The sequence below is a fragment of the Chrysoperla carnea genome, chromosome 1 (genome assembly GCF_905475395.1).
Source record: "Chrysoperla carnea chromosome 1, inChrCarn1.1, whole genome shotgun sequence".
NCBI lineage: Eukaryota > Metazoa > Arthropoda > Insecta > Neuroptera > Chrysopidae > Chrysoperla > Chrysoperla carnea.
The window spans coordinates 2,377,882-2,449,970 of record NC_058337.1 but is presented as its reverse complement, the minus strand read 5'-3'; the positions used below and the strand labels follow the sequence as shown (position 1 = coordinate 2,449,970).

General features: G+C 29.8%; 3 protein-coding genes across 4 annotated transcripts in view; 1 reads left to right on the top strand and 2 right to left on the bottom strand.

Moving 5' to 3' along the window:
- Positions 1-5,042, bottom strand: part of LOC123300758 (chromobox protein homolog 1-like) — a 7,071-nt gene extending 2,029 nt beyond the window's left edge. Inside the window, exons 1-3 of one of the 2 annotated variants that reach the window (XM_044883416.1) lie at positions 4,962-5,042; positions 2,703-2,821; positions 1-13 (exon numbers count right to left, since the gene is read on the bottom strand). The exon at positions 1-13 is cut by the window's left edge and continues 2,029 nt beyond it. In XM_044883416.1, the coding sequence (XP_044739351.1) occupies positions 1-13; positions 2,703-2,810 (121 nt within the window). In that variant the 5' untranslated portion in view covers positions 2,811-2,821; positions 4,962-5,042. Of the gene's footprint in view, positions 14-2,702; positions 2,822-2,903; positions 3,062-4,961 lie in introns of those variants that run through there. The other variant, XM_044883408.1, reaches the window with a different exon arrangement.
- On the top strand, positions 4,945-8,449 carry LOC123290414 (prolyl 3-hydroxylase OGFOD1; the record flags this gene model as incomplete). The annotated part of the gene is made up of 4 exons (XM_044870587.1): positions 4,945-5,169; positions 5,787-6,148; positions 7,285-8,106; positions 8,210-8,449. Coding segments are annotated over exons 1-4 (1,593 nt in total), but the record flags the coding sequence as incomplete, so codon positions are not given.
- Positions 8,450-15,128: 6,679 nt separating this feature from the next.
- Positions 15,129-56,479, bottom strand: LOC123306007 (acyl-CoA Delta-9 desaturase-like). Its single transcript, XM_044887868.1, has 7 exons — positions 56,289-56,479; positions 35,346-35,936; positions 33,233-33,511; positions 17,057-17,187; positions 16,778-16,983; positions 16,121-16,306; positions 15,129-15,824 (listed from the first exon to the last, which is right to left on the bottom strand). The coding sequence occupies exons 2-7, from the start codon at positions 35,674-35,676 to the stop codon at positions 15,518-15,520; spliced, it is 1,440 nt and encodes a 479-aa protein (XP_044743803.1). The 5' UTR covers positions 35,677-35,936; positions 56,289-56,479; the 3' UTR covers positions 15,129-15,517.
- Between the last annotated feature and the right edge of the window lie 15,610 nt (positions 56,480-72,089).

The window sequence follows — 72,089 nt, the reverse complement described above, 5'->3', positions numbered from 1 at the left end:
ATTTGTATGATACCTATTTAGAGAAAAAATTCCAAAAAATTAATAAGAACCAACAGAAATATAGGATGTCGAAAATATTACGCACACATTAAAATTTATTAAAAGTACTGTCATGGTAACCGTCTGCTGTGCCTTAAATATAATAGCAGGTAATGTTCCAAGTCGCCCTGTAGGTTTCCTCGAATTTCTATGTGTCATATTCCCCCCCCTCCCCAGGGAATAATTCGCGTTTTTCAAAGTGCTGCCAAAAAAATCCCTGGCCTCTTGCTTTTCTGCCAGACATATTTCCCTGATCCTTTTGACATGTTCAACACAACCAAACAAGTTTTACACAGTTTCCAGAACCATCCCTCCAAATTTTTTTTTACCGCGTAACGACATTTTCGGTTTTTTTGGCATAATTCGGGAATGGGACTTGTTGAGTTCAAACTTTGCAGGATAACTGTTCAGAATCACATCTAATGAATTATCAAACAAGCAGACAGTTTCAAGAACCATAACTTAGTGACAGTTTTTCAAATCTCCCCCTGTGGGGGAATATGACACATAAAAATTCGAGGAACCTTACAGGGCGACTTGGAACATTACCAATTACATTTTTTCTTACATTTCTTACATTTACAAGTTCTTGCATTTTTTTCCCCCGATGCATAAAAATCACGACTAACTACACACGAAATTTTTGATTTTGAAGAAAAACTGTTTTCTACATTGGAAACCATATTATTAAAAATAAATTTAGCGGGCAAACAAGGTTACTCCCTTGGTAGAACTAGGCAAGATATGCTCTTTTGTAGGTAGGAGTAGGATGGGGACATTCTCGCATTCTCTTGCACAGTACCCAGTCAGCGCCATATTGCTTACTAGCTGTTACCCGCCCGCTTTGCTGGGCAACATCCCCACTTGCACCCCTCCCTCCACATTTCCTTGCGTTGGATAACAGTTTTGTAATGTACACGTCATGCTCTTTTATTTGATACCCCACTTAGGTATATTTGTAAATATTCGATATTTCCTTCCCACTTTCTCGCTACACCTTTCTACCCTCCGAAGGTTAAAAAAATTTCTAAATGTAATTTAAAACATTCTGACCAAGTTTTGAACTATTAAAAGCCATAATTGAAAAATATGAATTTTTTATTCATGAACACCCCCGCAACCCCCCTTGTGGGTGGAATTTCGTAAAATCCGTTCTTAGCTGACCTCTACTTGGCAAAAGGAATATTCCTGCCAAATTTCAAGTCTCTAGGTCTTATAGTTCCAGAGATATCGTGATGAGTGACTATCTATCTATCAATCTATATCTATAGAAAGTCTCCTATATATTTATAGAAGATTTATTTATAGTGTAGGCGCTGAGTATGTTTTGCATACATTTACAGGTCCTACCGAACAAGGAGTGTATTGTATTTTGTATCGACCTATTTTGACCCGCTAAATCTGAATTTTCAGTTTGCTCATAGCTCAAAGTGGGGGGAGAATTTGTTATAAACAATTAAATTGTTTATACAGCCATAGCTCCTAAGTTATTGAAAAAGAGAAGAAAAGTAAGTAGAGAAAATTATAAACAAAAATAATAATGCATAAGATCGACGCGAAGCGCTTGGTTTGAAACGGCCGTAGATTGGCCAATTAAAAATATTTTTGTACTTTATGGTACTCATTTTAAGGTATGGGTCTATATTTTAATGTTATTCACATAATAATACGCTTAATGAAATAGCAAGGAAACTAACACGATTGTAAGTATTAAGTTTCATCATTTTTCCGGCCCATTATTAGTTTATAAGTCGATAGCGAGCCTTTAGCGAAAGAAAATCCCACATAATTTAAATGAGAAAATTGCAAATTTGTTCTAGTTTAAGAATCTTTTTGTAGGCCCTCAGCGCCTTCACTATTCCATTCGAGCTGTCAAATTGGTCAATGTTTTGTTTACATATTAAAAATTGAAAAAATCTGAGGCGGAAAAAGTTCATTAATCATTAATTACTTATTCATTGTCAGGAACTATTTTTCACACAAACGTATTCATGTTTTTATACAACATTGGAATCAGGAAGCGGGAAAAAGTTAAAATGTCGTCGGCTGGGTACATGCACCTACTGAACCAAAACTCGTCCTACATCGAACATACCTTGTCTAGTTTTAACAAGGTTTTCTTATGGATGCCGTTGTCAGAACTGGACCAAAATGAAATGGGATCACACGGGAAGGACGAGCTTTCAAATAGATAAAGAATCAACAAAATTGGTTCACCCAGTCGAAAATTCTAAGGTAACACAAATAAAAATTAAAAAAATATAGTCGAATTGATAAAAATTTGTTGAAAACCGTAGAAAAATTTTCGTTTTTCATAAGTTCTTACATTTTTTTTCCTCGGATGCATAAAAATCACGACTAACTACACACGAAATTTTTGATTTTGAAGAAAACTGTTTTCCATATTTGAAGCCCGCCATAAATTTAGCGGGCAAACAAATCAAGGTTACTCCCTTATTTTGGAATATGTTGGAAGAATTCAACATCTCTTTGTCACAAATATTTGTACAGAATTCGTAAAATTGAAAAATTCGATTATTTTACAAATTTTATTTCTACGATCTTCTTCAACTGCTACAACCCAATTTTGGAATAAATCGAGTGGCACCGATAATACACTTTTACATTTCCTATACACATAAAGACAAAAAAAAATTATTTACCTTTCCTTTTCTGTCTACTTTCTTATCCAAAACTTTTTCCACAGAGTATTCCTCCTCGCTGCTGCTACCGTCGTCTGATCCAGATCCACTTTTGCTCTTTTTTGGCATTATTCCGGTTTCTTCAAATAAAATAAAAATCAGTTATAGATTATGAACAACCAACCGGCTATACGATTAGTAATCAATTTAAAATAAACTTACAAAAACAAACTGTTTAAAATTATAAATCTTAAACAGATAAATGAATTTTAAACGAATTTCGATCAATGAATAATCGTAATAATTAAATTATTTGTCTTCAAACTAAACCGAGCGTCGTTTGTATGTCAATTTTGTTTAATGAAAGCAAAATGGCCAATGAACAAGAGAGATTTGGCGCAATAAACACAGCTTTGTTTGTTATTCCAGTGGTAACCAATAAGTAACGAATTATGTTTTATGCTTAAGTTGTTTTATCGACGCCAACTTTTCGAACTTTAATAAAAAGTGTTTGTTCGTGACTAATAGTACAATTTAATTGATTCGAATTTATATTTTTGCTAAATATTAAGTTATTTTAAATCAGAATTAAAAGATCGAACTACTTAAATTAAACTGTGTGATTTAAAAATGTACTTGCTTTTTGAAATGGCCTCGATAAAACAACTCATTTATATATAGAGTACTCCCATCAAATTAGATGAAATTTTATATAATTTACAGAAGTTATGAAGGACCGCGTCGACAAATTTTAGATTTTTACTTGCGTAGAACAGAAAGGGTGATTTCGGGAAAATCAAGTTTTTTCCTCAATTTTTTGCAATTTACTCGAAAAACATGCATTTTAGAGAAAAAAATAGATCTATACGAAGTTATTCGGCGTAAAATTTACGATCGATTCGTAACTTTTTCTTTATCTTTCATATTTTCTGAAAAATATACTTCTATGTACAAATTTTCTGTGTTTTTTGTAATTTTTGTTTAATTTTTCTTCTTTTCTTTTGATGTTAGTTTTCAGAAAATAAGAAAAAGTTGATATATACAAATCGATCGGAAATTTTACGCCCGATAACTTTGGACTAGTTTATTAGAAAAATTGCAAAAAATTGTGTAAATACGTAAAAATTTTTTCAACAGATAAAAAGCTAAAACTGGGAATAGATGGTATTGGTATTGCTGCCTCGAAAACTTCAGTTTTCACCTAATTTGATGGGAATATAAGGTTTAAACTAAAACTGAACTTTAAATTTAAGTTGTATGTGAGATATCTTTATACTACCAGTCAAATGGCAACCGCAACTATGCAGTAAGGTTTCCACCTTAAAGTTTTAGAAAGGTGGGATATAAACCCATATCAAAATTTGAAGAAACATATTTTGTATTAACATTTATTATGGAGTGTAGAGATAAAGAACCACTTTCTCTGCTTGATTTAGTGTCCCAAAATAGCAGTAAATAAAGTAGCTAGAATGGCGCTAGTGTAACAAAAGGTGTTTCATGTGAACTTCTCTATGATCCTTATTTAACAACTTATTTTGATCTTTCTCTTACTCTTATTACTTTAAGCATTTGTTTTTTGCCATCCTTATATTCTTGCTTTTTTGGACACTTTTTATAATCCTTCTTATCTTTACCCTCCATAAAAATAATATCTTTTTCATGTAAAATACATATATTTTAAATTGCAAGTTCTCGCTATTCATAAAGTTTAGAAAAAAAGTCAAGTTAATTTGTAAAGTGGTTAAAAATCACCTTAAATGATTAGATCTCTGAAAACATAATTAATTTAATTTAACGTGGGCTAGTCCCATGGAAAATTTAATTTTCTTTTAGTCTTAATCATCAAACTAAACTAATAACGCTTCAGTCACATTTACTTTTGGAAGTTTGATGACCACTGATACGTTCACAGCGTTGTCAGATTAACGATATTTTATATTATTAAGAATAAAATTACAAATATATTAATTTGTTTCAGTATTTTATCATTTAAAACACATTTTAAAATGTCGTACAAATCTATTTTATTCTATTTCATTGATTCGATTCGAAGTAAATTTTTGGGCCATCGAAAAATTGCCATATAAAATATTGCAACACTGTTGTAATTTTCAAAAATTCAAATTTTTGAATTTTGCTGCACATTTTTTGATTAATTTATTTATCATTTAAAGCAAATCTTAAAGAATATTTATTGAAATTGAATTTTATTTCGAACATAAGTAGGAAAAACTATTTAATCGAAAATACTTAACCTAAAAAATATAAATATCAACATACCCGTGTTATGTATGTTTCCAAATAAAATTGGACAAGAATATGGAATTAAATGATTTTAGTGAAAGTGATTCCGAAAGTGAAAACTGTATTCAATGGGTAGAAGAAAGTGATTCACCAGTTAGTGACTTTGATGAAAATTCATGCGATACAGACGATACATCAATACTTATTTCCACACCGGAAAATATTGTGTCTACTATTTGTGGATGTTAGTAATTTCCATAGCAACATATTTTAAGTATCATTATATACGTAGTTCTAGAATTTTCTATTTCGATAAGATTCAGAATTTATAAGCGGGAAGCCTGTGGCAGCAAAACTGTTCTTACACCGATTTCGAAATTTCGCATATGAATCAATGCTATTTAACGATAGGTACAATATGTACAAGGTGTGCCAGGGTTTATCCTGGCACAAATATTTTTGATACTTTTAATAATTCCAAGTAGTTTGCACTTTCATGGAAATTAATTTGTAAAACTTGACCAAAATATTGGTCACACTTGTAAAAAATAAAAAAATCCTGGCCAAAAATATTTCTGCCAGAATAAACCCTGGCACACCTAGTACATATTGTACCTATATCGTTAAATAGTATTGATTCATATGCGAAATCCGTTAAGTTTGCTGTTTTACTGCCACGGGCTCCAGGCCTATTAAATCCGAAAAATTTATAATTTTATGTGGAGCCCCCGGAAATATATCTTGAAATCCGAAATCTCTGGATAAAATCCATTAACTGGGCAATTCATATAAAAATAATACGTTTTCCATTTTAATCCAAAATATTGATCTGATAATTAACTTTTCGCCTTCGATTTTTAGATGAAAAAGAAACAAAAAGTGATGATTTTAATCCAAAACGAAAGAAATTGAAACTAAATGAACGATTATCGTTACAAGATGATTTAAATACAGAAATTATTCATGAAAACTGGACGAAAGCTTGCTCCTATTTTTCAGATAATGTTACATTAATTTCGGATCCATTTCAATTATGTGTTATTAAAAATTTTATCGATAATCCAACAATTCTAAATGCTATTCGACATGAAATTAATTCCGTCAAATGGAATAGACGACGTTTGGATTTATATGAATTTTTACAAACTGATGATTTGGTTAATATTAAAATGAAATATATTCATCAGCTTTATGAATTTTTAAAAAATGAAGTTAGGTCTTGGGTTTGTGATTAAATTTTTATTTAAAAGTTTCAGTTGTTTCAAAGTCTGAGTCAGTTTTTGAACTTCCCTGGTGGAAAAAATATTTGAAGAAATAATAAATCTTAATAAGTCTTAGAAAACTCTGAAAAAGTCGTGTTTATAGAACCCCAAGGAATATTCAGCCAACTTAACCTAGGCAGAAAAGAGTATAGGATCCAGCGGGGAGCATTTTGGCTCGTTGAATACGAATCTGATGTCAGATTACACGAATTCTGTCCCGTATTCAAAAAATCATGTATTTTTTTGACCCGAAATTTCACTTTTTGGCACAAAAACGGAAAACTAAGTATTTATCGTCCAAACTGTTATCTAGAAGGTATTTTTGGTCTGTGAATACGAATTCGATGTCAGATTACACGAATTCTGTCACCACGTCTTCCGAAAATCGTTCCATTTTTGGTCAAGAATTACATTTTTTTGGAACAAAAACGGCAAACTAAGAGTTTATAAAAAATAACACGATTTTCGGAAGGCGTCATAGAATCTGTGTAATCGGACATCGGATTTGTAAACAGCGGCCAAAAATACCTCCTAGAACAAAGTCTGGACGGCTAATAAATAGTTTATTGATTGTATACCAAAAAAGTGAAATTCTTGGCCAAAAATAGCACGATTTTCGGAATACGTGACAGAATTCGTTAAACTGACATCAGATTCGCAATCGTTGACTAAAACTACTTTCCAGATAACAGTTTGGACGTCAAATACTCGTTTTTGTGCCAAAAGTGGAATTTCGGGTCAAAAATAGCACGAATTTTGGATTACGTATCATGTAATCTTGACATCGAATTTAATTTTAAGCCAAAATAAGCATTTAAAAAAAAACTTGGGCTACATATCCCCTCGTTGGGGCCTTATGCCTCCGTCTGCCTAGGTTAAGTTGGCTGAATGTTCCTTGGGGTCCTATAAACATCGGTTTTCCAACTCGATACTGCTGTACTACCTTAAATAATAGCAAAAAAATCGATTTTTGTTTCTTTAAAAATTGAAGAGCCCCTTGAATGACATGAACACGAACCTGAAAGGATTCTTGAAACTGAAACTGCTTTTATCGATCTGAATTTTTATAAATGCTATTTTTTTCAATCATTTTTTAGATTTCAAAGGCTACAGGTCTCCCATTAACCAAAATATCGGCATCGTGTTCAGCTTATACGTTTGGCGATTATTTATTAGTTCATGACGATTTACAAGGTGATCGTTGTGTAGCCTTTATTTTATATCTAACCGGATTAGATGAGAATAACGACGAAATATGGAAACCAGAATTTGGTGGAGCTTTACAATTATTTGGCAAAGATGAATTTTTACAACCGAATATCGATTCAATGAAAAATATTTTCCCACAACATAATCAATTTGTTTTCTTTCAAGTGAAAAAAGATTCATATCACCAGGTTCAGGAAGTATTTTCCATGAATCATTCCCGTATCAGTATAAATGGTTGGTTTCATTCCGATCAAATACCATTAGAGGAACCACCTAACTTAGAACCCGAAACAAATGGATTATTCGGTTCGAATTGTATTCATCCGAAAAACGAACAAATTTCCCTTGAAAAATGGATTAATCCGTTATTTTTAAAAGAGACAACATGTAAAAATATTCAAGAACATATCGAAAAGTTCTCAGAAATTAGTTTAGAACAATTTTTCAATGAAAGTTGTTTAGAAAATTTACTAAATTTGAATTCGAATACAATTTCATGGAAATGGATTGGACCACCGAATCGACGACGTTATGAAATTGCTGATGAATCAACGTTACCGGATAATTTGAGGGAGTTTTTAGATGTGTTTAAATCGATTAGTATGTTTGAATTGTTAAAAAAATATACGGAATTAGATTTGGTTCCCGAAGGTGATATGAAGCCATCAATGCGATTTGAATTACAACGATTTTCTCCTGGATGCTATTCTGTAAGTGTAAATTTAATGTTGTTACTCAAATCATTTTAGGGTTTCAAAGGAGTTTACAAAACGGAAATATGCCTTTACGAATTTTTTTTTTGTATTATTTCAGTTAATGTCAGAGAAATCTTGGTTTAATGACTGTGAGCTGGATGTGATTTTATATATTGAATGTATCGATGAAAATAACGGTCAAATAATGTATGTAGCACGTGAAGAAAATGAACAAGAAGCTTTAATTACGTTGGTTCCAAAATCAAATACGTTAAATATTGTTTATCGTGATGAAGGTACCGCTAGAATAATGCCTTATTTACCACATCGAACTAGGAATAAACAATTTTATGTATTAATATGTTCTTATAAACAATAATATAAATATAAATATATCTTCGAATTAATTTTTTTATTAATTGTGTTCTTTATTACCCCGATTAAGATTCCGCACCAAAAAATAAAAATCCATAAAATTGTGATCAAAAAGAGGGATAACTGAGAGGTACAACACGGTAATCTTTGTTGAAACTGCCCAGCAAAGCGGGCGGGTAGCTGCTAGTCAATAACAAATGGTTTGAAATTCAGTTTGTCTCCACGTATAATTATTTTCATGGCAATGAATTTATGTTGATTGAAAATTTTTAATCAGTTCTGTCAGTTAATTCGAGTAAGAAACAACTCCAGTTTTCTTATAAATTCGTACCTCAAGCACTTGTCAAATATGTCCCTTGTATCAAGTCCAATAACTCAGTTCAAGAATTTTCTAACACCCGTTCAAGACAAACTTCCCGAGCATATTGAAAAATTAATTGGTAAAAGTGCCCCAATCACGTCCAAGAACAATTTCGATACACCAAAAGCGCGTAACTATCAAAACAGTTGTGCTAAATATAAAATTCGACCAAGAGTTTTATACGAAGAAGTGAACAAAGTGAGTAAAATTATTGAGAGTAAAAAACTTGCGGATTTGTTGCCACAATGTAAATGGGTTGGACGTGAAGCAATCATTAAACAACCGGTGTCGTTGAAAAATCGTCGACAATTGTACATGCAAACGCGTTTAAGTGAAAAACGAAAACAGAGAAAACAATTAGAATTATCGCGACGTGTTAAGTCTCAAGATGAAATCATCTGTCATTTTAGAGATATTATTTTCGATCAAATTAAAAACAATGCTGAGATTATTTAAGTATTTATTTTATAATTAAATTAAATATTTCTTTAATGTATTCTGTTTTTTGTTTGTAAAGCGATTCTTTCTAAAACAATTTTCATGTTTTCTAGAAAATTAAAAAATTGAAATTTTTGTACCTATTTTATACCAAATAAAATAACTGTTATTTCGAAGAAGTAGTAAAATAATTTACTTAATAATAATAAAACAAAAAAGGGGTACCGTAAATGGGTTCCTAGTACCTAAACCAGATGCTGAACCCGCTACCCAAGGCATACCATGAACGGAATTGGTTACGCCTTAACCAACTGAGCTACTAGGATTTCCATTTTGCAATAAAATTACAAAAACTTCCATCTTTTTCCACAAGCATCTTTTTTTTATTATATAAATATTTATAAATAAACAATTTTGATTTTATATAAAACAATTGAGACAAGCAACATACATTTATATACAATAGAACCCCGATTATGAACCTCCGTGAAAATAACACCCCCAAATGCAAATTTTCATAAAATTAAGATGCCATTCGTTTTGCAAATAACTTTTTGAGTCGTAACTTTCAATTAGAGGTTGGATAAATGAAAATTTGGGTGAACAAATGATGAAGATGGCCCATAAGATCGTTACTGAAATATTCCGAGTTCTACTGTATATACTCCATAAAAAAATTTTTTTTTCGAAATGGTTAACTCATTAGATGTTTGTTTTAACAAAATTAAGAATGTTTTAACATTTTTGTGCGTAAATATTTCAATGGTTGATTTTTATAATAACACAAACCTATTAAACACCTTTTCCAGCCAGAATACTTACCCGTAAAATGTACATGAAACGTGAGGACACAAAAAAATCACGCCGTATGTTAGAACAACGTTAAATTTTTTATGTCTGCGCTATACACGTTTTTCATAATTACTAAACAAGTTATATTTTTTAATATAGGATTTTAACGCTAAGATGTCAGAGCCACGAGTAAAAAAAATGTAAACTATATTTATTAGACTCAGCTGATTCTTTATTGGGCGAGGTCTAGTCTTCTCAGTCGTTGCGTACTTTGTACTGCGTATCAGGCTGTCTTTTGTTTTAATTTTTTTTTTGTCTTTTTCAATCAATTGAAAGTGATTGGAAACATGTTTTCAATCACTTAGACAGCCTGCGCAGTACTAAATACGCAACAACCGATGACTAGATCCCGCCCAGATAGTCTTAAATTCAGCCACGGGCGCTTAGATCGGCATAGAAAGCTCTTGAATGAATAGTTTGACTAAAAATGGTGACCAAATAGTCGTGTTCACGTGTTCATAACAGTTTTTCTATTGTACCCTACCCCTACCCCTGTAATGATTGGAAATATGTCCTCTAAAAACTGTAATAAAAAATTTCATGATACCTCATACACGTTTGTAACTTATCTTGTTTAAGTTTAAAGTTCCAGAGCTCTGGATGAACAACTATTTAAGAGGTCTATTCACTTTAAAAAAAGAAAATCAATTTCCCTAATGCGTCAACCATTCTAAATCCGTTATTAAAAATTACAATAATTCATTTTATTAACAAATATATAATATTATATAAATATAATTTATTATTTAATGTATATACGTAAAAACATTTATATTTTCATTTTTAAGACTCTTTGTTTTATATCAAATTTTATTTTATTTTATTTACTTTTTATTATAAATATATTCAGACAATTAATATATTATTATTTGAAGGCAGACTTTTTATGCGTATGGTTATTTATTATTAATGTTTATAATAATCATATTTTTAACCCGTCAGCACTCGCACATGCACATGCACCATTAAAAAATGGCTCAACTAATTCTGCTGAAAACTCTTTCAGTTCTTAAATACGCGATTACGCTTTGAATAAGCCCAGTCACGTGTTAATATCATAACTAGTTCGCGAAAAAAACATCACATTGAAAGGGTTTGATTTTATATACAAAATAAATATACTTCTAGGTTATATACCAGTAAGAATGCTTTCAATAAAAATTATAATATAAATAAATCATTAAAAAAAAGTACACAAACAGGCTCGAAAATTTCCGAAGGTAATATTTTTTTCTTACATCTTTATTCTCGTGATGAGAGAAAAAATTTCACAATTTTTGAAGGGCTTGAAAAAAAAATAATAAAACCACATATACCTACCATTTACAAAATAAAAATTATTTATGTTTTAAGTCGAGCGTGAGAAAAATGATCAAAATATGCGCGTGCTGACGAGTTAATAATTTTGTTATAAGGATTTCTTTAAAAAATTTGTCGTGTAAGATAAGTACAAAATAATGAAACCATATCTTTTAATAAACTATTTTACTAAAAAAACAAATTATTTCGTTGCCAAAATTACAAATTTTATTATAATCATAAAAAAAAACAGAATAATCTTAATTTTTGGTACATTTTTTCTTAAATTTTTGAATATAAATTCATTAAAATTTAATTTTAAGGCAAACATTTATTTATTTATTTAATATTAAGGGGATACACCACTTTGAGATTGTGAAAAATACATTTTTATAGTTTTTGTCGGTACAGCTACTTCGGTTTGAAATAGATTATTTTCACATAGATGGCTGTAAGTAACGCTAAGTTGCTAAATATAATGCCCATGAATTTACCATCTTTGAAAATAAATATCTACTTTACGTCTGCGTATTCAATTTTTAGAATTAGCTTAGGCAGTCATTGGTCCAAACTCACAAAGATCATAAATAAATTATTATGTGAGTTAAAATGATTTTACATAAATGCATATTTAATAAATTGTAAGACACCGAATATTTAAAATGGCTCCGATTAAATTTCAAAAGATATACAACATCAACATTCATAAACTTTCTTCGGTCAATATAAAATTTTATAATAAATGCACAACATTTAAAATTATTCATGCACAATTTTTCGGGAAAATAAAATCTCAATGAAAAAAGAAAGTCATTATTGTTATTTGAACATTTAAACGTACTTTTACATTTATGAGCCTCCCCTTCAACATGATTCCTGGTGAGTCATTTCATTCGAAAAATTTAAGCATGGGTTTGTGGTCTATATCTTGGTCTCTGATCTCATATATCCTCTGAATCTCGCTGAGTTTTGTTCTTCTAGAACACCAAATTTTTTTGAAAGGCCAAATATATTCATAAAATAATGAAATTCATTTTTATTTTTTAATTATTTTATATATTGGGCACTTTTACCAGAAATTATTAAAGTTATCTGTATTCATATAAGCTTTCGAAAATGTTAGGGCTCGAAACTTTCGATTGGAATGACAACAAAGTCTCCAGAGTAATTTTGATCTTTCGGAGTAGTTTTATCTTAGATGGAAATTGGAACGTACTTGATTAGCACCACGATTATTATAGGAGCTGTCACAGTGGGGGAGAAACGATGACTCATCTTCTGTCACTGTCCAGCTTTTGCCATGAGGACGTGCACTCACTTGAGCCAGCCTTTATTTGACGACCACTCCGACTTTAAATCCGTTGACGTCAAAGTACCTCTGCTGTTCTTAAGCAACTTAAAATGGTTCCTGAAGTAGTGGTCGAGGATGAGCTAACCCTTTTTTGGCATCCCAACGGAACCTTTGGTCTAAGTGTGTCCCATCCAGGACAGCCACTTTAGCCTAACTTAACCCATCTAGCGACTGATAAACCAACATAGCATAAAATCTTTCACTGCGTTTCACATCATTAATGTCAGGAAAACTGATCTTTAATTATCGTTGGAAATTAATAATTTACTGGTAAAAGTAGCCTTTTTTTTAAAATCTATAAGGTCATTTAACAGGAGAAATAATTTTGACATTTAAAGAAATAAAATATATCACAATTTGGGGAATTTTATTTACAATCTTAAATATTGATCCATTTTACACTGTTTTTTATTTGATTACCCACCGTGGCAATATTTTTCTGAAAAAAAACTAGGAAAAAGTCTTTTAGTAACAAGCGATTTCTTTTAGTTTTTCACAGGAAAAAATATTCTTTAGACTTTTCTCGACTTTTTCGGAGTTTTTTTGCTTCAGAGAAGTATGTCCACTAGGGTAGAATTTGCGGTAAAAATTGCTTTTGCAAACATTTAAAAAAATACTTTTCTTTATAATTAATATATCTTCTTATAGACTATACATGTATATCAAATATCCTTCGAATTTTGAGTTCTCAAAACTCAAAATTTACTTCAAAAAATACATCCATATTCATTTCAAATATAGTTCTTTCTACATTCCTATAAATTCTTGATTTATTAAAAAAATAAAATAAAAAATACTCTTATCCTTGGTAGAATCAGACAAGGTATGCTCTTTGTGCAGGCAGGCGTAGGGTGGGGGAATGCTCTCACTCTCGGTAATCTCTCTCACACGGTTACCCAGCTCCCGCCATATTGATTGTTTACATTGGAGATGTCAAGTTGATTTATTTGTTTAATAATTATTTTACATATTTACTGTCAACAAATATGACATAAGCACTATGGCGATAACTGGGTACCGTGTGAGGGAGTGAGAGAATGTCCTCATCTTACTCCTGCCTTCATAAGAGCATACCTTGTCTGATTCTACCAAGCTCTTATCCATTAAAAAAAAATTTTGAAGGTTATTGTAGATATATTTGTCAGTGGGGATTAATCAAAAAATTAAACGAACGTGAAAAATAATTATGAAAAGTGTGCGTTAATTAAGGGTTTTCTGTTTTCTAAGAAAATTCTTTCTATTAAGTAACTAAGGACTTTTAAGGGACATACAAATTTAATATTTGCTCGAAGACTTTTCTAGGAGAATACTTCTTGGGTTTAGTACGTGAGGATTAATAATAAAAACTTTATGTCTAGGACCAGACGTAGTATTTGGCAATCATTTCAAAAAGACTAAATTTTGGAGGCTCTTGTCAAGGTCTTGCCTAGCATCTTTTATCTAAATCATGCATTCGATCGAAATCCAAGGTTTTTCTTGCAAAAATAACAGAATAGCGACCTGTATAATGTCAAAAAAAATTTTTTGTTTCGGTTTCTTACAAGTACCAGCGGAACCAGGCTCACAATCGACTTGAGTCCAGTACAAAAGTTATAGAATTTTGAAAAAGCTACAAAATGGCGGTCGCAGTAGTCAAATCGGTTTATTAGTTGATTGTAAAATTGTGAAATACCGTAAATAAACGCATTGACAGAGATAAGGTGATGAAGATGAGACCTGCAGACTGGAATTTGAGAAAGATTTATCTCGAAAGTGAGACGAATTCCGTCGAGGCAACTGATAATGAGAAGAACCATTTTGACTGAGTAGCCAGGGTGCAGTTATCGAAGCTCGTGTAGGAGATCAAGATATTTAGTCCGTTTTTGGACTATGTTCCTTTCTGCATACGCAGAGATGATAGTCTTGGATAAGATTTCCTGGACCCACTATATCAGGCTTAGTAGCGGACGATAAATTCCAGAATATAGTGCACTTATCGTTCTTGACAACGGACTCGATCTCGCCAGGACCATATGGTAGGACTGGCGTAGGGTTCACTTCATACTTGCACTCGGAGGGATAGTCAAATACTACACCTGATCCCAGACATATTTCTCGATGGGAAACAAAATGAAGCATACAAATTTATGCTTATAAGCAACTTCACACACATAAATAGATATTTTATTAAAAATAAACGATTTTATCGACTTTGAAAAACGAAAATATATATAACAATATTAATCCCATGATTAGGGAAGTTAATAACACTCTCAAAATACAGAGTACTTCAAAATTGCACAACATTATTCTCCAGCTCTAAGTAAGCAAAAAAATTATTATCGTTCAGATATAAAATTATTTTTTATAAAATATAAGGATTATTATTAATTATATAAAATAAATGCTTTAAAATTATACATCCGGTCACGTGACAGCAAACACCAATCAGATGTACTTTGAAGGTACTACGTCACGCCATATGAAAGGCTATGTTCAACAAATTCAAAAACATATAAACTTGCAAATACTTGTAAACTTGCATATACAAAAATGCTTGTATGTCAACTAATGATGACATTCAAGACGCCATGACACTCTATATTGTTTTAGAAGTAAATTTGAATTTTTTTTTTTTTAAATACAAAATATATACTGTAATCTAACGGCGATGCAACCATGCAATTTTGAAACATCCTGTATAAAAATCGAAAATTAAATTATGAAAAAAAAAACAGTATAACAAATATCGAAAAACATATATAAATAATTTATTCTTTCATTCGTTCTAACTCCACTAAATCCTCTTTTGCAATATCTTTATCACCATAACCCCAAACATGGCTGCCATCACCAGTTCTTGCTTTACGTCTTGCAATCATTTCACGTGAGACTTTCTTTCGATCGTATGCCCAACCGATTTTTGCAAATAAATCAATAAAACCCGTTGATATATTGTACGTGTAAGTACCCAGCTCTGATGTTTTATAATCCCACGGGAATACATGATGGTAATTATGCCATCCCTCGCCTAAAGCTGCTATTGATACATAAATATTTTCGACGGGATTGATAAATCTGTAAAGAATTAAAAAGGTATGTTATTTAGGTCTTTAAAAATACAAGGTAACTCAAAATTCACGCACACATTTTAAATTAGAGCAGCTTTAATTTTAATATTTTTGTTTCAAATTCTTAATGGATTTTCCAGTTAAGGATGTATGAGTAACAAGGCAATTTTAAATCAAAAACTTGATTGTTTTTATATGAAGTTGGACGTAGTCTAAATCAATTCTGAAAGTTGTAGGAGGGAAGATTTTTACTTCAAATCTGTGCGTGGCTTTTGTGCTACCTTGTTTAAACTCAAGACTTACTTGTCGTAAGGTTTGTTACCCCACATATGTGCAGCGCTGTTTACGAAGAAAGCAAGGTTCAAGGTAAATGCATAACGGAAGGCAAAACTCAATAAAAATGATACCCATAATTGCTCATTCCAATAATAAAATGGAACAAGTACTGGCATTAGCACAGCTATTACCATGAAAAGAGGAAGATATAACCTGAAAATAGAGTAAAAAATTAATTTTCAATGCAAAGCTCTATTTCAGATGACAACATCGAGTATGGTTCAACTTAACGACTATCCTTTCTATACTCGAGTTTTACGTCCTTGTTATATGGGTTCGTGGGGGAGATCCGTGATAACTCGACCCGATTAGAGGCATGGCACACGCGTGGATCACAGAGTGAATATAAGGGCAAATTACTCAGATTACTGTGTTAATTCGACTCTATTAGATGCATGGCCAACCCGCGAATCACTGTCTGTGACTTTTTTGTCCCTCTATGTTACATTTATCTTGTGATCCACGGATTGGCCATGTCCTTAATCGGGTCATGTTAACACAGGTCTACAGGTTTTTTTGGCTCCTGCGTTCATCCTATGATGTCATCGACCCTGTGATCCACGGGTTGATCTTGCCTTTAATATAACGTTAAAAAATACCAAGAATTCTAAAAAAAATACATACTTCCTTTGCCACATAACAATTGGATCCGCTTCTAAATCACTCATATCAACCTCTAAACGTTTTTGCACAACGTTTGGATGTGGCGTTAATACTAGCCAACCAATATGAGCAAACCAAAATCCACGTGTTGCATCATGTGGATCGGATGTCGTTTCACTATATTTATGATGTATCCTATGATCCAATGCCCAAGTGTAAGCATCTCTCTGTAAAAATTTAATAAAAAATGTCAAAATTTATAATGATTAAAAAAAGGAATTTTTGTATAAAGGTACTTACTTGCCCTGATATTGTAAATAAAAATGTAAGAATCAATTTTAACGGCCACTTTGCTTTGTATGCTCGATGTGACCATAATCTATGTGCTCCTGCAGTGATTCCAAAACCGGAAGCGTATATTAAAAAGAAAGCTGAAAAATAAAGAAAATTTATTAGTAAGAGTTAAATATAGGTACTAACAAAAAACAAGGGACAAAAAAAATGATAGGCAGTCATATAGACTGCCGGTAGAAGTGAAAAATTATTAACATATTAGCTAAATCCGAAGACGTTTCGCTGTGGTTTTATTAGGGGACTAAATAAAAATAGTCTAGAAACACATTTGACATTTATATGACTTTCATCTCCTTTTTTCCAATTATTTTTAAATATTTGTTCTCGTAAAAGTTCGGGGTGCGAGTGTAAACACTCTTGGGTATAAATGCATCGAGCTGTCAAAATTTCAAGTCAATTCATCGACTACTTTTCGAGTTTTGCGCTCATAAATGTGAGAAAACTACAAGACATACAATGGGTATAAAAAGACTATTATAAATAGTAAAAAGGCAACAACACACAATGACTTTTTATAGTTTCTTAGACAATCTCTTCGAATTAAAACTTTATACTTTTTACAATTTATTCCGTAATATAATTAAAATTTTTGTGTGAACACTTCCACATAACTTCTATATATAGACTAACTTAAGAAAATAATGGTAATTATTAGGTAATTGAATCGGATAATATGGTAACTAAATCGAAACTTTCTTTCGTGGAAGGTTTTGTGAAGTGCGATTATGTCACAGTAGGTACAAAATGCATATCACTCGCGTCAGCCAATCGATAATCGATAGTCGCGTGATGAGAGATTTGCTCACGCGTTCCACACATGCGTCAAATATTTCGCGCGTTAAATATTCTTTGACTTTGTAAATCATAACCTCTACATAATTTTATATAATTAGTTAATTAAAAATAGTTTGATTAAAGAAAATCTAAAAAGTATAAAAAATCATGAAACTACTCTAAAAATGAATTTTTATCTTTTTTTGTGGTCATACGTGTCATGATCGATTTTTATCCAAATCATAAACAATTTGTGTGTGTTTTAATTTGCTGAAACTTGATTTTTGGGATTTTATGGCTCATCTATTTTAGATATTGGAACAAAGTCTCCTACATATTATGTTCTAATCTATGCATGGAGGTAAAGATTATTCAATATTCAATTACCTACATAAAGAAAAAACCAGGCAGTATAATTATAAATGAAAAAGAAATATACAATGGTAAAAAGTAATAAAGACAACGACGCCATATGCCATTAATATCCATCATGATAATTAATTTGCCAATAAAAATATTAATATTTAACTTTTTATAATAAATGGGGTGGAATTTTTTTTTTTTTAATATGTTAATGTTGATAAGATACAAAATAATAGAAATATTTTTTAATAAAACTGAGAAGCTTGTTAAAAAAAGGACGATATCTTTTTTGATTCAAACTTTGACCGATATTAAAAGGATTAAGACTGCTCAGTGGCGTAGCGAGATTAACACGTGCCTGGGGCACAATACCTGGCCAACTGGCTTAATTAACCGTTCAATTAACAGCCTAGCCTTTTTACTAAATAGCACCGTTCAACTATCTGCCTGAACGATATTCAGCCACTCAATCAATCAGCTAGACTAGTTACAGTTAAATTTAGTTCCACTTTCTGCTTTGTCGATATTAAAAGGATTAAGACTGCTCAGTGGCGTAGCGAGCTTAACACGTGCCTGGGGCACAATACCTGGCCAACTGGCTTAATTAACCCTTCAATTAACAGCCTAGCCTTTTTACTTAACAGCGCCGTTCAACTAGCTGCCTGACCGATATTCAGCCACTAAATCAATCAGCTAGGCTAATGACTCGGCTCAATAACATTTCAACTACTTTCCTAGTCTGGTCATTTAAATTTAGTTCCATTTTCTGCCAACTGTGGCTAAAACACACACTGTCAAAATGGCGTCGGTAAACAACAATATTATTAGTGTTTCTCACAGTTTGATTGCTTCGATTTTATTGTCCCTACCATGACTACGCACACAACGAATATGCTATCTTTGAATAATAATAGGATATAGTTCATTGCACAGTGGACTTTGGACAAACAACAAAATTATAATAAGTATACGTTCTGTCCAAGAGAGTGGTAAAATAAAATAATACATCGGTAATCATAAAAAATGTTTTGTGAACACGCAAAATGTTAATTTTATGAAAAAAATAAAAAAATAATAACAATAAATTTATTTTAAAAGAAATTTATGTTATTGGTGACAACGTGGTTATAACATAAATAAAAATAACTTTACTAATTTAAGTGTTCTTATAAGAAAACAAGTGAAAACAAACAATTGACTGAGTTAATTGTTGAAATACCATGCATAGTCAGTGTTGATTTCTTATCACATTACACATACAAACATGTGACACATTCATAAATGATAATCAAGTATAGTACATATTATAAAATTTCCGCCTAATTGGCGCCCTCACGGGTAAACAGTGATGTTTACGAAAAAATGTTTCAACTAAAGGTTGTTTAATTTTTGATAAGGAACATTTTTTACATTTAAACTTTTGTTCTATCTCTAACGGTTTACAAGATGGGTCCTACGGATCCAAGACCCAATTTACCTATGATGCTCATTTACGAACTTGAGCTCACTTTTTACGTCCTGAAGTACGCTGTAAAAATTTCAGCTCGATATCTTTTTTCGTTTTTGAGTTATCGTGTCCACAGACGGACGGACAACCGGAAATGAACTAATTAGGTGATTTTATGAACACCTATGACAAAATTTTTTTCCTAGCATCATTATTTTTAAGCGTTACAAACTTGAGACTAAACTTTATATACTACGTATATTTCATATATACATGGTATAAAAAAACCCGATTACACAAAATATTTCCTTTCTCTTGGAGCAGTCGAGTAAAAACAGTGAATACTATTTTTAACCACCAAACAAAAAAAGAAGTGTTAGTTTGACCATTATATCTGTCTGTCTGCCTGTCTGTCCGTGGCAGCGTAGCGCAAGGATGAACCGATTTAGATTTTGTTTCTTTTGAAAGGTAATTTGATGGGGGAGTGTTGTTAGCTATGTTTCAAGTGTGAGCTCAGGATTCCGTACCCGAAAAAACTAAAAAATTGGCGATGATCTTCAAAATCAGCTGAGTTTGGAAAAAGCTTTAAGAAAAAAGGTAATTTAATGGAAAGTGTTCTTAGATATGTTTCAGGTGCGAGCTTAGGGTTCCGTATCCGAAAAATTTATCGGGGATTTTTAAATTTTGGTTTTAATTTAAGCCATCAAAAAGTTAAAAACCGTTTACTCAAGCGAATAACTCTATGATATTTGGAATGCAAAAAAACAAAACTATATTTTCAATAACTAGACAATGATCGAACTAATTTATTTTGATTCAAATGAATTAAATTTAATAAAAACTTTAGTTATGAATCAATCAATAAATAATTTATAAATACAAAATATCAATTTTATCATGATATTGTATCATGATAAATTATAATGATCTATATTATTATAATTATAAAATTATAGCCTGTTTTGCTAAGTAAGTTCACAAATAAGACGTGATTAAAGTTATCGAGATGGTTTTTTGTCTTTGTAATAATGCACGGATCAATAATCTGTAATTTTATCGAAAAAGAATTGAGGGAAAGCATTGCAAATTTAATTTTAAACAATTTGGAAAAATATCAAATATACCCGAATTCACGTAGATTTCTTTCTGTATAAACTCGACAGAGATAAGTTTATACGGATATACTTGCTATAGTTTTTTTTAATACATTTTCTAATACATGTGGCCGTATGTGCATCAAAGAATTGCAATTGTGGTTACATAGAGAAGTAGAATACAGAGTGCATATTTTTTCTATTTATCATTCTTTACAACCATTTCTAAACATTATTTCAAGCTGTATTTAATGCTAGATGCTATAGATGTAGATGAAAGATTACCCTATAGGTAAAATTATTTCTGCTTTATAAGATCTGGAGACGTGAAATTTTCGTAGGAAATTACGGGCATCAAATAGTACAGTGTACACATAAGTGATGTTTTAATTTAATATACACAATGCTCACATTTTAATTGAAATAAATTTCAATTCAAGGTTTTTGTATCAAAAAAAAACATTTTTATATTAACAAACGCATCGACAAACACACATGTATCTATCATTCCCACTTATATCTCTGGTAATGTAGATAGATTAGAAACAATTTTTTTTTTAAATTCTTCCCCATTTAAGTAAAATTATTTTCTCTGGAATTCATTTTCTAGAGCTATTTTGACCCAAATTGAACGAAAATCAGAAGCTTTTAAACGTCTGAATTAAGGATTTCAAAATATTGTACCTACAAGTCCTCGAATTCGGAATTTCAGAACTATATGAATATTTTATTCAACCGCATCGTTTTCGTCGGGTCGAAATTAGTTAAAAACCAAGTTTTTATCAAGATGAAAGTCATTTTCTTCAGGCTTAATAATTTCTAGATATTGTACCCACAAGTCCTTGGATTTAGAATTCCAGAGTTATGAAATTGTTATCTTGAAAACATTGAATTGGATCCTATTTTACTCAGCGGCATCGTTTTCGCCACGTCCAAATTAGTAAATAAATTTTTCGAATTTTTACTATTTTTTTAAGGGGTATCCCTTTGAAAAATTTAATTGGATCCTATTTTACTCAGCGGCATCGTTTTCGCCACGTCCAAATTAGTAAATAAATTTTTCGAATTTTTACTATTTTTTTAGTGGTATCCCTTTGAAAAATTTCGAAGTTTGCAATCAAATTTTTTCGGTTCTGATTTTAATGAAACTCATTTTCTAAGGTTATTTTGAACCAAACTTTACGAAAATATGATGGTTTCAAACGTCTGAATTACGGATTTCAAGATATTGTAAAAATTTTGGATTTGGCATTTTAGAGTATATAATTTAAAATGGCCATATTACAGCGTTTTTGATGAATTAGGAAATGGGAGATCGGACTAAATTTATATCAAGGTATCAAGTTTTACATTTTTGTGGGTAATATGGCCAATTCGACATCAGGATTATCCCCCATTTTTACCGGAAACTACGCTAATGGTTAACGGAAACCATTTATTTATTTTTCTGCTAAATATCATACAGAATAATAGATAGGTATTTATCTAAATAAATGACGTAAAAAGTAAATATGTAATACATACAAGAGAATTATAGATAGTATTATACAATGCTTGTCACAAACAAAATAAATATAATCATTCTATTGTTTAAAATCAATCATTTTTATCATATAATAGAATCGAATTTGTTTATGGAAAAACAATGACAAATATACAGGAATATTGTTAGAAATTCTGATTTTTTTTTAAAATAACAAATTGATGTGAATTGATTAAAACATTCGATGAATTGTTTTATAAATATGTATTAATTAATCTTGTTACTTTTTTCAGCATATCAGCTAATATTATTAGTCGACTCTAAAAATTTACTTTAATTTTTATTTATAGGCAATTTTATTACAGATATGTTATACAAATTACATAATGAACAAAATTAAATCTTAATATTATTTCTCTAGCTTTTAAACGGTACATTTTTGAGATCGTGAGTCTATTTTTCGCTATTATCCCAGCATGAAAAGCTTTAAAATGAGGGGTAAATTATGGAATTTCATAAAAGAATTAGGTAGAATTCGCGATGTGACAGAAAAATAGGCTAGAGAAATAATATATAAAATATTGCATACTACAGTCTTCTCAATTATTATGATAAATAAGATTTTGTTAGAGATTCGCCTCAGTATGAAGGGTAATAGAAAGCATATATTGTCCCGGATATTTCAAAACAGTGGCATATTGGCAAAAATACTCTGTAAGACCCTATAAGAAACTACGTATCATAGCTTTTTTCGTAGATTCTTCATTAAAATTGAACAAAAAAGGGTCTTCATAGAAAAACAAGCCATTTTCATTGGAAAATTTTTTTCGAAGAGTGCCTAGATTTCGCAGAAGATATACGAAAACACAATTTCTAGGTCAAACTGTACAGTTTGCGAAAAAATGTTTCGAAAAAAAATGTAATATATCTAATTTGAAGTGTTCATCTGTCGATTACCATGTATAGAATAGAGTGAGCTTTTCATTAAGCTTGAACACCTAGATCAATTTTAATGTCTACGAAAGATGTGCGCCTATAGACCCAAAATTTTGCTTGAAGCATTTTTATGGATAAAACTTTATTTTTCAAGCATGTGTCAACATATCTCAACTAAAAAAAGACACTTTGTATATGATGTAAAAATTTTAAGAAATATAAAAGCAAAGTTAAAAATTACGACTTCGTTAAAAGATGCCTAAAGCGAGAACCGTTATTCGAATAAAAAATGATGTCATTAAGATATATCTGTGATCTAATTCAGTCTAATTTCTTGTTTTATAATTGAATGAAATAAAGCTAAAATCTAGAAAGAACTGACTTAAATCTGAACATAACCAGATTTAGATTAATTTATCAACTTGAATAAAAAAAAGTTTGTTTCAGCTTCTTTACTTGTGTGTCGACGATCGAAAAGCAGTTTGGGAAAGTTTAAAAGAAGTGAGCTGGTATTCAATATCATTTATTAATAAGGAATGAACTTTTTACGTGCCTGATTCTTTTTAATTGGTAACCTAATACCTACTAGAAATAATAAGTGTAACAAAAACAGGTAGATAGACATTAATCAAAGAACATATTGTTTATTAAGCCTCATTAAAACAGTATATTATGCAACAGGTGCAACGAATTGTCAATTGGATACGATAACGTAGTTAGAAAAACACAATAAAAATTCAGTGCTTTTTCGAGCCGGTGGAAAATGTTTGTCTGAGTGTACTCAACAAAGTTATATAAATAAGTACTAGTGATTTTTCGATTTACGCCCATACGGAGAGACAGAAGTACCCTACTTCCGCCAACCACGTTCTCTTTACTTAACATAAAAAAAAAATTATTGAATTTTATATTTTGGAAAATTCTCAGCATTTTGTTTACTGTTGGCTTTTTTATGCGAATTTTCACCGACAACTCGTTTTTAACGAAAATAAAATTTATTTTATGATTCTGATCAAAAATTTAATTTGAAAGTTATTAAAGATTATATTTTGGACGATTCTAAGTGTTTTTTTTGACTCGTGACAATTTTCATTTGACAGTTTTGACAGACTCGTTCAAGTTTTTTTTTTCTGTAGCGCCTCAACAACTTTAACTAGCTCAGTCGCACAGAAAACAGTGTGGAAAACGAGTACTTACCTTTGAATGACTGAATGAGTAAAAAAACATAATAAACATTCTCATATGGTAAAAGTAGTAAAAATATTATAAGTATAGTTAGTTGGGTTTAATATTAATAATTAATAAGATAGTAAAGTACATAGCAACATTTTATAATAATATGTCATATGCGATAATTACTTACATTTATGTATACATATATACATATATACAGGGCGTTCTGTTATTAACTGCAGATCGTTATCCTGCAGAATAAGCTCATAAAGACGAAGGAAAAAGTTATTTTCCACTTTTGGATATGAGGCCTACTTTGCGAGATAATTAACAAAATAAATTAATATATCTTTAGCGAATCACAGTTCAATAACATTTTGAATGAAACCAATAAGACACTACTTAAAGAGAGGATGTGTTTTATCATAGTGGAAGGCGTCTCTAAATGCAAAATTATTACAAAAAAAACTCTATTTGGCTACTTTTGTTATAATAAAAACTAACCCATTAAAACCTACACTACGTTTCTTGGTAAATTAAGTGTTGTACGCAACTAATTGTGCGCATATCACATACGTTAGGCATATATTTGGCAAGACGGACAATTGTCCGTTTTGGTAAATATATGCTGAGATACACATACACCGAGACAAACCAAAGTATGTATGTTGTGTGTTGAAGTTGTAAAGTGATACAATGTTCAAGATTTTGTGTTCTGTATAACACATTTAATTCCCCCCTGCCCGGTACCTATATTAATGTATAATTTGATACCTCCCACATCTAACTGGCTATTGGTGATTTATATTTTTGTTTTCTTTATGAATAATAACAACAAAATATTTTTTTTTTGTATTCACTACCCAATTAAATCAATTATTGTTTTATGATAGTCTCCTCTAAGTGACGCCTACTAATTTAGTGAATTTGATAGGTTTATGAATTCATAAACCTTTCCAATTTCCCATAGGCACATCTCCCGAATCTGTCCTCAGATCGAAATTTGGTAAAGAGCTTTTTTGTTCGTCTTTATGAGCTTATTCTGTAGGCCAACGATCTGCAGTTAATAACAGAACGCCCTGTATATATACATATTATTAAGAACATGCTTATATTACATACACAAAAAATATTAAAACCAGATGTGTTGGATGTGACCTTTAGAGAGCCAACCACATCAATAACACATAATTTTGCGATCTTATTTGTATAAAATCATTTTTTGAAAAAAAATCTGACGAAAGGTTTTCATCAGACGAGCGAAGCGAGCCTCTACTAGGTTAAAATGTAATTTTTTGGTGGTAAACTTTACAAAAAAAATACAAAAGATTTAGACATGAAATGAAATGTTGTAGTTCCATATTTATGTCTAGATGTGTTATCAATCATTATTTTTAGAAAAAAATTATATAAATATTAAATAATAAAAAAAAAAAACAGTATTTTTTATTTATTACATGTATGTAATAATATGACAGTGGCACCATCTGTGAGCTACATCTAATACTAATATATAATTGGCTGCATTTAATATTAATTTTAATTGAGTGGCCATCTGTAGATTCTTTCAAGTATTAAAAAACGTGATAATGAAAAATACAAAAAACGTGATAACAAAACATAAACAATTAATTTTTGCAGTTCTACAGTAGAATAACTTAAAAAATTAAGTGATATTAATACAAGTAATGAAAAAATTTTAATAATAGTTGTTATAATTTTAAATTTATTCATTAATTAATTGTACTTTTAGCAATAAAATGCCACGACGTCGTACGTTGACGGGTCATAAAGAGCGTGATCGTAATCGATCATTAATGCGTGATCATCGGAAACGACGAAAATAAGATCGAGAAGAATTATATCTTTATCAAGATGATATTAATTTTAAAATGTATGCAGAAAATTTTGAGATTGCTCAAAAGAATTTGAATTTTGAAGTATGTAATGTATGTGATCGTCGTTGGTTTGATTTACAAATTAATAAAGATGGGTTTTGTTGTATTTGTCATAAATTTAAAATAAAAAATGAATTGAATATTTTCACAGCAGATAATAACATGGATCCTGATTTACAACCTCATGTTTTAAAGAAATTAACGTTTGTTGAGGAACAATTAAATAAAAAATATTTGTCAATAATTGAAGTATAATTTTATTTTAGAAATATCTATTTTATATGATACCATTCGCGAGCAATTACAAAGTTATACTTTTAGCTAGTTTATCATTAGGTATAAATTGGAATTTTAAGATTGGCAAGGTAACAAGATTAAAAAATGAAAAGCTTTTATAAATTAAATCTCGTGTCTTTATATGGTGTCCCAAAAGTATTGACGGGAAATCCAATGGTGACCTTAGATTTGACTTTGATCCTTTGATTAATCTTGTGATCTTCGTCAATCCCAACATGTTAAAATTCGACTTTTTAATTGTCAAGGGGCGATCCGTAAAAGACACTAGGCGCTAATAACGGACGGTTGCTTAACGAGAGCTAAAAGTTAACCTGTTCGCAAAATTTCTTAATCGAAATGTGTAAGTCCGCCACTGAATATATTATAAAATTTTTGAGTTCGTTTTTCAAGATGAGAACAAGAATTTTCTATCAGACAGTTAAATACGAACAACACATAATAAAAGTTCTATTACAATAAATAAATTTGTGGCGCCATACAAGCGAAAAATCAATATAAATACTAACTAACGCTTCTACCAGCACGATTTACTTATAAATTGTTTTGTTAGTTTGAACATTAATGAACATAATTTTTTGAGTTCCATTTTAACTTATATTCAGGTCATGTTCATCTAAATACAATATCAAAATTGGTTCCAATTGTATGATTCTAATAAATGTGAATTTTGTATTAGCTTACTTACTCGTCACTACTTTGGTGTACGATTCACTAAATTCGAGAAGAGAAATATATTATCGTCTGAGATAGTTACGATTAATTATTTCATACTGACGAATACTACTTTGCAATTGAAATACTCATTTATTTCATATAATTAATTGATTTAAGCTATCGGAGAAAGAAGTTTTATTTCAAATACCTGCCAGAATCATGGTTCATTGATAAACCTTCTGAGATCCAATAAAATTTAGGTGTATGGAAGCTAGCAGTTGAATTTATTCTCGAACCATGTATTCACACCGTGCTTAAGTTTTTTTCTATCTCCGAAAGAATTCGCTTAGCGAAATTTTTTTGAGCCTTTCAAGATAAGTTATTTTTTAATTCTGGTAGAATAAGAAAAATGAATGGAGCCTTGGCAACTAGAAGACTGAATATGAGGGAGCCTCCCTAAACTAACCTTTTTTCGAACTTTCAAATGAATTTCGATTCACGAGCTAATAGCTTCTCCAAAAATAATTGAATCCTAATTCTCCATCATATGAAGGAAGATTGATATGATAATATATTTCTAGGAATATTAAGTGTCTTATACTAGATTATTCACTTTAGATCTCAAAACAAGGATTATAAGACCCTGAAACCGGGATTAAAAACAAACGGCGTAGAAAATAGAATAATCTTCAACTAGGGTATTAAGTTAAGATAGCTCGATTGGGGGTCATAAAACTTATAAGCGATTTAGATTATTTTTATCAGAATTTAATCCACAATTGAAATTTCTTCGTTACCATGTGTAAAATTATTATCATCAAATTTTGCATTGATATTAAATAATCCATCTCTTGAATTTTATAAAATCTTCCTAAAATGATTCATAACCATGGAGCATCTCTATATTCTTGAACTTTCGACTAGTATTACAGACAACAGATTAAGTGCGATAAAAAAAAATCAAGTTTTCTTAGAATCGTCTTTACATCGTGTTTATGAATTTTTAAGAAGTGGCTGCAAAAATTACATTTTTTCATACAAACTTCCATCCCTTATTTTACCCCGTTAGGGATGAATTTAGAAAAATCCTTTCTGAAAAGACAACTACAGTATATACTTCTCGAAATTTCAAACTTCTATCATTAGCGATTTAGATTGGGCGTCGAAACATCAGTCGGGATATTGTCTTCCGTTAACAACATACAAAAAGAGTAATTTTGAAAAAAACAAGTGAAAGCATACAATTGACTGAGTTAATTGTCGAAAAACGATGTATAAATTTATACTTTTGTTCTATCTCTAACAGTTTACAAGATGGATCCTACGGATTCAAGACCCAATTGACCTATGTTGCTCATTTACGTCCTCAGCACGCTATAAAAATTTCAGCTTGATATCTCATTTCTTTTTGGAGTAATCGTGATGACAGACGGAAAACCGGAAATGGACTAATTAGGTGATTTTATAAACAAGTATATATACCGAAATTTTGTTGGTAGCATCATTATTTTTAAGCGTTACAAACTTGGGACTAAACTTAGTATAATTTGGTATATTTCATATACATGGTATAAAAATCATCAAAATCGGAGCTGTTATTGAGGACTCTTGAGTAAAACATTTATTGATGTGACCAGTAAGCCTCAAATATATTCACTAATTCATTTTTTTTGGGAACGCCCTTGAAGGAATTCAGGAATAGCGCACGGGTTTCCTACACCATTTTCGCTGCAATTTTTCGAGCAATATATAGGGTCTAACAGAGTATTACTTACTATCCAGTAAAAGGACTGTAATAAGATAAAATTACATACTTTTTGAAATAGAACATAAAAAATTTTGTAAACAATGATTGATTTATTATTAACTGAAAGTACACACAAAAAATAAACTTTATTTCTCCATTTTACTATTTAGTTAAATTATTAGCAGGCATAGATAGGTATGTTCATTGTATTTACATAAATTTATTATCGCTTGGATTGCGAGGGCTGGGGGAATACAAAATTTGAAGGCCACATGTTTTTATATCGATATTTGTTTTATTCAAGGTGAGATAATTTGTTAAAACATGTATTTGGAAATAAAATAAAAAAACGTAGGTTTACAGTTGCAGGAACTTGGAGTGTATCCATGGGCGTATTCCGAGAAGAGGGCAATTCAGGGGAGATGCTCCTCCCTCCTAGACCGGCATTTATGATTGATTTAGTTGGCTAAGTATATGTTTATATCGAAATTTGTATAATGTTTATAGTTTCCAAAATTTTTTTTAATTACTCCATGTTTTGATATATTTTTCCTGATACTTCCCGATTGGCAATCACTTTGTGTTAAAAATAAACGTTTCATTTTTTTAATTATTTTATTTTATTATTTTATAATTACCAATTAAAATTTAAAAGGTAAAATTTTGTGGGTAGGCTCATAAATGTAATATTTCCTACATAAATTGTTTGTCGGAAAGATAAGAAAGGTTATAACAGCAGAAATTCATCAAATGGTTGATAACGTTAAAATATTACATTTTTAAAATACACATATAATCGGGAAAGCGTCCTTGTCATTTTTGGACATAAAAATTCACTCGAACTTTAAAAGCATGCATACCATGTTGAAAACATAGGCTCACGATCGATCACTCAAAGCTTTAAGCAATTTTTAGCACAGCCAGTGGAAGATTGCTTGAGAACATATTGTGCTGTTGCCTTTTTATTATTTATAATAGTTTTTTTGTATAAATTGTATATCTTAAATATAAAAATTTAAATTTCGTATGTTTATGAGCGCAAAACTCGACAAAATTTATATAAGGGTTGTTGTATTTGTACCCAAGACAGTTTACACATACTTTACATCACGAATTTTTCACAAAAACGAATAAAAAGTCATAAAATGTCGTGCATTTTTAGACCCTTTTTTATAATCCCCGAACTAAAAAAAAGGGGATGTTATAAGTTTGACCGCTATGTGTGTGTGTGTCTGTCTGTGGCATCGTAGTGCTGAAACGGATGAACCGATTTAAATTTTTTTGGTTTCGTTTGAAAGGTAATTTAACGGAGACTGTTCTTAGCTATGGTTCAAGTGCGGTGGTTCCGTAACAAAAAAAAAAAACCGCGACGATAGGCGACGATCTTCTAAATGCTTTAAGGAAAGAGTTAATTTAATGGAGAGTGTTCTTATATATGCTTCAAGTGCGAGTTGGGAGTCCGTACCCTATCCGTACCCGAAAAATTAATCAGGGATTTTTTAAATTACACAGGGAAACATGGTCAGGTTTCGCTAGTAGTTTTAATTTCTGTCGGCAGGCCTCATGGCTATCAAACAGTTTTTTTGTATAACTACGTGAGCAAAGTCATCGGTAAAGGCCAGATAAAACTAAAAATTTTGTGGGCAGATTAATTAATTACTTATCAAAAAGTAAAATTTGTAATAAATTTTTTACCAGAGTGATAAGAAACTTATTAAATGATTCAAATTATTATATATTACATATTTAAAATTGAATTAAAATTAGATAATGAGCTGTTAACAAAAAATTAATTGGAAACATACAACACTTTCCATTATTATTTTGATAAAAATAAATCTATTAATAAATAATATAATTGATAATTGATTATTTACTTTATTGTGGAAATACATGATTAAATTCAATAAAAAATGACTCATTAATCATGATGATTCATTCATTCTTATCTTAACTGAAAATTTATTGACTTCTCCAAACAGAATGTATCAATAAAATGTGCAAAATGTTTTTATCGTAAAATAGAGGCGCGATAGTGTAAAAATTTTTCCAAAAAAATTAGTAGCTCAATCCATAATTTTAGCTTATTTTATAAATGCGAAAGTAACATTGTCTGTCTGTATGTATGTATGTATGTTACGCAATCACGTCTAAACTACTAACCGATTTAAATGAAATTTTGTACAGAGATAGTCTAGCGCCTGAAAAAGGGCTTTTTTTTAAGATAGGCTATTTTTTAATACGAAAAAAAGGGCTTGAAAAGGTTGTGTTTAAAAAACTAAAAAAGTTCTGCACCGATTATACTCTAATTTTGACACGATATACAACCAGCTTCTAGGATTGTTTTTCGCTATTTTTAACCTTCGGAGAGGGAGAAAATAAAATCCCATAAACCATTTGAAAAATAAAAGTTATGTATGTTTTAAAATCGAGCGTGAGCAAAATGCTCATATCGCGAGTGTTGACGGATTAATCTCACATTACGTAAACCTTATAACAAAAAAATTAATTTCACATTACGGAAAACTTAGAAATTTTGATAATTCTCTTAAATTCTAAGTTTCGCCTGTGAGACACAGTATGAAATCTAGTAGTTTATTTAATAAACAACATTAGCTGACAAATAAATGGTGTTTTTGTTAGAATCAACAAATTGAACAAACGGAAAATTGTATAAGACATAAATAAAGAATTGTCTATTGTATTCAATATTGTATATAATCAATATTATATGTATGGCTCTATGATAGCTTCATGTCTATCGAAAAGTTTCATGGCTACTTTTAATTAAATTAATAGGGAATATAATCATTAAATTTAAATTTGATTCAAATAATTAAAAAGAATTGAAAATTATTAGACAAGATATTTGCCAATATTTAGTTTACGCTGTATGTATCAAATTATCATCAATTATAATCGAAAGATCATGATGTAAATAAATATCGTATACATGATTAAAAGTAAACAAAAACAAAAAGTAATATTGGTTCAAATATTTTTTTACCGTAACTTTATTGCTTGGACATTTCAAGTAAACCATTATTTTAGTAATTAATATCTTTTTAATTACTTAAAATTAATTAATAAAAGTACAAATTCAGTGAGGGCATTTAAAAATTTCTAAAACGGAAATTCAAATTTTAAAACGGACATAACGTCATAGTATGTGGGTTGTCAAATTCGTTGACATACTGTATGGTATTAATTACTTACATTTTGTATGGTATTACATTGAGTTATACTTTTTCTACGGCTTTTTATTAGAAAACTTAATAATAACGAGTGTAAATTCTGTGTTGTAAATTCATTTTTTTAGCTTGTAAATTATACATTGAACTGTCACCAATTGACAGATCACGTACTTATACGTCATCAACAGACAGAGCCAAAAAACTGCGTTTAAATATCTCAAAATTATAATGTTTTTTTAAATATTTTTTTACACTTAAATAAAGCATTTTTAAACAGTATTTATATTTTTTACTTTGTTATAACGGTGTAAACAATGAATTAAAAATATTTAAAAAAATACATGAATATTCCCTATTTGAGTCAGTCAAGGATTAAGGATGTATGGGCATGACTACAATGTTTGATTTAAAGGCTCAAAATTTGTTTGAAGGTAGTCTTTTACTCAAAGAATCTGTGGTTAAAATTTCAGCTTAGGTATCCGTGCAAATTTTTAAGAAAAAAGTCATTAAAAATCGATATAAAATACATTGGCTCTTATGGAGGAATCTCAAAAAACGACATATTTTGGAAGTTTTTGATAATTTTCATTTGGAATGAATGAAAACAAATTAAAAAAAAACTTTTTAATAAAAAGTAAACATATTAGCAATGAATTAGAAAAGAAAAAAACTAGGTGTCACCGTCCATATAAGGGATGTAAGAGCAGGGTATATTAAGGGTTGAAATTATTTTTATCTTATTTTCAACTTTGATGATGAATTTTGTTATAACTTCATGAATGTGGACGAAAAATAAGAATAAAATTTTTGATATGTGTCTTGGTTTTCGAAATATCGAAAGCTAAATATTTAAACAAAATTTTCAATTTTCGATATTTTGAAAATTAAGCCAGATATCGAAAAATTTTATTCTTACTTTTCGTCTTATATCGTCAAGTAATATTATAAATTTATCATCAAAATTGAAAATATCTATTTTTAAATTTGTGCCCCCACTACCATGCTCATACATCCTTAAGGATTAAAGGCGTAAAATAAAAATTAAAAATGCAGGATACTTACTCCATAAAGTTGTATAAAATTTGGCAGTTGTAAACATTAATATAAATGCAATCACAAATGCAATATGTAATATAACAAGACCAAATAGATCTGGCCATCTATATTTTGGTACAAAATCTACATGTTTTTGTGCGTCATCATCTTGCGTCAACAAATCAGTATCTTCTTCGGCTAAGAACTGATCATCATCGACATCTTTTTCAATATTATTATTTTCTAGAAATTTCGTTGTTGTTTTTATATTATTTATAATTTCATTGTTATTTTGTTTTGCTGAATCTACAAGATGGGGTCATTTTTTTAGTCCACATACATCCAAAAATCGCCTAAAATACATCAGCTACGAAAAACTGGTTGAGATACAAAGTATTGAGTTTGAAGGATTCTAGCTCCATAATTAATTTGAGGTAGAAAGTTGTCATTTTTTTTTCGAAAGTCGAAATCATTCGGAGGACAACCGACTTAAGTTCAGTCAAGCCCGTGCGCAGGAATTATCCAAGTGAGGGGTCCAAACTTTTGCTCGCCATGTTAGGTCACAAAGTCAATAAAAACAAGAAATTCTTTTTTCGAGCAAGAGAACAATTAATTAGGTCAAAATGTGAGTCACTGTTTTAAATAAATTCAGTCACTGTTTTTCAAAAAAGAAATTCTGCGAGGTACAGAAAACCACTTTTCCAAAACTGTGTGTTCAATGACTTCTATATCGCGTTGTATATTGAGCGCGGACTAAACCGTTTAGCCGATCTTCAGGCATTGTTGATTTAAGGTATGTATTAGACGTAGACGATAGTAGACGATGCATGGTTGAAAAGGAGCGTTCATTCGTCGCTATTGTCACAGTTAAAACTGTCATAATGAGAAGTATTTAAAAGACATTCCGAAACGTAGGTTATGTTAGGTAAGAGTGACTGTCCTGGGTGGGACACACTTAGACCATAGGGTCCGTTGTGATACCGTAAATGGCCCATCTCCGGCCACTACTCCATGAACTATTCGGAGCTGTTTAAGAACAGCAGGAGGGCGTTGACGTCGACTGACTTTAGGTCGGAGAGGTCGTCAAAGAGAGGCTGGCTCAAGTAAGTCCATCTCCTCATGACAAGAGCTGGGTAGTGACAGAGAAGATGAGACATTGTCTCCTTCTCGTCATCACTGTGGCAGCTCCTGCAGTAGTCGTGATACACTGCCAGGCCTAAGCGTTCAGCATGCTTGCCGCTCAGCCAGTGTCCTGTGATAACCGCAACAACTTTGCGAACAGAGGCCCTTGGAAGTGATATGAGAACTTCGGAACGCCTGCGATTGCACTCAGACCATATCTGTCTTGTAGTACCACAAGTACGTTCTTCCCTCCATCTAAGATTGACCTTTTTCAGAATATCCTCTTTCAGGAGTAACTTGCAGTTCGGGAATTATCGTGCAAAATTGAATATTCTAGTTCGAAAAGTCGAGCCACAATTTTTCTCCAAATATTACATTTTATTAAGAAAGAGGCAAGCCTAAATTTGATGAATTATTGCAATGATTCAAAATTCGATCTATAATCTTCAACTGAATCAGCCTGTATATTCGAGCGTTGAGTCTGTTATGGCGCGAACCTTGGCTTCCACACTTCCATGTTGTATTCATCGCGGATGTCGGTGAACTCTTCTCCAACGTTCCTCTCCTTTCAATCAAAATATGTTTAACAGCATCAGTTAGCTCGACATCCTCATCGAAATCCAGGTTTTCTGTTTGAAGTACTCGATTCAAAGACAAAGTCAAAGGCAAGCTCAAAATATGCATGGATATCTGATTCGTCAGTGGGAATACGTCTCAAAAATGGATGCATTTACAGGACTTTATTGTTAGTTCAACATTTATGTGGACAGATTCTCAATGGGAGGGGTTTTGACCCGCAAAACCCCTCCCGTGCGCACGAGCCTGGTTTAACTACAAAACGAACTATTACCCATATTAGATTAAAAGGATCCACTGTGTATCTCTCATCTCTATATCTGCCGACCTAGGACAAACTCAGGATCGCAAAAAGATTCCCCCTTCAAACTAAACAATTTTTGAACCGAACCAGTTCTTTTTGTGGCTGAAGTATTTTAGGAAAATTTCTCGGATAACTCACCATAAATATGATTTCTTTCTAATAAATTATCTTTATTATTCAAATAATTCTGTCGTTTTGTTACAATCATTTCTTCTCCGACATCCTTCGTGATGGTACTACCACTAAGATGCTGCTGATGATGATTGTTGGTTGCCATAGTAACATGAACATCGTCATTAGGTCGTTGTTTTATATTCATGTTGGCGTCGATGGCATTATTATTATCTGACGTCGCGTCTGTTACAACAACAAGATCATCTATTTCATTACGATGATGATGATGGTTATAACTGGTGTCAACACAACTAGTGGTGTCAACAGTGCCTTCGATATCAGTTAACTGGGTCATTATTTTTAAGACTTTATATTTCTATAATAATGATGTATGGATGGATGTACGTGTGTTGTTGTTCTTGTTGCGTTATGATGCGTTTTGAAAAAAAGTAGTTTTCTAGAAAATTCTTCGACGACTAATGATGATAAATAATAATGTTGTTTTGTTTCGAGAACATGCAATTTATTTTATTTATTTCTTGTATTATTGTTTTCTTGTTTTTTGTTTCGAAGTTGTTGCCGAGCATTCATTCATTCGTGTTTATAGAAACATATCTGTAACAGAGAAAAAAATATATACTTAGTTTTTCCTTAAGTGTTTTAATAATACACTGTAAAAATTCCTATATATTATAAATGTGAAAGTAAGGATGTTTATTTGTTTCTTTGTTACACTTTCACGCAAAAACTACGGAATGGATTTGAATGAAAGTATACAATAATATAGTTCATACATAAGAATAACAACACATGAACTATAATTTATAAAGATATAAAAACAATAAAAAAATAAAAAAAATTAAATTTGGTCTTAAGTTATTTCACTAAACCATCTATGATCATCATTTTGAACCATAAATTAAAGATTTCTATAAAAACTTAAAATAGTAAATGTAAAGCTATCTTTTCTGAAATACTCAAGGAATTATAACTATTTTACACTTAAAAAAAATTGAAAATTGTGCATATATTTTACCAGTGCAAAGCAACAACTAACTCTTCGAGTGTTATGGAAGGGGAACAAGTTAGATCAAAAGGCGTGCAGCCTACAAAGCGGTGGGTTTTTACTTTTAAGTTCAGTCAAGCGGTTGGGTATAAAGTATATAATAAATGTGAAAGTAAGCATGTTTGTTTGTTTGTTTGTTACGCTTTCATTCGTAATAACTGAAGGGGTTTGAATGAAACTGTACAATAATATTGTTTATACATCAGACTAACACATGAGCTATAAATTATATTAAGATATATAAAAAGAATTAAATTTAGTCTATGACACTTCACTGCGTCATCTATGAGCATCATTTTAAATCATAAATTAGAGATTAATAGATATAGTGTGCGAACGCTTATAGTAGCCACAGATGAGAATTTACCGCAACTCTATGTATCATATGCTGACATTATCATAGGGGTGATTCCATGAAAAAGTTTGAATTTTCGAACTTTGGCCGTTTTTAATGTTTTGTTTCTGTAACTAAATATTACATGACAATGTGAAGGTATTCGCACCGTGTGTGAGTTTTAATGGAGGCATTTTCATGGTAACAATACACTACTTTAATTATAGAATTGTATGGATGCATATACAATTGTATGAATTGCATTTATGGCTTACATTGAAAATTTAATATTATTGTCTGACAAATTTAAATAAATAATTATGATAATTTACATTTAAAAAATAATATTTGTGCAATTTGATTTCTTATTTTCATAATTTATAATGCATTAAGTTTAATTAATTAGTGTTTTTTCAATAATTTTAATTTGACATTTTCTATAACATTAACATGTAAAGAATTGCATATTAGTGATAACAGCCTTCTTTACCGCCAAATTTTTCACTGGAAACGCTGGCATCGATTTTATTGTCCCTACCATGACTACGAACACAACGAATTCATCGAAAACTCAATTTTACTATCTCTACTACACAATTTTTAATCACTAAATATTACATGACAAAATATGAACGTATAATGTAATTAATACATGTCAACAATGTTCAATTAAAAATCTCCATGGTTTATAATGGAATTACTAAAAATGTCAATAGAGCTTTATATTTTTAATCAATATTTCATTGAATGTATCTGGTATGGTAGGTAGGAACGAAATTGTATTTTAATTTTGTTTAAAAACTTCTGTTATAGTACGTATGACGTGTATGACATGTATGAGATTGCATATCAAATTCAATTAAGGATGTACCATCGGCGTTTTAGTAATTTCTCGAGTATAATTAAAAAATATTATATTTCAATATTGATTATCAAAGCGAAAAAATCATGAATTTTTTTTCTTGCTTCAATAAAAGCTCATTCAAGTAACAAACAATAGTCTATGCGATCAATAAAATCAATTTTTTAAACTTAATGATGTTATCAAAATCCAGCAAATTTAGTTTTGCTCTATCACATCGAAAATATATCCAATTTTGATCAACCAAGTATGGAATTCTATTAAATTTGGGTCATACTTTTCAAATTTGTGGTCAAATTAAACCTATCCTTAACAGGTATCAAGAAAATATGGCCCTAGATCCGAAATTAAGTACAAAGGTGAACTGTAGCGAAAAACTAACAACACAGGTTAAAAGCTTGACCCAAACTTAGTGCGTTTCAAAAAAAATTCCATCCAAATCCGGTAAAATTTGGCATTACTATTGTTACAAATTGTTGGCAAACTAATTATAATTAATTAATTAGTGATAAATTATGCAAACAAAATGTAAAATATCAAACTTTTAAATCTGTCTGCGACGGTACATATGCAATTAAAAAGTTTACTCTGTCGGTGACTGTACTTTATTTTTTTCAACTTTGTTATTTATTTTTTTGCAACTGTTAGTTCTAAAAATTGTCACCAGTCACCCGAACAGAGCTCAGTGCAATTTGATTTAAAATCATGCTCTTTAAATTTTAAGCGTCATCAGGAAAACATCTTGGAATAATTAATTTAAATTATTTATTCCAAGATGGATACTCTTTTTTTTTAACACACCTTTAGTGTGTGGCAATAATTAAATTATTTAATTTTTATAATTTATTTAATTAATTCTTATCAAGAATTTATATTTTTGAATACGACAGTTTAAACATATATTTTTGTTAAATGTCGTTTATTGAAAACACACAATTATACAGAGTGTAAAAGGGACATTCTGTAATAATTTAAAAATTGTGTAACTTTATATTATTTTCCTTTGTATGTTTTTTGTGGCGTTTAGAATTTTATTTGTGAGCACAATTCCTTATAAAATGTAATTTTATGGAATTGTATTCACAGTGATCACAAACTACATACAGGTAACATTTTATTATATATTTAGATATGTTAATTTTTGTTCTAAATTTATATCGAAAGATTTTTTTCAAAAACTTAGTATTTTGGCTTTAAATTCAACATGTGAAATTTCATGTAAGTTTCAAGTTCAATTACGTTATGTAAAACATTTTATATTTTTTGAATTAATGAAATAAACAAACTTTATATTTTTTTTATTTTAAACGTAGACTTTTTATTTGTATTGTTAATACTTTCTGGGGGGGTAATCGCCTTCGGCGTTATCTTTGGGCCTAGCACGTAAATTGATCTGTTTCGGTTTTTTTTAAACATTAGTAAAAATCTTAAACACATTTTTATTTTTTTGAATGTTTTCAAACCGGGATGTTTCCCTTTAGTAACACGGTTTAATATTTTTTTGGATATGGTAAATATTAATCTGAGTGTTCTGGGGGTTGCGAGGAATTTTGGCTGAGGCTGACTTCTTGTTCTCGACGCAAGTCGAGAATCAATTAAGTATTTAAATTTTGGGAAGAGAAAAAATACGTTTCTTTTTTTTTTCTAATTACCTCACCAAAACATTAATTCCCGCAACACTATCAATAAAATCAATTTTTTAAACTTAGTGACGTCATCAAAAACAAAAAAATTTAATTTTGCTCAATCACAGCTAAAATTTATCCAATTTTGATCAACCAAGTATGGAATTCTATTAAATTTGGGTCATACTTTCCAAATTTTTGGTCAAATTAAATCTAACTGTTACAGGTTTCAAGAAAGTATGGCCCTGGATCCAAAATTGAGCACAAAGGTGAACAGCAGCGAAAAACTAACAACATAGGTGAAAAGCTTGATCCAAACTTAGTGGGTTTCAAAAAAAATTCCATCCAAATCCGGTAAAGTTTGGCTTTACTATCAATAAAATCAATTTTTTAAACTTAGTGACGTCATCAAAATCCAAAAATTTTAATTTTGCTCTATCACAGCTAAAATTTATCCGATTTTGATCAACCAAGTATGGAATTCTATTAAATTTGGGTCATACTTTTCAAATTTGTGGTCAAATTAAACATATCTTTAACAGGTTTCAAGAAAATATGGCCCTAGATCCGAAATTAAGCCCAAAGGTAAACAGTAGCGAAAAACTAACAACATAGGTGAAAAGCTTGACCCAAACTTAGTAGATTTCAAAAAAAATTCCATTCAAATCCGATAAAATTTGGCTTTACTATCAATAAAATCAATTTTTTAAACTTAGTGACGTCATCAAAATCCAAAAATTTTAATTTTGCTCTATCACAGCTAAAATTTATCCGATTTTGATCAACCAAGTATGGAATTCTATTAAATTTGGGTCATACTTTCCAAATTTGTGGTCAAATTAAACCTATCTTTAACAGGTTTCAAGAAAATATGGCCCTAGATCCGAAATTAAGCCCAAAGGTGAACAGTAGCGAAAAACTAACAACATAGGTGAAAAGCTTGACCCAAACTTAGTAGATTTCAAAAAAAATTCCATTCAAATCCGGTAAAATTTGGCTTTACTATCAATAAAATCAATTTTTTAAACTTAGTGACGTCATTAAAATCGAAAAAAATTAATTTTGCTCTATCACAGCTAAAATTTATCCAATTTGGATCAACCAAGTATGGAATTCTATTAAATTTGGGTCATACTTTTCAAATTTGTGGTTAAATCAAACCTATCTTCGACAGGTTTCAAGAAAATATGGCCCTAGATCTGAAATTAAGCACATAGGTGAACAGTAGCGAAAAACTAACAACACAGGTAAAAAGCTTGACCCAAACTTAGTGGGTTTTAAAAAAAATTCCATCCAAATCCAGTAAAATTTGGCTTTACTATCAATAAAATCAATTTTTTAAATTTAGTGACGTCATCAAAATCCAAAAATTTTAATTTTGCTCTATCACAGCTAAAATTTATCCGATTTTGATCAACCAAGTATGGAATTCTATTAAATTTGGGTCAAACTTTTCAAATTTGTGGTCAAATCAAACCTATCTTTGACAGGTTTCAAGAAAATATGGCCCTAGATCTGAAATTAAGCACAAAGGTGAACAGTAGCGAAAAACTAACAACACAGGTGAAAAGTTTGACCCAAAATTAGTGGGTTTCGAAAAAAATTCCATCTAGATTCGGTAAAATTTGGTTGTGTTAAGAAGTATTAGCACATATCGATATTCGGACTTCTAGAGTCACAATTATTATACATATAAGTTTTTAATATCATTAGAAACCTAAAGCCTATTATTTATCGATTGAATGCATATGTGCTCACATGTACCGTTATAATTATGATCATATAGGAAAACTAGCCGTTAACCGCAATCTTCGCTGGATAATTTTAACTTAATAAACAAATATCACTACTTAAGGACGTTCATTTGCCAATGTTTAATAAAAGGCTTGATTTTTTATATGAAGTTGACTTAAGTGTAAATCAATCCTGAAAATTTATATAAGGGGTTTCTCTTTACCCTCTCCGATCACAAATTTTACACAACTGAAAAGTCATTCAACGGTGATGTGAATTTTAAATAATAAAAAACTATAATGTCATCAAAACAAATATATTTTGCATATTTGACCTCAACTGGTTAAGACTTTCAGAAATAACATGATTACAAACAGACACACCAACGATTAATATACATGTTTATATATAAATAACACCTACAACAATGGAATAACCACTAGATACGATACAACTTGTTGTCAACGATTCGCAATCACTATAATAAAATGTTATTAATAATTCAATATTATAACAACCGAATGATACCTATATTACAGGTCATGTTTTCTAGATACATATACAGGGTGTTCCATGACTGGTTGGATATAGTTTAAGAGCGTATTCTTTAGACAATTTTAAGTCCAAAGTTATTTATATACTTTTATCCAAAACCCAATAGTTAAAGAGTTATGTGCACTAATATGTCCCCAAATAAAATAGTCAAGAGGAGTTAACTTAAGGAAGTACGAGCACGAAAGCAATTTTAAAATAAAAAGCTTGATTTTTTTTAAATGTAGTTGGACTAAGTCTAAATCAATTTTGAAAATTTAAAATAAAGATTTGTTCAAATATTTGGCTAATTTCGTTAGATTGAGAGGCTCACCCTTTTTTAAACTTAGATGAATGACTGATGGAAAATTCTCAACTTCTAATTAATGAAAACGATTTACCGAGGCAAATCGAAAAGCAGTAGTTATAATTGACATACTGTAGATTAGTATTGTAGGGTATTTAAAGTATAAAATCTAACCAAGCATTGAAACATGCATTTAATGTTAACAATTTATTTTTATAAAAACAAATAGAACCAGCCATTATACCAGCCGGCTTTATCATGAAACTCTATTGCAATTATTTACATTGAAAAAAATAAATAAATATTTAAAAACTAAAAGCATTTAAGCGTGAAACGAGCTTTTTACTTTGAGCATGATATTAATTCATACTAAAGTGATCTTTATGAGATATTTTTATACAACGTGTTCTGTTATTAACTGCAGAAACCTAATTTCCCAAAATAAGCTCATCAAGAGCGACAAAAAAACTATTTTCCAAATTTGGATCTGAGCCCTAATTTGGGAGCTACAGGTATGCCAAAAATTGATAAATTTGTTTATTCACTCACTATGATTCGATAACCAGTAGCCAATGATAATCAGTAGATATTATTAAATTTCATTTAATAATATTCAACTATGGTAGGGATTTTTAAAAATTATAACATGATTTTATTGGATTATATTATTTTGCAAAACCATTAAATTAAGTATTGTATGTAAACAAACAAACTATGTGACAATGGGTGTGGTTTGTTTGTTTAGGTCCAATGAGAAATTGTTCACTTGAAATTAATGTGCCTTTAAGGATCCATTAAAACTGTTTTGGAAAAAAAAATTTTATTGTAGGAAATTTTGTGTGATGTGAAGGTACAATATACTCAGTCCATTTACAATAATTTTTGTATTTTTATAATAAAAATAGAAAAATAGCTTTTAAAATAATAACAACAATTTTTTGTCTTTAAATAATATTGTATGTGGTATTGTTTTTTAAAATATACATTTACAAAGTCTCTCCATTTGCATTCTATTGTGTAATGACAAAGTATTACCTATTACCTATTATTATTTACTATTTACTATTTTATTGTCAATGGTCAAATTATTATGACAATTATTGTCATAGATAATATAATTAATAGATTGAGTAATGTGTATTGTGATTGAATAATTTATATTACAAACAAATAAAGAAGAAAATCACTGTCTTTTATAATTATTTCTACAAATAAACGTGAACAGGTTAATTAAAGAAAATTGGAAAAAAAAAACTAGGGTTTCTGGTATCTCGACCTTTTTTTATTTCTCGAGGAACGTGAATTCTCGGCCAGCTTATGATAAAGTTTTGTGACAAAGTGAAATGGAAAGGACATATTGTGAACTTTTAAGAATGTACAAGTGTCAGGGCAATATTGGATAAAAGGCTTAATTTTTTTCCGATATTTCGAAAATCAAGGCAGATATCGAAAAATTTTATTCTTATTTTTCTACTATATTCATGAAGTTATAACAAAATTCATCATCAAAGTTGAAAATAAGATAAAAATAATTTCAACCCTAAATCTAAAATTGGCTTGGCGCTCGTACTACCTTAATAACCATTGAAAAATGTGAATCGTTTTGATATAAAAGATCCACATAAATTTAAATACTACTATATATTGATTACCCTTTAAATTTTAAAAGTCACAGTTGATCTAAAGAATCTTCTTCTGAGGTGTGGTAACAAAAAAAAATAAATAAATAAAAGAAGAACCATAACAAATATTACGCAAACTCATTCAACTTTCACTGTATCTAGATGTGAAGGTCATCAACCAAAACTTTACAACGATTTATAAATGAAATAAAAATAAAAAACTTTATATACAAAAAAAAATCTTTATGGGCATCACGTGTGAATGGAGTTTTACAAGACGATAAATACACATATCTTGATTCTTGTGTTTTTATATAATAACAAAAAAAATTAAATATAGAATAGCGTTGTAAAGCTATTACAGTGTGTGTTTATTGCTTGGGGTTAACACTAATTTACATTAGTACAGTAAAAGATGTTACAAAAATTGTGATAACATATATGTGTTTTACCACCTTTCCGCTGATAATTACATTTATCAGCTCCTCAATTTCAGAGGCTGAGTGCACCTCCTTCATGCATATACTATACACTACACCAGCCCATCACAACTATTAATTAAATTAATTTTGTTGCGACGGCGGAAATCGAACCCGATACCCTAAGCATACCGCGGACGAAATTGGTTACCTCTAACCAACTGAGCTAGTAGGGCGATTGAAGATAAAAAATTATGTTTAGTATAATATTTTGGCTAATGATCCGTTATCCACATTTCCATTACATAAAAAAAGCTGTTGATATAAGATTTCATTGATATAACATTTTGTCAAATATAGAAAATCATAAAGATCTTGATCTTTCTTTTATTTTTATGAAAGTTGTATGTATTTTTATTTTCATTTCTACAAGTAGGCATCTTTATTTTTCAAACGAAATAACAGTTATACCTATAAATGCAAAATCGGCGTCACTGCGTGTACATATATAAACTGGTAAGCAAAGTAAATGATTCTGTAGTCAAATAATGTGTTATTTTTAGTTTTACAATACCATACAACTACAAAAATATATAATATATTGTGTGCAAGTGATGCTTATAAATTTGAAAATATAGATATCTTTGTTCAATCATCAATACTCTAAGTATAGTCGTCCTTGTTCATCAAATGATTGATCTTCGATGAACTCATAAATAAATTAAAATTTTTGTAGTTATATCATCGACAACCTTATACTTTTATGGTATTATTATAAAATACAAGATTGTCTAAATATTTTAGATTGTTTATTAATACTCTCTAGATTTTTTGATATAGAAATATCAAATTGAAAAGGATAACCTAAATGATTCATCCTTTTTTCAGCCAACTTTGAACGATAAAATAATAATAAAAAGCCCGATAGCCAAGGTATTTTTTGTGATTTTTGGAAAATATTTTAATCAAAAAATGTATTTATTAAGTTTTATTGAAATTCCTAGTATTATTCAATATTTTTATATCTCCTTAAGTCTTTCAGAGAGCATCACGTGATGTGTGATACTTTTTTTTCTCAAAACAATATCCAACATTTCTCCATATTCATAAAGAAACGGAATTCTAATAAATTTTTGAGGTCAATATTCTTATGAGTCAAGTCAAGTGTATTTTAATAGTTAGAAGTAAATTGTGTTGATTATTTCATAGTATCCGATAACTTGTACATTATACATAGTATTATATAGTTGTTAGTTTTATAATGAGAAAAAGATGAAATTATTTGATTATAGCTGAAGTCAGAGAGAGAGTTCATATATCTCTATCTTAATTTAATTTTATTGTTTTTGATTAAATTACTCACGTGTTAGATACGTGTATTTTATGTAACACGAGTTATTATGTGTGTATGTATTTACGATTATTAAACTTCTAATGTTGTAAAAAAACAAAAACCACCTGAGCTTGTAAAACGAATCTTGCAGAAAATATTTGTAAAATATACAAAGGGTTTTTGCAATATTGAAGTCGAATTATTGTTGAATCAAAGTTGATATTAAACATTCAAACACGCAACTAAAACCTGTGGTGACAAAAGCTATTATTTTCACAATAGCTTTCCTCTCTCTAAACTTCTAAAGGATTTTATGTGGGCAATAATTATTGTGTCGCCATAGTTCAAAATTTATGTTATATAAACAGACATTCTAACAATTAATTGGTACTATAATTATGTTAAGTTTATTGACATCATTAAAAAATTTTCAACATTTTTGTTGCGAAACAAGTTCTGTTTTTATTTAATTGCGGTTTTATTAATACATTTTATTAAAAACACCGTTGGCATATTAAATACAAAAAAACTGAGAAAATAATAATAATTATAAATAAACAATTTATCATTGGACTTAAGCAAAACGTACAATAATTTAATGTTTTTGCAAAATAATATAATCCAATTGAATCATGTTATAATTTTTAAAAATCCCTACCTCAGTTGAATATTAATTAAAAAAATTTACTAATATCTTCTGATTATCATTGGCTACTGGTTATCGAATGGTAGTCTGTGAATAATAATAATCAAATTTATCAATTTTTGTCATACTTGTAGCTCCCAAATCAGGGTTCAGATCCAAATTTGGAAAAGAATTTTTTTGTTGCTGTTGATGAGCTTATTTTGGGAAGTTAGGTTTCTGCAGTTAATAACAGAACACGTTGTATAAGATACTCATATCTCCCATTTACAATAATTTGCCATTATGTCATCTTTTCAAATATATTTACCCAAGTTACAAAAATAACAGAAACAAAAATGATTTTTTTGTTCTATTTTGAAGATTTAAAATATTCCATTCCAAAACAGATCACAATTCTAGTCGGTTTTCAGTATGTAATAACTTATCTTTATTACATGTGTTTTGAAAAAATTTTAAGCACTTGAATTGGAGAAGTTTAAAAATAAATACGTATGTAATTATTACTTATTATTGTTGTTCACATTTAATTATGCACACAATATTTACATCATGGTCTTTCGACTAATTTTGATATATAATATGTTACATTCAATCGTAATGTAATTTTAAAAATAATTTTAATTAAGATAGTACGAACGACAAGGCAAGTTTAAACTTATTGTTCAAATTATTTGTACTTTATTTTCAACTTTGATGATGGATTTTTCTATAATTTCATGCATAAACTGTAAAGGCAAAGACCTTCCTCGAGGAGTTATATGAAAATAAAATGACCCAAAGCCAAGGGTTTCCAAAAAACAATGGGATAAATAAAATACATTTATATTCATAGAAAAGTATAAGAGAATTGTCCTCCAGTGAAATGGGCTGGTAACAGTTAGTTTTAACATAAAAACTGAAACAACATTTATGATATTACAACATACAAATCTATTTATAAATTGTAATAACATAGAATTAAGGTAGTACCAGCATGAAATCACTTTTCGACAGATTTGGCCGAATTTTTTTTCTCGGGTTTATAATCGCTTTATTTATGAATTCCTAAAATTTCATAATTTTTGACCGTTTAGATCGCGAGATATTTAAAGACAAAGTTCGCGATTTTGAGGGTCATGTCCCATTTAAAGCATGTAAAATGTCCGGTCTCTCCAACTATTTTTTATGATATTATTATATATTGAAGAAAAAGTAGAAAAAAATGTTTATACAATACAATTCTAAAAAAAAAATTTAGAAATTAATTTTCACTTTCGAGATATTAATTTTGACGTAAATTGATCGAAATTGGGACGTTGGCATAATTATTTCCCATTTTAAACGGTCAAAATTTCTGAAACTTTGGGAATTAATAGTAAGCATTATTAAATTCTTAAATTTAATTTTTCGTTAAATTCTGTCGAAAAAAAAAATGGTACCATTGCTTTAACATAGAAACTGCAAATACCATGCAGGAACATCCTTAATATTTATTTTGTGGTATTTAAAATATATTTTTTACTTCCTTTGTCATTGACATTACAAAATTGAAATCTCTGTGAATTACTGCCAAGTTCTTCACAAAATTATTATTAATAGGGTATTCCACTATTTTTGAAAAAGTACTTCAAAATGTTGATTTTGCTAATAAAAAGCCACCAAAAATTTATTTCGGAAAAATACACACGATTTCTTACCAAAAACTTAAATTAAATTTTAAACCTTTTTCAAACTATCAAAAACGTGGGCATCCAATTTGATGACGTAATATCGGTATCATTATACGAAATAACACAAATAAGTTTAACAGATATATTCATAGACATCTGATTATAATAAATATAAATACTTATTATCTATGGATATATTAAACCCAGCTGTCTATACTGAACTAATTGATGGTCTATGACTCATACCGATATGACATCACAGCAGGGCTTACCCGCATTTTAGGTAACGTGATATACAGTATAAAAATTACGATTTTTAATTTTAATATTATAAAAGAAAAATGTGATTTTATGACTCGAAATCAGAATATTTAAGTATATTTTTACATAAATTTTAACTTTTTTCAAATTCATGATTTATTTTTGACTAACGATATTATCCTATTTATAATTAATTGCTCGTTATACGCCCGCTTTGCGTTGATAAATTATTTTATATATCTGTGATTCTTTCTTAGCTTATTAAGGCATCGGGGAAACCTTTACGGTCAAAACTTTCTTTGTTTGTATGACATTTATTTTCTTTAGCTCCTCTGAGCTTTATTTACATTTTTCTTCTATGCTTCTTCGAATCTCGGAGAAGCCTTTAGCGTTGAAACTTCCGCGGCTCAAGGAAGCCTTCACCGTCAGATCTTCTTTTGTTCTTACAAAAAGTCTTTTCTTTATAAGGTAGTACCAGCGCCAAGGCGAGTTTACACTTATTTTCAACTTTGATGATGAATTTTTTGTTGTAACTTCATAAATATGGTTGCCTTGGCGCTAGTACTTCCTCAGAAAATGACATGAAAACTTTGTTTTTTAAATCTAATGTACTATTTATTAACCAATATTGCGATCATTATGGAACACCTTTTTAATTGCAAATGCAATAACCTTGCAAAAATGCAACTATCGAATAAATAAAAAGTTCACCAAATTGCATGATAAATTCGATGATAGCGTGCAACGAATTTTATTTTTATTATTGTAGTAGCAATATAAATATTATTGACATTTTATTATTATAATATGTCTTTGGCGTTCACATTTAACACATAATTAAAATTAATATTGTTAATTATTATAAATAATTAAATTAAAATTATAATTTAATTATTGAATTGTCCATCAAATTAAGTATTGGTTTTTATAATAATTATCAATCAAGGAAATGTAATTCGTATAATTCATTATTTCGTATTATTTAATGGTTAATTATTTTAAATCACTCATACCCGAATTTTCGTAAAAGCTTGAGGCGCTTAAGTTAAAATATCAAAAATGAATCGAAACGCCTCATCTACTATACACATGCCTAATTATTTTTCGATTCATTCTTGATATTAAGTGTCTCAAGCATTTACAAATAGTCGGGTATGAGTGACTCATAGATAAAATTATTTTCTACTTTTTAGTACAATAAAAGCTTGCACTTAAAAAAGTATTTTTTTTGAAAATTTTTTATTTAAGACCAAAAAAAAAAGTTTATATAAATAATAATAATGGGGGGGTTTAACCTCCGTTTTTGTGACGCATGCCTAATCACAGAGGCCACCCACATCATTATTTGTTAATCTTTATTTATTCCATTACAAACATATTTACAATTACATTTTTGATGTGGGTGGAGTCGGTTACTTCGTTCTTATCCAAGAGACGACAATGTTCACACTGCCTCTGCCTGGATTCGAACCCCCAATCTAAGGCTACAACAACAGTACAACGTTCTAAAACTAGCGCTTTAGACCGCTCGGCCATTTAGGCTCCATTATAAATATCAAAAAGTTTATATATCAAATATGGTGGAAGCGATGAAAAAATCAGGATGCCACAACCTTACCGCATGCAATTGGAAACCGGTAAGTGGATCAAATTGATTTTCATTATTGGATTACAGACAGACAGCGAACGGGACAACTGAAACTAAATAAAAGCTTGTAAAAATACGAAAATCGGATTGATTTAACGATTTGATTGAGTACTCGTCTGAAAAACTATATCAAATTCCGCATTTTGGAGACAATTTCGGCGATGTCTTTTTCGTATGGGTTGTTTTTACCCTCATTTTCGCAAATCAGTGCCATCAAATTTTTTTAAGTTCTTGGTATAAAATCAGGTATCGATTAAATGGAAAAAATTTATCAAAATTCTGTGATTCGAATAAAACTCGAATTGTCTAATATAAGGTGATCAAAATCTACCAAACATAAAAATCATTTCCTGGTTAGTCCTGCTAATTCCCAGTTTTTAATTGAAAATTCAGTACCATAAGAACAAGTTCTATTAATATAAATATAATGAAATGAAATTTTAATTTAATAATATATTTTTTTTTTTTTTAATATCACAAACTATTTAATATTTTAATTAAACAATTTAAATAAAGTTCGTATAGCTCGCCTGCCTGTTACGCTCAGCGTTCTATGTGAGCGCACATGCAGGAGACAAGCAATCAAAACATGTTGTTCAACTGTATAATGATATAGAGTAAGATGTAGTACCTTGAATTTGAATATACCTTGAATCATTCTGTATAGTTTATATACCATGTGTGTTTGTACCATCTAGGCATATACATATCTGTAGTATGATAGAATACATCCGTTTAGTAATGCATCTAAGCGAGAGATATTATATACATGTATTGAACATTAGTTGGAAGACGCTTGGAGAGTGGGAGTATTTTAGTCAATTAATAATATTTGTATGCATCAAAACTCCCACTCTCTGCATGCATACAACAGAAGATCTGTCGTACCGTATCTGTAGTCTTACAACACATGTATATAATACCTCTCGCTTAGATGCATTACTAAACGGGTGTATTCTGTAGTACTACAGATATGTATATGCCTAGATGGTACAAACACACATGGTTTTGCGAAAAGAATAAAAAAATTATGATTTTTATTTAACCCCAGAACCAAAAAGTGTTAAAACTTTGACCATTATGTATATGTCTGCCTGTCTGTGGCAGCGTTGCGCCTAAACGGATGAACTGATTAGAATTTTTATTTGTGTTTCGTTTGAAAAATAATTAAATGTTCTTAGAAGATAGAAATGATATGCAGGTAGAAAAAGTTTCAACCACTAACTTTTGGAAAAAAAAATTAGTTTATGTTTTAGCTTGAGCGTGAGTAAAATGCTCATAACGGTAGTTTTAGGTACTACATGTTACCCAATATATACAAATAGATTGCTTGTTTTGTTACCTGTGTAATATGTATGTATGTGGGTTTTATTGAATGAAGCTCTGAACTCTGAAGGTAACATAAATATCAAATTATTGCATCTGACATTTAAAAGCTTTCTTCATCTACATCTACAATATAATAGCATCATATCTTGTTAAGGAGCTGACATGCTTTATTGTGTAAATATTCGAAATGTTTTATAACTTGATAATTGGTGATAAGACACAACTTGACAGATATCTGCTACACTTATCTCGAAAATCCGGTGTTTTCAAGATATCTCTATTTTTAAGGATGTATGAGCATGACAACAATGTTTGATTTAAAGGCTCAAAATTTGTTTGTAGGTAGACTTTTACTCAAAGAATATGTGGTTAAAATTTCAGCTTAGGTATCCGTGCAAATTTTTAAGAAAAAAGTCATTAAAAATCGATATAAAATACATTGGCTCTTATGGAGGAATCTCAAAAAACGACATATTTTGGAAGTTTTTGATAATTTTCATTTGGAACGAATGAAAACAAATTAAAAAAAAACTTTTTAATAGAAAGTAAACATATTAGCAATGAATTAGAAAAGAAAAAAACTAAGTGTCACCGTCCATATTAGGGATGTAAGAGCAGGGTAGATTAAGGGTTGAAATTATTTTTATCTTATTTTCAACTTTGAAGATGAATTTTGTTATAACTTCATGAATGTAGACGATAAATAAGAATAAAATTTTTGGATATGTGTCTTGGTTTTCGAAATATCGAAAGCTAAATAATTAAACAAAATTTTCAATTTTCGATATTTTGAAAATTAAGCCAGATATCGAAAAATTTTATTCTTACTTTTCGTCTTATATCGTCAAGTAATAACATAAATTTATCATCAAAATTGAAAATATCTATTTTTTAATTTGTGCCCCCACTACCATGCTCATACATCCTTAACTATCCTCAAAAAGGGGATTTTCAAATTAAAATTTTTGTCGGACTACTGCGTGTTTATAAATTAATGTAATAGTTCATAACACACATTTAGGAGGTTTCTCTTATCACCAACCGTCAGGCTACTAGTATTTCTTACAACAGAATGCATGTCAGCTCCTTAACTTATATGGAAAAGGTTATTTTTATTTAAAATAATGATTTCTAGGTAAATTTCTGTGTATGTTATATGTAGAACATGTATATCTACAATATTGGAAAGTTAATATTCGATTTACTTAGGTGGCTAAGTTGGTAGGGCGATGATTCGAAAAACTAGTAAATTTTCATATCGTTTTCATCATTAAATTTCGTTGGGAAAAAATGTTTAAAATATTCAGATGTATAACTTTGGTAAATATTAAAACAAAATACTGGCAGTGATACGAGACATGTTTCTTAGGAAATTAAGTCTTCTTTTCTTTTTCCAAGTGGTACATTTTTAGTCTATTTTCCCTTATTAGTCAGCACGATAAGCTTTAAAATCACTATCTACTTGTTATACCATGCATATATGAAATATACACATGGTATATTAAGATTAGTCCCAAGTTTGTAACGCTTAAAAATAATGATGCTAGGAAAAAAATTTTGTCATAGGTGTTCACTAAATCACCTAATTAGTCCATTTACGGTTGTCCGTCCGTCCGTCTGTGGACACGATAACTCAAAAACGAAAAAAGATATCGAGCTGAAATTTTTACAGCGTACTCAGGACGTAAAAAGTGAGAACCCATCCGTAGAACCCATCTTATAAACCGTTAGAGATAGAACAAAAGTTTAAATGTAAAAAATGTTCCTTATCAAAAATTAAACAACTTTTGTTTGAAACATTTTTTCGTAAACATCACTGTTTACCCGTGAGGGCGACAATTAGGGCAGAAATTTTATAATATGTACTATACTTGATTATCAGTTATGTATGTGTCACATGTTTGTATGTGTAATGTGATAAAGAAATCAACACTGACTATACATGGTATTTCAACAATTAACTCAGTCAATTGTTTGTTTTCACTTGTTTTACCATGCGTTTGATTGCCTGATAACTCTCCGATATGTATGTAAAAAAAAATTAAAAATTTATTAAAAAAAATAAATAAAACAATTTAAAAACATTAATTTAAACAATATAATTACAGCATAAGTTTGTAAATCATAAAAAACATGATATCATAATATTTTAAAATAAATCTTGCGTATCCAAGACATTACCTCAATAATTATTCAGAAAAATACTTTTTTAAATTGAAATTATAATTTAAAAAAAAATTTTTATAATAAATTGAACGACCTTGACATTAAATTACCGCAGTCCATAGTTTAATAATTTATAGAGATCAAGAAATGAACAAATTAATGTTTTGTAAATTAATTTGTAAAAATAATAAAATTTTTTTCGAAGGGAATCGGTCAATATTACCTATTTGTTAAAAAAAAATGGATATAAACAATATCCTACCGGGTTACCCACAGGCAGCTTGCATTTTTACGTTCAGGAGTATTTTTTAAACAGAACTAAATGACCGGATTTCATCGGGTTTTGGAATAGACTAATTTTTTTTTTTAAGTAATTTGAGTTAAAAAAAAAAACTTTTAACAAAAAGAAAACCGACTTCAAAAGGAAAACTTTTCCAAAATATATTAAAATGCGCTAAAAAGTAAAAAAATAACGATATTATAATGTAGTTAAAATTATTGTTATTTTTGGAGTCGGTGTCAGCCAAGCTAATGTAGCAAACTGTTAGAGTTGTTTCCTTGGCTGACACCGACTCCAAAAATAACAATAATTTTAACTACATTATATTATCGTTATTTTTTTACTTTTTAGTGCATTTTAATATATTTTGGAAAAGTTTTCCTTTTGAAGTCGGTTTTCTTTTTGTTAAAAGTTTTTTTTATTTTATGATTTTTAGTGAATCTGAAGTACACTAGCTAACTTGTCACTAAAAAAAGAATCATCGAAGTGATATTGAGTTATTCGTCCTCTTGTCGTGCATACTTAATGCAAATTTAAGACTTTTATGGTTTTCTAATAGGAAATGGGACCAAACAGGAAGCACCAGCTTTCAAACAGATAAACAATCATCAAAATCGGTTTACCCAGTCAAAAGTTCTGAGGTAACAAACAAAAAAAAAAAAAAAAAAAAATACAGTCGAATTGATAACCTCCTCCGTTTTTGTTTGAAGTCGGTTAAAAAGTTAATAACACACAATTCACGATTCGAACTTTGAAATTAGTCACAATTTTAAGGTAATTCGGCTGTTTCAGTCACTACGTGAAATATTCATTATTTTTTCGGTAGATCATAGTTCAAAGTTCCTTGATCACAATAAACAAAGTTTTAGGGCTTCTTGCGGCACAAATTTTGAATTATTTCTTAAAATTGTGATTTTTCGCACAGTACTTTATGGAAGAACTCACAATAATGTTAATTGTAGAAAAATAAATCGTTGATTGAGCTTCAAAAAAGCTTTCATCATGAAGAAAATTCATCACAGATTCTGATTTTTCGAAAAAAAATTTTACCTTACGGCACTTTCCAAAATGAAAACATAAAAAAACACTGTTTTTTGACGCTTTTACGATATTTTTAGAGCATTTTATTACATATACGTCATACAAATTGCTTAGTTTACGATTTTTGTAAAGCATTTTCATATATTTAAGTCAAACAAATTGCCTAGCTGACTATTTGACTAGTCACGTGACAGCCGGACTACTTTAATATTTTTTTTTTCTTTTTTAATTATAAATTTCAAAACTATTTATTCGTGAATGAATTCCTGTAAAAGTTTTAGTTTATTTATAAAAAATTAACAATTAATTTTAAAAATTACCACGAAAGTTAATAAATTATTCAAAATTTGTTTATACTTTAAAACCTTAAAAACATTTTTCAAATACAATTACCGTAATAATAACCGGCTGGGTAATTAAATATACATTATGATTGAATAATCAATTTTACAATTGTCATAACGGTTTATTTTTCAACAATACGTCACACAAAAACAATCCAAAAATATTATATATATAATAGAGAATATTCATGTATTTTTTTTATATTTTTAATTCATTGTTTACACCGTTATAACAAAGTAAAAAATATAAATACTGCTTAAAAATGCTGTATTTAAGTGTAAAAAAATATTTAAAATACATTATAATTTTGAGATATTTAAACGCAGTTTTTTGGCGCTCTCTGTTGATGTTTCAATGTATAATTTACACTTTAAAAACACAGAATTTACACTCGTTATCATTAAGTTTTCTAATAAAAAGCCGTATAATAATATAATTGAATGAAATACGGTATACCGTCTACGGTATACCGTCTATACGGTATACCGTACATAATGTACAACTGATACAAGTCACAGTATTTTACTATGACTTGTGGAGTGGAGCACAAGTCACAGTATTTTACAATTACTTGTGGAGTGGAGCACAAGTCACAGTACTTTACTATGACTTGTGCAGTGGAGCACAAGTCACAGTAGTTTACTTCCTAGTAGATATATACCATACCGTGTGTTAGAGCTTACCGTGTGTGGTATAGAACCATTCACGGCTTGAAAATCTCTGTATAAACGCATACCGTGTGATATAGCTTACCGTGTGCGGTTAAAAACCTCGCACGGCTTGAAAATCTCTGTATAAACGCATACCGTGTGTTATAGCTTACCGTGTGCGGTTAAAAACCTCGCACGGCAAAAAATCTCTGTAGAAACTCTTTCCCATCTGTATTGTGTATATCGTGGACGAGAGTATACCGCACACGGTATGTTACATTTCTGTAGAATACGCTTTCCCATCTGTATAATGTTACCGTGGACGAGAGTATACCGCACACGGTATGTTACATTTCTGTAGAATACGCTTTCCCATCTGTATAATGTTACCGTGGACGAGAGTATACCGCACACGGTATGTTTCATTTCTGTAGAATACGCTTTCCCATCTGTATAATGTATACCGTGGACGAGAGTATACCGCACACGGTATAAGGGCTCGACGGCATAAAAGGTATACCGTGAAAAAGTATACCGTGCACGGTATAAAAGGGCAAAAATAATTTCATACCGCGTCTAAATAGAACGTATACGGTATACCGTGGACAGTCTAGACCGTAGACGGGGCCCTTATACCGTGCACGGTATACTTTTTCACGGTATACTCTTTATGCCGTCGAGCCCTTATACCGTGTGCGGTATAGTCTCGTCCACGGTATACACAATACAGATTGGAAGGCTTATTTGAAGCAAATGAAATATTCCGTGTGCGGTATAGTCTCGTCCACGGTATATACCGTAAACGGTATTGTGCGGATAGCCACTTGCATAAAAATTTGAATTTCCGTTTTAAAAATTATTAAATGCCCTCCACTAAATTTGTACTTTTGATTAATTAATTTTAAGTAATTAAAAAAGATATTAATTACTAAAAAATTGGTTTAGTTGAAATGTCCAGTCATTAAAGTTACGGACGAAAAATATTTGAACCAAATTTAAATTTCATGAATATTCCCTACAATATGTTTTAATAAAAAAATAATTTTCATTATAAAAGAAAATCCCTTGTAAGATGATTCATACGATAAAATTAAATTTTCCAAAAAAAAAAACACTTACCGGAAAAATAGTATAACACAAAATTTCGTCACAGCCTTGTTTTTTTTTGATTCACAAGCACAACCGCACAGAAAACTCCGAAAAAAAATTATGAATTTTTTTAATAATAAATTACTCTCGTAATTTTTTCACATTATTTTAATAAATAAATAAACCGTATTTCAGACACACCAATTTTATGTAAACTAACCGGCTTTACGGAATCATATTTTTATAATAATATTGAAAATAACCTTTAAGATTCTCCCTCTGAAATAATTCATATACTTTACAATAAACGGCAACGTTTAATCGACTACAATCATGAATTCAAGTAGTTATGTTTACATTGAATTTAACGTAATTTTATCACCGATATGAAAATCAACTCGTGTAGTACAAAACATCATAAAATCGCGTGTGCCTTGTAATTGTTTACAATACATTCGATTAAAAATGTTTTTATTAATTTATACACAATTTATAAATGAGTCATAGTCGTTAATGAAAATATTGATTGTAATCTAATTGAACAAGTATTAAATATTGCGTGGGTAATAAATAAATGAAATAAATTTATTTCATGCTTTAATTAGTTTGTATTTTAAGTTAAATTAAATTAGTTTGAGATGTATCCAATGGAAAAATTTTCCGCCATTATTAATCTAAGAAGCTGTATTAAATGCGTCATTTGAGTATAAACAATAACTAAACGCATCAACAATGTTTGTTATTTTTGTTTATCTAATGGTTTAAATCTTATGTTTATCCTTGTTGTTTATTTAGTTATGTAATAGTGTGTAGGTTTTTTCTCTTACTACATGTCTTATGTCATCATTATAGTTCTTTGAATATTTACTATGGAGCTGGCAAAAGAGTGAAAATCACCTTTCAAAGAAGATTGAGAAGGATAATAAATGCGAAAGCAGCGCCTGTCTTAGTATACAACCTAATATCCATAGAGGTAATACAGTTAGAGAGAGCCAGGAGTTTGCTAGCCTGTAAGTGAATGCGATATGCGAAGCGAGAGAGAAGACATGGTCGTGCGCAATGAATAACATGCTCTGTTATTGTGTTTCTCTGTCAGCTGTTTGAATATTGTATTGTTGTCTTTGTTAATCTTCTCTGTGAAGCAAAAATGCACTATAATTGGTACACGTTGGGTCTATCTAGTATTAAATGATCTAAGATTATAAGTTAACTGTTTTTAAAGGTTATGTTTGTAACACTGCTGTTATAATCAATATGGAGAGAGTATAATAATTTTGAACGCGGGAATTTATTCAAAACAGTGTAAGCTTTGTTTTTATTTATTCTTTTTATTACAAAAACATAATAAATAAACCAAATTTATTTAATTATTCATGTATTGATTGATTAACATTGAAATAAATAGCATGTTATTGACTATTTGTTAATAATGCAATAATATTTTATAAAGGTTATGTAATTAATTTCCAAAACATTTATTCTCAATGATGCCATGCCAACTTAGTGGTTTTATCACTAGAACTAGTGATAAAACGTTCACCTTTGGAATTGTCTTGTTTTTTTTTTACGATCTTTTCAACCCACCTTATATTTAATCTTTATTTTTGAAATTTTTTGAGTACCTAATCATAATTCTTATACAAAAGATGTTTTTTTTGAAATTTTTAATGTAATCAAATTTTTAAAACTAACAAACATCCATTGTCTGCTGAAACAGCAAAATTAATAGTAAAACTTTTTCCAAATAATTGTATAAATCGGCGATTCTCATTGAATTTGTTTATGAAATTTTATGTATTGTCTTAAATATTCTTACTTATTGTTCGAAATAACAAAATAAATTGCTTAATACGCTTAAACGCAGTGCCCAGTTCATGTAGTCACCAATGGCCACCAATTTTCGGTCACATTCGGCTAATTTCGGACAAAATGTTATTTATCGCTAATGCTTATTTAAAAAAAACACTTTAAACAATTTTCAAAAGGTGGATACGTTGAGGCAAAAACTCAAATGCACTTAGCGAAAAGTATGTATGTTGCATATCTTTACAAAGAAGTACATTTCTAATTGACACACTGTATAATGCCTTTTATTTTAAAATTTATTTGATATAATCAATTTACGTTGATCAACAATATTTTATATCTGTAATAGAAATAAAAACAAGTGAAAACAAACAATTGACTGAGTTATTTGTTGAAATACCATGTATAGGCAGTTGATAACTCACATTTCACATTCATTCATATCTGACATATTTAACTGATATTCTCATATAATGCGCAAGTGTTGATGCGCATTCGTTTGTTTTTTGACGTCACGTAAATAACAAAAGATATTCACTTTGATATTCCTATATTAATACATACTATAAAATTTGCACCTAATTAACGCCCTCGTGGGTAAACAGTGATGTTTACAAAAAAATGTTTCAAACAAAAGTTTTATATTTTTTTATAAGCAACATTTTTTACATTTAAACTTTTGTTCTATCTCTAACGGTTTACAAGATGGGTACTACGGACCCATGACCCAATTGAACCATGTTGCTCATTTACGAACTTGACCTCACTTTTTACGTCCTTAGCACGCTGTAAAAATTTCAGCTTGATATCTCTTTTCGTTTTTGAGTTATCGTGTCCACAGACGGACGGACGGACGGACGGACGGACGGACAACCGGAAATGGATTAATTAGGTGATTTTATGAACACCTATACCAATTTTTTTTTTGTAGCATCAATATTTTTAGGCGTTACAAACTTGGGACTAAACTTATAATACTATGTATATTTCATATATACATGGTATAATACTATGTATATTTCATATATACATGGTATAAAAAAACGATTTAATCACGCTTCTGTCATTAACGCTGTCATGCAATTGGTAACATTCGATAGTTTTTATTTGTTAGAAAATTGTGTTTTTCATGTAGACTTTTATTGATTTTATCACCAGAGAAAATCCACGAGTTTTAATTATTGGTATAGGCCATTTGGATATGGATTTGCAAAAAGTGTTATCTAAAAACTGGATTTTTTTTTTGAGATAACAAAAATAACAATATTATCTCTATTTTGTTTTAAACGCTGGGAAAACCATTCTTTTTTTTAATAGGCACTACTTATTAAGGTCATGAATATTAGTTTAGCCAAATGGATGTTTTATTTGAATCTTTCATTTTTACAGTTTTACGAGTTTCTTTACTCGATAACTAAGACAGATTTTTTTAGTAAACGAGTAAAGCTAAATTTATGTCATTTATTACATAAATGTAATACTGTTTGCCTAGAAGTTTGAAGTTAATCATCTTTAAGGTCCTAATTCCTTGATTCTTTTTCTCTTTCTCGAAATTTTAGGTTTGATATATAATTTTGAACCGAATAATTACCGATATTTATCTACATTTTACAATGTTTGGCGGAATTTTATTGACTATTTTGGTATCGTAATGACGAAAAATTGACTAAAGCTTTCCAAATCGTATGTCTAAGGTGTCTTCCAAACGATAGTTTTGAGGGTATTAAGACACCCTAAGCTATTTTCAAATCTAACATTCTCTTTTAGCACACGAAAATCTAACGCAGAATGAAATATCATTGAATACTTGCTTTAAAGAACTCGGATTCAAAAATTTTGTCTCAGAAAAGCATGAGAAAAGCCCACGAAATTTAATACAAAAAAAGGTGTAAATGAAGGCAAGAAAAATGAAGGCTATAACGAAGTAGTTTTCGTTTCGAAATTTCTCCGTAAAGAGGTTGGGCAACTTTTATTGTTTATCTATAAATTAGTTTGAATGTCTGTATAAATTCTTTTCAAATATGAAGATAAATTGTTTCAAATAACTTATACTCTATGCAATATTATTTACAATAATGAAATAGCCTTTGCCTAACATCAGATATTAATTAACTTGAATTGTGATATTATTATTCCTTATAAGAATAACTTGCAAATACAGATATTATTCATTAAAAAAGGCTTGATTTTCTTCAAAAATCATTGTTCTTGATAGCTTAGAAGTTTCAAAAGTCTTTTGAAACTTTAAACGCGTTTTTCTCGAAACTACCTTTTCAAAGTTGATGAGCAAGATTTCTCCGAAACGGCTCGACCGATCGGTTTCGAATTTGTACACAATCTTTTTAGATATTTTCACCAGGTATTAATCAAAATAATAATATTCCTGAAAATTATTTCAATATTTTCGACCATTTGAAGAGAGTTTTTGCTGAATTTTTATTTTCGAAGTAGGCATTTAGTCGAAAATGAAAATTTTGACCATTCCTTCGATTAATACCTGTATTCATCTATCAACTAAAGAAATTTTCTGGATTTTTTCATTTTAGATAATCCAAATCAGAGATATGGTGCTCACCGACGGACACCTTTTTTTGGAGGACCTCCAGGAGATCGACTACAGGAGCACTACCATATCCAATTTTTGAAATTGGACAACGGGATCTTGTAATTAAAGAAATGTCCTATATGTATTCGTTTTTTTATATTTATGTAAAATAAATGGTCTTTACAAAAAAATTAATAAAAAAATAAAGTTGGTGGTTTTTTGCAGAATTTCGATTTTTGTTTTGGAAGCCGCCATTTTGTCAAAAATGAAATTTTGACTATTCCTTCGATGATTACCTGTATTCATCTATCGACTTAAGAAGTTTTCTGTATTTGTTCATTTTAGATAAATCAAACCATAGATATGATGTTCACCGCCGGACACCTTTCTTTGGAGGACCTCCAGGAGATCGCCTACATGAGCAGTAAGTAGTAAGAAATGTCCTATTCGCTCCGTGCGTGTGTTTCGTTTCCATGGTAACGATACACTACTTTAATTATAGAATTGTATGGATGCATATATAATTGTATGGATTGCATTTAACACTTACATTTAAAATTTAATATTCTTGTCTCACAAATTTAAATAAATAATTATGATAATTTACATTTGAAAAATAATATTTGTTCAATTTGATTTCTTATTTTCACAATTTTTAATGCATTAAGTTTAATTAATTCGTGTTTTTCAATCATTTTAATTTGACATTTCTATTACATTAACATGTAAAGAATTGCAAATTAGTCATAACAGCCCCCTTTAACTCCAAAATTTTTCACTTAAAGCGCTGGCATCGATTTTATTGTCCCCTACCATGACTACGCACACAACGAATATGTATTCGTTTTTATATATTTATAATAAATAAATGCTTTTCCAAAAAAAAAAAAAAAAACTGTGTTTTTTTGGCACTAGCAACTGGATATAACCCTTTAATTGAAAAATTAAACATCTTCTGCTGATTTTCTATGAGAAAAGAGAAATGTGATAGTATTTAAATCTATTGCATTTTTATGAATAAAATGTTTAACAAAAAATTTACTTTCCCTTGAATTTATATAGTGATTATATTTAATAGTCTGTATTTATAATAATAATCTAATAATATATGATTTAATCGATTAGTCAGTTCAACTATATTTATATATTTTATTAAAACTAGTTTTTTATTTTGAAACTTGTTACCTGTACAGGTAGTAAAGGTATTCTTCCTATTTTAATATTTTGTAATTTTATATCTGCATATTAAAAACATAAATAATATTAAATATTATAAATATTTAGTAATAGTAATTTCATAATTAGAGTTCAACTACTTTTTTAGATTTAAAAAAGATAAATCATTTTTTTTGATAAAAATAATTTTTAATGGATCTTTATAATTTTTATATGCCTTGTATCTATGAAATTTATATCAAGGCATGGTAAATTTAGTTCCTAGTTTGTAACGCTTAAAAATATTGATGCTACGAACAAAATTTTGGTATTTGCATCGTGCGCGAGTTTCGTTTCCATATGACAACGATACACTACCTTAATTATAGAATTGTATGGATGCATATATAATTGTATGGATTGCATTTACGACTTACATTGAAAATTTAATGTTATTGCCTGACAAATTTAAATAAATAATAAGGATAATTTACATTTGAAAAATAATATTTGTGCAATTTGATTTCTTATTTTCATAATTTTTAATGCATTAAGTTTAATTAATTAGTAGTTTTTCAATAATTTTAATTTGACATTTTCTATAACATTAACTGCAAATTAGTCATAACAGCCTTCTTTATCACCAAAATTTTTCACTGGAAGCGCTGGCATCGATTTTATTGTCCCTACCATGACTACGCACACAACGAATCATAAAGTCTCTAAATTAGTTAATTTTCGGTTGTCTGTTCGTATGTCTGTCTGTCTGTCTGTGGATATCAAGCTGAAATTTTTATAGTGTGCTCAGCACTCATAGGTCAATTGGGTCTTGTAAACTATTACAGATGAAAAAAAAAATTTTTAAATATAAAAAATGTTCCTTATAAAAAATTAAATAACTTTTGTTTGAAACATTTTTTCGTGATCATCACTGTTTACCCGTGATGATGCAATTTAGAGCAAAACTATGGTGTTCATTTTCTCCAAAACTATTAAAAGTAGGCAGTCGAAAAAGTGTTTTCAAGACTAAACAGAGGTGTGTTAAATTTAATCACTTTTTATTAGATAATTTTTTTTTCTAGAAGAATGGAATTCATTTTAGTCGCATAAAGGAATACATAAAGTAGCCATTCTTCTTAGGGAGGAAACCTTTCGGAGGAGAATAATAATGATATATCGACTCCCAGCCTAAACCGCTATTGATTTAAGTTTGTAATTTCGACAGGATATTGATTTTATACTGAAGGTGTCATTTAAGAAAGGATTTTTCGAAATTTATTCCCTAAAAAGGTGAAATAGGGGATGAAAGCTTGTATGAAAATATATTTAAATTTTAAACCGTCATTTTTGAGTTCACGTCTTAACCGATTTTAAAAATTCCTTCACCTATAGAATTCTACATTATCAGCAAGTATTACTTATTTTTTTTTACATATCAACCAACCTTTGAGTTATCAACTGAAGACTTAGATGAAAGGCCAAGAGTTTAAGTATAAAAAAAATTGGATTTAAATTTTTTTTAAATTTTCCTCATCCTTGTGCTCTCATTGGAATTCCCCAAACGTTTTGATACAATATCTCGTAAGATGATTACGCTATAAAAACGCAAATCGATGTAATTGTTGGAACAAAAGTTCTTAGAGAGCAACACCAGTATATCGTTTCAAGAAATTAGAGTGATTTTGTTTATTGAACCCGGTATATCATGTAAGTATTCATAATTTTCTAATTATACATTATTATTTGATCTATATACAGGCGTCTTTCTTTTTTAAAATGACATATGCATGAAATTCGATAAATAAAATTAATCGAGTAAAATGCTTCAAATGAAAAAAAATTATATTAAAAGGCACACATCTTATACCGCCATCGAATTCGATCTATCTTTTCGCAGGTTCAATTAAAACGTCACTCTGATTCATAACTGATGAACACTTTAAATTAGAAAGTTGTTCTTTATAAATACGCAAACATTTTTTGTTTGTAACATTTTTTGTAAACTGACAAACAGACCACTTTTATTGGATTTATTGGAAAATTTTTTTCGAAGAATGCTTAAATTTTGCAGAAACAATTATATGAAATAACAATTTTGATACGAAAAAAACAACTTTGATTTATAATGAAGATTCCCACCAAATTTCAAAGGAATCGGTGAAGTAGAACTTGAGAAATCAAGACATCTACCTAGAAAAATGTATTTTCGAGAAAAACGCGTTTTAATTTCGAAAGACAATTCCGGCAGAGTAACTCGGATAATAATATTACTCATTTTGGATTAATTGGTGATCCCAGATCCATACTTAGGGCCTCCTTTTAATTCACATCAAATGTCTTGCAAAGTTATTTCTGCTAACCGAGCTTTTTTGCCTTCTTTTAAAGCAGCAGAAGCTCGCACTACAGACTGATCAATTCGAACTTCATACCAGTAAATCCACTGTATCTTCGAAAGTAATTTGAATTTTGAAAAATCCGTTTAAAGACATATTCCTAAGGGTCAAACCTTTAAAAAAATTGATTACTTCAAATTTCTAGACCAGAATATTGCCTTAAAAACTACTATTTTTCTCCTAATCATCGCGTTGTAAACCCGAACAGGTTTTAAATATGAAATACTCAGCTTGTGCTACCTGTATAAACTTTTCCTTTTTGACAACTTTTCTTGTATTTCCCAGCTTAGGTTAGGTTAGGTTATATTGGCTGTCCACGAAGGACACACTTAGGCTATACAGCCCATTGTGATACCATATGTGTTTTACCACCTTTCCGCTGATAATTTCATTTATCAGTTTTTTTATTAACTAAATTAATTTTGTTGCGACGGCGGGAATCGAACCCGCTACACTAAGCATACCGCGAACTTATATTTTCTAAACTAAAATAAATATTTCTTTTAAATTGAATGTTAATTATTTTATTTAAATTTTTTCCAGTATTGTAGAGATTACAGCGACAGTCGTCAATTGCAGGCCACATCATAACTGAATTTGGTACCTCGTCAACGATGATGATTTTAAAAAGTATAATGTTCATTTTATTAATCATTCTACCGCTGATTTCTGCAGATTGCTGTCAGTCTGTGATTCAGGAAGATTTTAGAGGGAAATGCCATGATGGGAAGTATCTATCGGGATCTGAATGGTGTTGCGGCAACGGTCCTTGTAATATGTTTTGTTGCAATTGCGAAGGTGGATGTCGTGGAGGTTACTAAGACGTATTTGAGAAACCTAGACTTCTCAGATGTTCACGTTCTCAGAAAGAAAAAAATAAATACAAATAGTATACAGTAAAAGATGTTATAAAAATTGGCTAATAAAGGAAAATGAAAGAAACGGCTCGTATTTTACTAAAACCTCATAGAATGTGTTTCTTAGATGTCAAATAGTATTAGTAACGCATGAGTTAGTGGCGAAAATGCTTTTATCACTACATATTATAAAACAAAGTCGCTTTTTCTGTCCCTATGTCCCTATGTCCCTATGTACGCTTAAATCTTTGAAACTACGCAACGGATTTTGATGCGGTTTTTTTTAAAAGGTAGAGTGATTCAAGAGGAAGGTTTTTATGTATAATACATCCATATTATAGTAGAGTAAGGGGATGAAATAGGGGATGAAAGGGATATGCTTAAAAAACTAAAAAAGTTGTGCATCGATTAAGCTCAAATATTGACACGATATACAACAAGCTTAAAAGATCTATTGTTTTTATCTACTTTTAACCTTCGGAGGGTAGAAAGGTGTAGCGAGAAAGTGGGAAGGAATTATCGAATATTTACAAATATACCTAAGTGGGGTATCAAATAAAAGAGCATGACGTGTACATTACAAAACTGTTATCCCACGCAAGGAAATGTGGAGAGAGGGGTGCAAGTGGGGATGTTGCCCAGCAAAGCGGATAGTTCACAGCTAGTTTCTTAATAAAGAAATTTTTAATTCAATGAAACTATCAATGTTAAAGATCACTCAAAAAAAATAAATAGGCAACTTGTATGATGTAATTGTTAAGTGTTTGTCAAATAATCGAAAATTATTCTACATGTGTAACGTATACGTAATGCAAGTTGCCTATTTATTATTTGTGAATGATAGTTCAGTTGATAACTCAAATGAAGCACCTTAATTATGTAATAGGGTAAAATAAGTTAAGTGAAATTGACTGATTTTGAAGTTTGAACTAAACCTAAGAACGTAATAAAAATCTTTAAATTTTAGAATTCAACAAAATTTTAAATTTAAGTATAATTTGATAAACCATTAAAGAAAAAAAATGTTTTTTTTTTTTGCTTAGAACATTTTTAGAGCCACACCTAATAAATTTTGTTATAAAATTAGTAAAATTGTTACGTTCGAGCCCAGTCGTAGACACTATAGGTCTCTTTGAAACACTATTTAAAATTGTTTGAAGAACAGATCCTAAAAAAAAAATTGTTAGATATTCAAAGTTATTCAAATATTGAATTTTTGTACATTTGTTTCTTCCTAAATGTATAATTAATAAAGCAAATAATATCACGTGTAGAGTGCTGAGTGCCATGTAAAAAAATCAAATAGTGATTTTTTTTTACAAATCATCTTTTTAACAACTTTATGGTATATTTCAAGTAAATTGGAAAGTTTTTTAAGCCTCGTCTAGTGACCAAGCCAACTAGACGGTAAAACTTGCTCCATGTCTCAAAATTGAAAATTCCTTAACGATATTATTGGGTCTGTGTTAGCATTGAGTAATTCTGCCTCGATAACGGACCTCATCTTTTCTACTGGGCTACGATCTGCAATCAAACTAAAAAATAAAAATAAAAACATTCTTTCTGTGTTTTTTTATTTCATTCTTTTTCATTCTGTGTTTGAAATTATTGGTTCATTTTTGGTTTTCGAATTATCGAAAGCTAAATAATTTATTAATAATAAATAATTTTCTTTCAATATTCAATTTTCGGTATTTTGAAAATTACTCCAGATATCGAAAGTTATTGCGTGGTTTTTCTGCACTGTTACCCGATAAAGATCAAGACAAAATTATGCACATTATTTAAAGCATTCGAAACTGAGTTAAGATTCAGTAAGTCGAAAGATTGGTAATGAAGCAGTTGGACGACACGGCTAAGGTATTATGCTATTCATGGTTAAATGAAATTAACAATAAATAAATATATAAAAAATTTAGAATATAATTAATAAAATTTAGTGTGTCAAAATAATATTTAGGTGTCGATTTTGTAGAATAAGTTAAGAGTGTTTACACCTCTATGTTCATAGATATATGCGAAATTATTATACTGGGAAGTTATTCGTGTGGATCTTAAGGATCGCACCGAAGGCTCATCCCATGGCCTCCCAGTATAGGTAATTATTATATACAAGATATATTTTCACGTTTCATGGTCATTACAATTCATTAACACCAATTTTGAGAAGAAGTTAATGTGCATACATTAAGTCAACATTCAGGGGTGGACAGCTATCTTTACCTGTCCACTCCTGGATATGCACATCTGACCATTCGCTATTTATTGAACACAGTATGTAACTCTAAGTACTTAAGTATCAACGATATTTTTAGACCTATAGAATGCCTGGAAGAAGTAATAAAATAAAAATTGCAAGTCCGAGTATAAGTCTTATCATCGTGGCCTATCTTTTTATTAGTAAATAACTTACTTGATTTAAAATTACAACTCTTTACTTCTTTTTCTTTAAATATTTTGAAGGATTAACAATTGGCTAAGTTAAATGCTTAAATACCCTGTATAGACAGTGTTAATTACGCAACACTTTGTTTTTTTACGTCATGTAAGCAAAGAAAGATAGCCACTCTTACACACAAAGTTATAAGAGTATCATTCCTCTCACTTCCTCAATAAACAGGTACCTCAGTGTACAATAGGTACTGTTTCTTCACTTAATTTGCGCCTTCACGGGTAAAAAAATGATGTTTACGAAAAAATGTTTCAAACAAGAGTTGTTTATTTTTTTATAACGAATATTTTTCATATTTAAACTTTTGTTCTATCTCTAACGGTTTACAAAATGGATCCTCACGAACTTGACCTCACTTTTTAAGTTCTGAACACACTAGAAAAATTTCAACTTGATATCTTCTTACGTTTTTGAGTTATCGTGTTATCAGACAGACGGGAAGATGGACAGACAATCGAAAATGAACTAATTAGGTGATTTTATGAATACCATTACCAAAATTTTGTTCGTAGCATCAATATTTTTAATCGTTACAAACTTAGGACTAAACTTTCCTTGATATACATGTAATATACAATTTTATGTACTGTACATGGACGTTTTGTGAATGTTTACACCATGTTTTTTTTGGGTACCTACCCAATACGATACTTGACTCAGAGTGGCTCATCTAGAGAGATATATCTCTGTACAAGATATATCACAATAGAAATTTTTTTTATATTATAAATACATTAATAAATATAAAAGATTGACATACTTGTTGCAAGTAATTGTATTCAGTTTATTTATTGATGATATTTTTAAAAATTGAACTATACTAACTCATTTTTTTTGTTAAAATTTCTCTCTATTTTTATTTAATAATAATAAATAATCCATTCTTATATTTATAATAAACTCTACCATATACCATAAATAAACAGATTGTCAGTCAGTTAAATGTTTGTGGCTAAATGATCTCTTTTTTTTTTGTTATTTTCTTAATTTATTGGTAATAACCTCAATTAATAATTAATTTAGTTCACTTGGTGTAAAATTTATTCGACAGAATTTTTTTTTGCATCAAAGAGATTACAATATATCAATAAATATGGCACTTATCGATTACTACAAGAGATTCGATTAAAGAGTTTATCTCCCGAATCTGGCCTCAGATCGAAATTTGGTAAAGAGCTTTTTTGTTCGTCTTTATGAGCTTATTCTGTAGGCCAACGATCTGCAGTTAATAACAGAACGCCCTGTATACATAGAGAACGCGAGGGATATGCTAACCTGTAAGTGGATGCGATATGATGAACGAAAGAGAAGACTGCCAGTGAGTTCCCCTGTGCCCTTGTCATAATCATATGCCATAATCATATGATGCATAGAGATTTTGTGTCTGCTACTATATTTGTATTATTTTTTGTATGTAATGGACAAGGACACAAGGAAACTCACTGACAGCCTTCTCTCTCGCTTCGTATATCGTAAATTTTGGGTCCTGGCGTTCTCTATATATATCTTTGCATTCGTTATGGTCGTTATACCTGTATATTTGGCGGGCGTTTGAGTGTGGCGGTGTTCACGAGAAATACATCCGTCTGATCCAAAATATCTACTCCAAAACAACAGAACACTTAAGACTAGAAACTTTCAGGAACAAATTTCCTATTAAAAGAGGTTTGAGGCAGTGTAACTCTCTGTCACCTAAGCTCTTCAACGCGGTGCTTCAGATGGTATTCGAAACCTTAAACTGGAAAGACTTGATGGAGTTTACTTGTCAAATCTTAGATTTACAGGGGTCATAGTTTTCTTTGTAACGAACGAAAGTCAGCTTCAAATCATGATAAATCAACTTAATTTTCAAATCAAACGAGTAGGTTTACAAATAAACATCGATGAAAATTCAGGCACAAACATCAAGCTTAATGGAATACCCATAGAATACTTGAAAAGTTTCTGCGATTGTGGCAAAGATACAAGCAAGAACAGGCAGAGGATGGAAGAGATTTTGGGCCCTAAAACATATTTTTAAAAACCATTTATTCTTTCGAAGTCTAAAAAGAAAAGCTCTGGGTACTTGCATCCTTTTAATATAGGGCTCCAAATTAACAACGCCTTCACAAAGAAGGATTACAAAAAATTTTTAACCAAAAGAGTCTGGAGTCCTCAATGTTTGCTATACGGTAAGCTGCGATATTAGGAATAAAACACTGAATCATTTTATCTGCCTTTTTCGTTACCTCATTGTTTTGCCTACGGTAGTATTTTTCGCAGGATATTTCCATTTTAGAATGTTTATTTCAACTCCATAGGAGGTATCTTCGTAATTCTGGAACAAAAATTGATAAAAGTTATAAATTCATTTCTTTCGTAAGTCACTTATTTTTGCTAGTTCATCTACTTTCGTGTTCGAAATCGCGTTTCTTTGACTACTGCATAAAATTTTTAAATTTTTCCATTCCAAATAAACTTGGAATTAAGTTGATGATTCAGTCCAAACAAATTTATAAACTATGAATATAATTTAATTTAGACCAACTTCTTAAGTATTTCTACAAACAAAAGACTTAATATTTTAATAAAATTTGTTCATCAAATTTTGACTACGTGATTATTTTTTGTATATGACATAGAACAGTTGCTGGTCGGAGTTGAATTGAGGAATAACCGAGGATTCAATTTTAATTTTCAATGATAATTTTTAAGGATGTATGAGCATGACAACAATGTTTGATTTAAAGGCTCAAAATTTGTTTGTAGGTAGTCTTTTACTCAAAAAATATGTGGTTAAAATTTCAGCTTAGGTATCCGTGCAAATTTTTAAGAAAAAAGTCATTAAAAATCGATATAAAATACATTGGCTCTTATGGAGGAATCTCAAAAAACGACATATTTTGGAAGTTTTTGATAATTTTCATTTGGAATGAATGAAAACAAATTTAAAAAAAACTTTTTAATAGAAAGTAAACATATTAGCAATGAATTAGAAAAGAAAAAAACTAAGTGTCACCGTCCATATAAGGGATGTAAACGCAGGGTAGATTAAGGGTTGAAATTAGTTTTATCTTATTTTCAACTTTGATGATGAATTTTGTTATAACTTCATGAATGTAGACGAAAAATAAGAATACAATTTTTCGATATGTGTCTTGGTTTTCGAAATATCGAAAGCTAAATAATTAAACAAAATTTTCAATTTTCGATATTTTGAAAATTAAGCCAGATATCGAAAAATTTTATTCTTACTTTTCGTTTTATAGCGTCAAATAATAATATAAATTTATCATTAAAATTGAAAATATCTATTTTTAAATTTGTGCCCCCACTACCATGCTCATACATCCTTAAATACACTGTAAACGTTAAAATTCGTCAAAAATTTTGTCTTCTGTGAGTCCCCATCAAAATAATATTTGCTACCTTGGTAGATACCCGCTTACTCTAGGAATTGGTTAAATGAACGCTTTAATCAACTGAGTCACTAGAGTTAGCAATATCTAGACTAGAAAAGCAATTAAAATTATAATTGTATAGGTGTCTAAAAATAGTTTAAACTAATTAATTTTATGTAGTTTGATATTAATTAAGTTTATAGTTTTAGTTAAATATTTATATCACATGTATATGTTAAACTTATGATTTATTTTGCTGCGGGAAAAATGAATTTTATCTGTTATTGATTCAAAACTTTCCTCAAACAAAAGACAATTAAAAGAAGGTAAAAAATGTTTAGTTAAATTTCGAAAATTGAAAATTGGATAAGCGAAAAACTCTTAATTTACAAGAGACGGTGTAAGGTTCTATGATAGTTTGTCTATCGAAAAGTATTCTTCTTTCCTTCGTCTACATCTTTTGACCACCTTCCAGTAGTAGGGATTAGGATACTTTTTTTTTCGGTCTCTTGAACTCTTGAACTCCCTTGAAGTCAATTCGAAATTTTTGAGACGTTTATCAAATGGTGAATCCTTAAAAATTAGAATTCTTTAGAAAGTCGTGTGTTTTTGACTTGTAGTTGAAGCTTCCTTGCGGGGGATTATATTAACTTTCTGAAAAGTCTTGGTTTTACAAGAAACTATAAATTCTGCAAGACCAGCATCAAGACAAAAATGATTGAGCAAAGATTTTCATCACATAAGTTTTCGTGAAAGTTTTTGAGTTTTGAGTTTTGCTCCCGTGTTAGGTTAGGTTAGGTTAGGTTAGACTAGGTTATATTGGCTGTCCGCGAAGGACACACTTAGGCTAAAGAGCCCATTATGATACCATATATGTGTTTTACCACCTTTCCGCTGATAATTTCATTTATCCTCAATTTCAGAGGCTGGGTGCACCTCCTTCATGCATATATCATGCACTACACCAGCCCAACACAACTATTAATTACATTAATTTTCTTGCGACGGCAGGAATCGAACCCGCTACCCTAAGCATACCGCGGACGGAATTGGTTAGGCCTTAACCAAATGAGCTAATAGGGTGACCGCTCCCGTGTTATTAATAGAAATGGATATTAGTAAAAATAGTTGTATAAGAATAATATTTAAATTAATTTATAATGTTTTTGTAATTAAAAATACATTACAATTTTTGATAAAAACAATACATGGCCTTAATACTACTATAGCAGATAAAACTGAA

What these genes read in the sequence shown, in the direction of transcription:
- LOC123306007 (XM_044887868.1), bottom strand. Translation starts at nt 35,676, where the DNA reads ATGACCCAGTTAACTGATATCGAAGGCACTGTTGACACCACTAGTTGT. An exon ending in ATTTTATACAACTTTATGGA is followed by an intron (nt 17,188 to 33,232) that starts GTAAGTATCCTG and finishes TTTATTTTTCAG; the next exon opens with CTTTCTTTTTAATATACGCT. An exon ending in TATTTACAATATCAGGGCAA is followed by an intron (nt 16,984 to 17,056) that starts GTAAGTACCTTT and finishes AAATTTTTACAG; the next exon opens with AGAGATGCTTACACTTGGGC.